Source organism: Hydra viridissima, unplaced genomic scaffold (genome assembly GCF_058129835.1).
Source record: "Hydra viridissima isolate aposymbiotic clone 2 unplaced genomic scaffold, HvirCarnegie_v1 scaffold_12, whole genome shotgun sequence".
Taxonomy (NCBI): domain Eukaryota; kingdom Metazoa; phylum Cnidaria; class Hydrozoa; order Anthoathecata; family Hydridae; genus Hydra; species Hydra viridissima.
Genome location: NW_028324311.1, coordinates 3,278,211 through 3,348,962, shown reverse-complemented (window position 1 = coordinate 3,348,962; position 70,752 = coordinate 3,278,211). Strand labels below are relative to the sequence as shown.

Below are 70,752 nucleotides of genomic sequence, written 5' to 3'. Positions count from 1 at the left end.
TTAAAAACACATTAAATGTAATATACTCATTGTGGAAATGGTATTATGTACGGAGTCAACACAGACAGGCAGCAATAACAATAACGGATAACTTTGATTTAGTGTGATGAAAATTATTTAACATGACATTGTAACTTCACTACTTTAAAATTACTGTTACTAATTGCTGCTGTGTGCATGCCTTCGTTATGCCCCTGAAAAAATTTTTTTTTTTTATTGGAAATTCTAAGATATATAATTATTGCGATTGTAGTATTTCTATAATACAGACATATCACAAAGGCAAATGCAGTTAAAAAATTATGAATGTTTCATGGTTTTAATCGTTCAATAAAACATTCATTAGCTGGCCTTGTAATTTTATAAAAAACCTCTTTAAACTCCTAAAACATATTTATTTGAACGTAAGACTGTACTGGCTGTAGCACAGAAAGATTTATAATTGGAAATAACTATAATGAAAATTTAAGATAAGGATATGGGGCTACTTGCATTTCTTTTTTGAAATTTGTTTTTCTTGTGGGATTTAGTTGAAAGTATGCACAATTGTCCATAATATAAAGAAAACAAAATGTAAAAAAGCAATGGATTAACTGGATAATATCTTTTCGTTTTTCATGAATCTGCTAATATTTTCGTCAGAAAGTATTTACGATTCGAAAGGTTCAGGACCTGTTTGAATTTCTGGTATTTGACTTGGAACAACAACTACGAATTGACACTCAACTACATCAACAACAACTACATCTTGAGCTAGAGTTCATTGATATTGGTTCAAGGGACTCTAGTTCAACAAGAAGGGAATGAAGTGTATCAAAGTGAAGACCAAACTCAAAGTCTCTCTTTATTGATCCCAATGACGCTCCAACAAAGACAAAGTTGTTGTAGTAATTAAGTAACATGATGAAGTCAAAGGGGAAGGAGAAAAAGAAGTAGAGAGCATCTGTTTAAAACTTTATTTGTAAAATTTAGTAATAATCCAAATAACTAATTAAAGAATCCTTGTTTAATGTCTATAATTAACAAGAAAGGCGGTAGTCATATAAGTAGTAAATAATCAAAAAAGCAGTAAACATGCGTACTTACACATTTTTACGCAACTTTACCGCTGTAATTACGCAAACCAACTGTTTCCCAGGGTTGCCAGATTGGCCATTTAGTGGCCAAATCCGTGAATCTGGCCACCGCAAAAAATAATCGGCTTATCGGCAATTTAGCTATGTTTGGTTTTTTTATTCCATTATTTTATTTCTTAAAATGATTATTATAGTAGGCTGATTATGATAACTTAATTATTAAGTGTAAAATAATGTTATTTTTTAAAATTTTAAAATGTTATTTTTATTAATGCAGGTATAAGGTATAAAAATTATAATATAAATAGTTGAATATGTTTAATGTTTTTTTATAACTTCTAAATTAGAAGTTATAACAAAGTAATAACGAAGTAATAGTAAAAGTAAATAAAGAAGTAATAACAATTCTAGTAAAAAAAAAACAAGAACAACAGTTTGATTTTATTTATTTTTAGTATCTAAATTTTAATCAGCTATGTCTTCAGAAAAGTGGAAGACTTCTTATGATGTTAATCGCCGATATAAAAAGATATGGGAGAAAAAGTTTTCATGGGTTCAAATGGTTGAAGATGGTACCCATAGAGCATATTGCAAATGGTGTCACTGCATCATTAAGCCTAAAATGACCAATCTTGTCACACATAACAACTCTTTGAAACACAACCAAAGTACTCCATTAATTGAGAGTGTTACCGATATAAATTTATCAGAAGATATTAAAAAAGCAGAACTTCATTTGGCTTTAACTATGACATGCCACTGTGCTGTGCACACTGTTGACCACTTGAATGAAGTTTTTGTTGTTTATGGACGTGGAAGTTTACTAGAACATGTAAAAATCCATAGAACTAAATGTATGGGATTGATAAAAAATGTTATTTCTCCTTCATTGAAAGATGATGTTGTTAAAGACTTTAAAAACAAAAAATATGCCATAATAATAAATGAATCTACTGACATTTCAGCAAATAAACATTTGTGCATTTTAGTTCGTTTTTTTAGTGTTTTAAAAAATGAAATTGTGACGAAGTTTTTGGGATTAATTCTAGTCCATGAAACTACAGGGGAAAATATATTTCACTTGCTTGATGAAGAAATTAAAAAGTGCGGTCAGAGTCTTTCTAATTGTATAGGATTTGCCACAGATGGTGCATCAAACATGATAGGATGTAATAATTCTGTTTGGACGAGAATTCAAAATGTTTCACCTAACTGTATCCAACTTAAGTGCATATGTCATTCATTAGCATTGTGCATTGAAAATGCAGTGTCTAAATTGCCTTCTAATATTGCTTTTTTATTGTCAGAAATACCCCATTGGTTTCATAATAGTGCATTGAGACGTGAAAATTACATGGACTTATTTAATGTAATGAATGCTGCTACCAAATCTGAGACAGCTCGATATGCCCCTCTTCCATTTGAAAAACCTTCATTTACAAGGTGGCTTGCTCATGGAAAAGTGATGTTTAACATTTTAATGAATTGGGAAGAGCTTAAAGCCTATTTTATTTGTGCTGAACTATCACCTTCAAATTTTAGGTCCAGATTCAAAGCAAGACTTTTGAAAGAATTGATGTCAGACACTGAAAATTTTCTATTTTTTCACTTTATAACACCTGTTGTTCAGGAATTTGAAAGAATGAATAGTTTATTTCAGCAAACAAAAGCTGATCCCTGTGACCTTTACAAACAAATGAATTTGTTTCAAATGAGCCTTAAGCACAGAATTTATGATTTTAGCAGTAACAGAAAGAATATATATAATGTTGACTTTGGTGCTAAATTTATAAAAGAATGTGATTCTTTTTTACAAAAGTCCAATCATAGCATTGACTCTTGTATCAAAATAAAAAATGTAAAAGAAAGATGCCTGTGTGTATTAGATGAAGCTTATAGTCAAGTAACATCTAGACTACCATCATCAATGGAGACATATAAAAATTTATCGAACTTGAATCCAGATATAATTTTAAGTAAAGAATCAAGACCCAACGTTTCTGAACTGCCCTTTTTACATCTAGTAATTGATGACTTGGGTTTAATAGAAGAACAGTATCGAAAAATTCCATTTGTAGATTGGAAAGAAGAAGAACCATTTAAAGTAGGTGGCTTTCCAACTGATACTGAGCAGTTTTGGCTAGGTGTACTCCAGCATAATACTTTTAAAAACCTTGCAAACTATGCCTTAACTTGTTTGATAACACCTGTCAGCAATGCTGTAGTTGAGAGGATATTCTCTCTTGTATCTGCCACTAAAACAAAAGCCAGAAATAGAATTTCACTAAATATGTTAGATGCTGTTATAAGAATAAGATCAGAACTAATTTTTTCAGGAAAGTGCTGCAAAGATTTCACTATCTCAAAAAAAATGCTGACTAATTTTAGTTCAGATGTAGTGTACAAATCTGAAATTGAAGACTCTTCATTTTCAGAAAATGTTGATGACTTTGAAGATGATATATAACAATTGTGTAATGAAAAATTTAAAAAAAAAATTTGCTAATGGTTTTATTTCTCTCAATAAATGTGTTTACCCCAAGTTAATATAAAAAAGAAGCAATATAAAAACTTACATGGCATTATTCCATGAAAAGAAATAATTTTTTATCAACGTTTTATCAATATTTTAACAAAGGAATTATTACGTTAGAAACGACAATAACATTAGAATCAAGTTTAAAATAGTATTTTTTTTTAATTAAATGGATGATTATGTCAGTATTAGTATTTGGCAAAAGCTATATACTGGGGTATGAACAGGAGGGCGAAAGCCCCCCAAGTCGTCAAAATATCATTTTTTTATTCTAATTTTAATTCTGGCTGTTTATGCCCATTTAATTTTTGTTTTAGCCCCCTTAATTTTCTTGACCTTCCTAAGCCACAGTCTCTCTCTCTCTCTCTCTCTCTCTCTTTATATATATATATATATATATATATATATATATATATATATATATAGAGAGAGAGAGAGAGAGAGAGAGAGAGAGAGAGAGAGAGAGAGAGAGAGAGAGAGAGAGAGAGAGGGAGGGAGAGTATAATTTAAATGTTTTAAATGTAAAGCCTTTTTTAATCAAATTAAATAAAAACTATTGTTATAGATTTTAGATAATTTGATAAAAAATATATTATAATAATAATAATTGTTTTCTATTAAAGAGTTTATAATTTAAGAATACATAAAAAAAGTTTTTATTTACTTAGCTAATAAACTTAACTTTTTTATTTATTTTATTTATATAACTACGACAGTTTTTACGGTATGTTGATATGATCTAAAGAATCATTGGACAAATTTTATCCGATTGTCTTATTTTAGCCAGTAAGATTTACTTTTTGAAAATTAAACCAATGCGATCACGGAGAATTTGGCTACTTTTTGGCCACTTTTGGCCATTTCTGGATACCTTATTTTATATTTCTGGCTACCGGGTATCGCAAAATATCTGGCAACCCTGCTGTTTCCAGCATAAACACTATTTTTTTTTTTTACCACTGTTTCCCTTTTTACGCAAATATGCGTAAAGGACATCAGATTAACGCACTTTTACCGCAGTGCGGTAACGCTGGAGCTTGTTTAAATCTTGTGGTCAATCTGAATAATATCGATTTTTAGAGTGATGTTGTTTCTTCTTGTTTATCTTAAGTCAATTTTTTTATATTTGTTTAGTTTTACAAAACGCTATTTTTTCGTAGTAATCTCAAACTTTTGGTTGGGAGAGGTCAAAGATACCGTCAAACTTTTTCGCTACTTAGTGATTTTGTTTTGCTGCAAATTTCCTTGTTCTATTGCAATCAGTAGATCAGAAAAGACTACATAAGTTAATAATTTAATACGAGAACTAAGCCCAATGACAAAAGAAATAATTTACAGAGACAAAATCACAAATAGTGGCCAGTCACCCTAGTTAACGGTATGTAAACAAACTTTTGTTGACAGCGTCCACATGTTCATTTAAAACTCCAACCTCATTTTCATAGAAAACACGTTTTTTTTTAGTTTTTTTTTGATATTCTGTTAAATCATGAATTTTTCTTCCCACGATATAAAAAACTGCAACAATTTTGGGATTCTGTGCCAATTTTTAAACAGTTGTTATTTAACTGAAATTTAGGTAAATGCCGGAACTCTCTCTCTCTCTGACGTAATTAAAATGCGTCAGGAATCCTTCATTTGTTTACACAACCAAATTTCGCTTAAAGTTTGGCAAAACTTTAACCTTTTGTATCACGCTTTCATTTGCTGAACACATAGTTTTAATATCCAGAATACAGCAAATATCAAAGTCAAAAACTCTGGTACAAAATAGGTGTTGATTGAATGTGAATACACATTCAATGAAAATTAGTAAAGGGAAGAATAATAATAATAATAATAAAAAAGAAAAAGTCATTTGTTTCACTTTTATGTGAAACTTGATTTACGTTGAGACAAAAAAAGTTGCAGGATTTTTATGAAAAAATATATTTTATGCTTTTATCACTTTAAAAAAATTTGGTTGATGTCATGATGACTTACAATTTATTTTAACGATATTTGATTGCATTTAGAAGACTTTTCAATTCAAAATTATAACGACACTCTAAGAACACTCGACAATTCCGATTACATTCTTCATGTTTTCACTTTAGTGGTTAAGGCAAGGCATTTCTAAATATACAAGATTATAAAAATAGTAAAATTTCACTTAATTCAAAAGATTATCTAAAACATACTTTTATCATAATTTTTTAAAACAATAAACTTTTGTTATAATTTTAAGAAAAACAATAAACTTTTGTTATAATTTAAAAAAAACTACCTTTTTTAAACCACTCATTTTTAAAGAGTTGAACATGTGCTGTAACAAGTCATCAACTTAACAATCCCCTAAAGCAAGGAAAACATGAATGATTTTTAATCTAAAAACGTTCATTGAACCCCATCAGGTAGTTAAATCACAAACTATAAGCGATCACCTCTAAAGATTCTACTATGACAATAGGGGGAGTGGTACACAGTTAAAACCGCGCAGTTTTTAAGCCCATAATAGGGGGAGTGGTACACAGTTAAACCGTGCAGTTTAAGCCCATAATAGGGGGAGTGGTACACAGTTAAACCGTGCAGTTTTTAAGCCCATAATAATCAAGAAATTTTGAAGCTCCTTTCAACTTTCAGATTTTTACACTAAAACTTTATTTTGTGTTAAATTTTATAAATGCAGTTTTCATCTACTTGTTCGAAATGCTTTATTCAGATTTATTTCTTACACGAGCAACATTCTTAGCAGAAACGTAGTGAAGCACTCAAAAAAAAAAACAACAAAAAAAAAAAAAAGGCGCGCGCTTATTTCCAGAGCGAGATTTATTATGGCAGAATAAACATGTTTTTCAAATTTATCTTAAATACTAACGAATTCAAAACCCGTTTTATGTTAGTTATTTTTGGAGAATTAAGAATAATTTATATATATATATAAATTGTGCATGCGTAAGATACTTGATTAAAGTATATGTCATAGTTGCTTTTTATTTAATTGATAGATAATATTAAGTAGTTAAAAGAAAAAATCTCAAAAGCGAAAAATTGGAGTAACCAGTGATGTGGGATATGTTGACTGCATCAGAAGCTGTAATCAACGAGGAAAAATTGTGTGCATCTACTAGTTTCTATTAGATATCTTAACCAACTTTATCTAGTAATCTAAAAAAGCTAAAGAACACAAGAAAGAAAAATGTTATAAATTTTTGAGCCGAAAATTTATTTAGAAAAGTTTTTATTTATGAAAAGAAGTTGTTGGTCAAATATTTAATTACATCACCCAGATTGCAACATGGTTAAACGATAAAAGTTGCTTGTTCATTAACATTTGAATAGACTCAGGGAAACAATAAAGCTGTTCCTGAAAACTAAACACATGAAAAAACTGCTGGCAAATAATGGCTACCTAGGATTTATGAATTGTTATCATCTCAAGAAAAACTTTTTTCAAGGACCTTTAGATTTAATAAAAAAAAAATAATTAAAATTACTTTTTAACAACTTGACATTTTTAATCAATTAAATACCCAGTGCCTTATCAAATCTACAATGTCTATGAAAAAGGTGCAATAGTTATTTCATTACAATTGTAGATATGATGAGGGTGGGTATTTAACACTCAACCCAGTAAGATGATTGCAAAAAAGGTTGCAAAACATTTTGGCCAATCACGATCAGTTTCTCAAGGACAAATTAATTTGTTGGTCCATATAATATTAGACCTAATATTAGGAGTTAAAAAAAAAAAAAATTGAATAACTAAACTATTGTTGTTATTTATTGGCTTTTTTATCATTTAAGTGTATAAAAGTTTTACAAAATGACTCCCAAAAAGGTAGCTAGATTTAATCTCAAAATGTTATTATCAATTCAAACCAGTCAAGCATAGTACTTTCTGGGTTTTGACTGTAATCTTTATATTGCTGCACACTAAAGCACTGTTCTAATTAGAAAATTATTTAAAAGCTTTAAAGATTTTTGTTCAACTGTGTACCACTACTTTCCCCTATTCTCTCTAAAATCACGCAGTTTTTTTTTAAACAAAATTATTGATCAAAATAACAATTTGTTCATAATATTACTTTATTACATAATATTACATTATGCATAATATCTTTAAATCACACAATTCATACTTAAAATACCAAGAGCGCAAGAAAATTAACAGAAAAAAGAAATTCATCACACCTAATTCTACATTTTTAATTTTAAAAAGAATTTTATGAATGGCTAATAAAAACAAAAAAAAAAACCAACCAAAAAAATACCTACTAAAACCACAACAAATCAATGTCCATATACTCTTCATGAGGCACAAGAAGATTATTTACAAACACACTAAACATAAAACAACTTCTTTAAAAAAAGGTCAACTTGAAATTTTTTTGAAATGTATGTTAAAATATTACAACTGATAATAAAATGATAGTAAAACTAGAAGATAAAAACCTTTATGTAACCTTTATTATAACAAAAATGTGATAATAAATACAAAAATAGGCAAGAGTGAATTCCTTTAAACTGTTTCTGCATGACTTCTGACCACTTAAAACAATAATTCAAGGCTGGATATGCTGCATTTTCAAGATGAGAACTTAGCCATTTTAAACATAGATCACTCAAAAATGACCACTGCTCATGATAGCCAACAAAAAATTTCAATTAAAAACTTACCTCCCACAGTATAAATAATCTTCAAGTTAATTGATGAGTTAGACATTCAATTCTAATAACTTTATTCTCTATAAATAGAATGACCATAGCTTCTTTTTCCATTTATTCTAAAAGGGTTAAAGCCAGATTAAATAATATTTTAATTCATAGGGTGTTATAGCATTTCCCAATCTGAGGAGGAAATAGTTGCAAAACTAAAAGTTGAATGCCAGCTTGATGTAACAAAGATCGTTTTCTTTGTTTAAATATTGCACCCACATGGCATGAGGTCTGCATATTTTCTGTTAAATGTAAAACAAACCATATCTTATTAAGAATCTTCAACAACTTCTCTTTACTTTAACTTTTTTCTATAACAGCCTGAAAAAATTAAGTTGTCTAAGAATCATTAGAGAAAAAAATATCTGAATGAAATGAAAATTTCTCAGTCCCACATGTTATTTGAATCTAAAAACTTCTTTTAAACTCTAGCAATTGCTCTTTTGAATGACAAAATCATGTTCAAGAGATGTTTCAAAATATCTAAACTTATGGTCAAAAGTGCTTAAGAGCAGCCCCCACTATATTTTTGAACAGCATCTTGATGTGAAAAACAACAATGGTCAGTTCTTAATTTGATTCCTGTGAATTTTCTCCTTTAGTTTTCACTCCCTTTTATATGGATGTTATCTTCACCATTAATTGAAGTAAAATTTTGTAGAAAGAAAAACACTTACTTTGCACCATACACATTAACAGGTTACTCAAGGCTTTCAAGCTGCTCCCCAGCCTTTTCTTTTGTTCAATTATGCTCTATGATCTCAAAACATTACCCTGTGACTCCAACTCAGTGACAGTATTGCCTTTAGTTAAATATTGACCTTATAACGCTTATTAGACAATTTATTAAGCAATCTCTATTAACCTACCATGTGCTGGGAGAATGTAACTGATGATCTTGCTCTATAACTCTTACTGAGAAATATTATTTCCTTCTAGTTAAATCTTATGCTTACCGTCTCCAGACTATAACCTCTTCAGAAGTGCTCGGAAACATCTTTGTTTACAAAGCAACTTGCACTATTAAATACACTAATATGATTCAGAGATAATTTAAGTCATTCAGGAAAATATTCTGCCAATTCTAAGGTTCAAACTTTCTAACTTTGTCTTTTAACACATCTATAAACTGTAGAGATTTCAACAGTTATAAATTGAGTTTTACTTCATTTGTAATGCTCTCTAAAACTTTTTATTATTTTAATCTTCTTAAGCATTATTGCCTTACTTAAAAAAATCTACTTAAAACTGATTTAAAAAAAAAAATGCAATCATTATTTTATTCTTTGATGCTTTAAAAAAAAAAAGAAGAAAAAAAAAAGCTAAATAACAACAAGGATATTAAAGGTTACCATTGAAAAAACTTGAGTTATTTAAAATCCAGATTTTCTTAAAATAATTAACAAATTAAAGTAACAATCAGATCTAATATCTTATTTAAATCAGTAGACTAAATGAAAGGGTTTCCTTTTCACAATTTTTTTTAAAGAAAGAACAATTCAACTTTTCTTCTTCCTAGATTTTTCCTGTTTAAAGCTTGAACTGCATCTCTTGCATCTCTGCTCCCTCGAAATGAAATAATAGCATCACCGGAGCATCGTCCATCTTCTAAGTAATGTATTCTAACTGAATCTGCTATTACAGGAAAATTTCGGAAAAACTGCAATATTTCGTCAGGAGTTACTTCATAAGGCAGATTTCGTATACCAACTGCTCTACCCATTTTAATGTCATTTACATCAATGTTAGCACTGCTAGCTACTCGACCAATTACTGGATCACTTCGCCTTCTGCGTCTTTCAGATTGCCCTCCTCGAAAAGATCTTCCCAGATCTGGAGCATCAGGAGGTGGTACCATAGGAAATGCAGATCCTGCAAGACTATTTACAGTTGCAGTTAACAAGGTTAGTAGCGCTTGCACTTGAGGATTTGTGTTTGTAGCACCTAAATTTGAAAGATCAGGAACTAAATTACCTGGTGGCTGTAAAGGTCTATTTAAAGGCATTTGGTTTTGTTCAATAGCAGAAATAATTTCTTCTCTACGTGCTCTTTGAACAACTGCATTTCTTTGACCGAATCTTTTTCCATCACACTTAAGTACTTCTCTGGCATCACCTTCAGAAAAAAACTCAACAACAGCATTGCCATTAGGTTTACCAATATATTTTCCCATTTTATTCCTGATAAAAAATATATCTCTTGTAAGAACTGGTCTGAAAAAATGTTGTATATCAACCTCAGTTGCATTGTAAGGAAGTTCAGCTATGTAAACAAATTTTCTCTCATTAATTTTATCAAAATTGTCATAAGTGTTTTTTCTCCTCTCTGCATTTCGGCTCTCAGATTGTCTACGATCTGCAGGCTGATCTCTGCGAGACTCACTACTATGGCCAAAATTTTTTAAGAATAAATCTCTTGTATTTTGATCTGTTCTTAGGGGCGATCGAGATCTACCTCTCCGTGTACTTTCTCTACTATCTCTTCTGCTTGGGGAAAAACGACCTTCAGTACTTAATTTACCCATACTTTCTCTGCTCCGTTCACGAATTGAACCTTCACCGAAGGGAGCTGTAGAATTAAAACCACTTGGCTCATCTCTTCCTCTAGAAAAACTTCCTTTTCCTCTAGCTGAGCCAACCTTTCTTCTTTCACTGCCTCTTACATAAGAAAACATAGGCACTCCAGGAAAATATTTATTAAATTCAGCAGGATTGCTTTCATTTACAGCCAACCTTTTATCTTTGAGCAAGGAATCATTGGCATTTAAGCCATGTGCAGCATCACTTTGATTAGTAAATGTAAGAAAAGCAGACCCATTGTGCTTACCATCTGATTCAAGAACAAGATGAATATCCTCAGGTCTTGCTCCATGATGTTTGAAGTGTCTTCTAATGTCACCAGGAGTTGCATTTAATGGAAGACGATCAACACGAAGAACTCCTGCATTAGTTCCTGAGGAAAGAAAAAACAAGATATTTGGTTTTTATTCTTAATCTATGAGGTTTGTTCTTTCCGTATGTGATTATTCTTAGTGTATGCTAAGAAAGAAACCAGAAAAAAGTGACAGTAAAGATTATGCCAAATACCAGTTTTATTTCTTTCACCAAAACTTTAAAGATTAATTACATTACGTAAACTATAGCCAATTTCAAACTGAGAAAATTTTTTTATTTTGCAACATCTTTTTTTAAATTTTTTTTAAATTTTAAAATTTATTTTTTAAAATTTATAAAAAATAATCTGTTTTCAAATTTGTTAACATATAGGTATTTGGACTTTAACTGATAAGTTTAAAAAAGTTTATGATACAGATTATTATATTACTTTTTTTTTTTTCATTTTAACAAACCTGAAATTACTTACCTATTATTTAGCTGTATTTTTATTGTGGGCTTAATAATTAGTTATCATGTTCCTTAGAAGTAATAAGAACATTAAAGAAGTAAAAAAAGTAATGTTAATTTTAACTTATTTTTTCAGAAATTAAAAACTAAATTTAACCTCCAATGGCTTGTGCTGACTATGTTAGCTTAGGAAAACTAAAATCTGTTTAATGCATAACATTTTCATCTACAAATTTTTATCAAACTTTCATTCCTTTAAAGGCTTTTTCCTAAAATACTGTTAAATAATAAGTATATACTTTAATGACAAGTTTTTAACATCAAAAACAATTAATAAATATTTAATAATCAATTCAATTATCATATGACTTTCCTAGAACTTTACTATACAAAAATGTTTCTCTTAAATTAACACAAAAACCTTTTAACAATAGTCAGCCAAATGTTGTACTAAAAAAGTCATAACTTTTGATTTTTTTCGTAAATTTTTGGTAATTTAAAAATAAGAGACTGCTAATAATTGCAGTAGGGTGAATGAATTTACTTTTAACAACGATTGCTACCTCCTAAATCTATGTAAGGCAACATTTGCTTTATCATCATTCATTTTTTGTAGCTTTTTAACGCAGCTAAAATAAATTTATTGCTACTTATGCTTCTAGCTGAAATTGATCATTATTATACGTACATGTAGTGTATTAAAACTTCACAAATAGATAAGGTGCTTACTTGGTTTCATTTTGATTATAATTTCTATAGAGAGGGTCCGTTTGGTTGCTGACTTTTTAAAATATTGTTTAAAATGTTCACGTGATAACGGCCCAATATTTATTCGGTGTAATCGTTATTTTTGTTGAACGGCCGTCTCATCTACTTTTCAAACACTGAAACATTTTTTGACTCAAAAAGTTTATTTTCATAACTTTTGAATTTAAAACAATCAATTAAAATCTGCATGCCTTTCAAAAACACTTTAAAGTTGGTTCTTATTCTGTATTTAGGTATGAGGAGAAGTAGAGATAAATCAATGAATAAATTATAAAAAGAAAAACAATTAAAGATATTATTATTTTTACAAAGGAATAAGATAAAAATAGGAAATAGATTGCATAACCCACCAAAATGCTCATATTTGGAGCGTTTTATAAAATCATGGGAATCCCACATTTGGATAAAAGGCGTAATGGTTGCACAAGATTTCTGATATTTTTGACATTAAAAACCCCGAAAGTTGAGGTTAAAATATAAAAGTGAATTCAATCAGTGGTCAGTAAAATATAAAGACATATTCAATTAGTGGTCAGTAAGATATAAAAACATATTCAATAAGTGGCAAGTAAAATATAAAAGCATATTCAATTGGTAGTCAGTAGTGTCTATAAACATTTTTTCCGAGAGTATTTACATAATTTAACATACTAATACACTTAAAGATTTATTTCACTTTCTTTATAACAGGTCGAGACCATAAATCTTCCTAATTAAGTCAAAAACTTCTTTTCTGCAATCGTCAGCAATAATTTGTTTAGATTTGGAGTTACTTGTTTGTTTAACTAAATGAAGCGAGACTTTAACTTTTACAACCGCATTCAAAATCTTCGTTTTGATTGGTACCTCGCATAACGTGGGCATTGATTGATACTTTTTCTTTAAATTTGATAAATTAAAAGTTTCAGCGGGTGGATGATCGAGTTCATCGATAAGTTGATTTTGTGAATGATGGAACTTTTTTTGGTGAGAAGAGTTTATTTTACGCTCGTTTAACTATGAAAGAAACATTTTTTTAACAGAGTTTTAAATTGCATTTATCACCATAAAAAAATAATTACCAAAAATTAAGAATTAAAAATTAAGATTTTTACAGTGTTAAAAAGAGTTATTTTATTTCTAAAAGATGTATCTTTGTGTCAGACAAACGAATTTCCGAAAAATCGGAAAAGCCTGTATAAGTTTTCCGAATTTTTGTAAAAACATTTTGTACGGAAACATTGATACGCTAGTTTATTTCCGAAATATCTTAAAATATTTTCACACTAAGCTTTCGTATAAAAAATTCGCTTAATCTTTCTGTTTTCAAACTTTATTGGTACTTCATAAATTGAAAACCTAGCAAATATGACAAACAAGCCTTCCCCCCCCTCTCCTTTCAATCTGTGAGCCTTCCGTCAGCCCTGTACTATATATATATATATATATATATATATATATATATATATATATATATATATATATATATATATATATATATATATATATATATATATATATATATATATATACATATAAATTGCTTATCATTAATTTAAAAACACAAGAGTAAAACGACGGGTAACGATAGAAACGCGATGCTTCATAGCGTAACAACGGTTTTTGTGTTTTGTTTTTTTTAAATCAATTCAAATTAACAAAAAAAAGGGAAAAATTATTCAAATAGTTTATGATATTTACAGATGCGAATATTCTCGTGTTCGTATCTATAAACACAGGAACTCCAGATTATTAAGTACTTATATAATGGTACAAATAGGTACAGTTACTTATTTTTACATTTCCATAAATTAACATCAATTAATTCTGAAGTAGATGAAATTAACAAACTTTCCGCGTAATTTTGTAAAGATCGTTTAATCTCATACAAAATCCATTTCATTCCGAAGTAATTTTTTTTACCCAAAGTTATCCAAAATCATCCGATACGAAACAGCAGGTTAGGATAAATTTATCCGATACAAAACAGAAGGTAAGGATAAATTTATCCGATACGAAGCAAAAGGTTGGGATAAATTTATCCGACCAGAAGCAGTAGGTTCGGATAAATTTCATTTAATCAAACAAATTTTTTTTTTGATTTTCGGATAAAACGTTAAACTAACCGATTCGGGGTTAAACATGTTATCAAACGCAAGTAAATACTAATTTCAATAATTGAAAACTTTACTTGAATTCAAATTTTATATTAAGATAAAAATCCCATAATGATACTTTACCTCAAAATGATCAATCAATCTTCATCTAATAAGCAGTTTAGAGTGAAACAGAGAAAACTACTATTTTATTATACTTTCGTATTTTAATTTGGCGATGAAATAAAAATTTGTGTAAAAGGACACCAACTTTAAATTTGCGCTGTTAAATATGGACTTATAGCCTTTCGCCGAATTATGGTCAGACTTTCTATAATCGAACTAGTCGACTGAATACAATAACAAACTGAAGTTACCTGCTTCATTTTCTTTCAATTACAATAAGTAACATACAAACTAATTTTGTTTTAGCGAGAAAGTAAAAAAGCTCATAAGTTCTTACGTTTACTATCTTTGAGGCTTCCTTCCTCTTGGATATTTTGATATTATACGTTCTCATAGTTGTTTACGGTGAAAGATATTTTAACAAAAGAAGCCGTCATGTTTTTAAACTTTTTTTAAATAATAATAATGAGGTTCGTTTGGGAGGCATTAGCAATGTTATTTCAACAAGTTTTACTTAAGCACGCTTTAAGGTGCTTAAGCGAAAAATTGTTTAAAACACGTTAAGAAATTCTGAGCAGCGGCAAAGACAGATGAAGTTCTGTTTGTTTGAATTTGATAAAAAAGAGCTTAGTTGCTTCATGAAACGTGTTTATATCTAATATACCATTGATAATGTATTAGCATTCGCGTTTATACGAAGCAATGTACATGCTAATATATCATACATACATATTACATACATACATACATACATACATACATACATACATACATACATACATACATACATACATACATACATACATACATACATACATACATACATACATACATACATACATACATACATACATACATACATACATACATACATACATACATACATACATACATACATACATACATACATACATACATACATACATACATACATACATACATACATACATACATACATACATACATACATACATACATACATACATACATACATACATACATACATACATACATACATACATACATACATACATACATACATACATACATACATACATAATGCTTAATTTAATAGAGGCAATATCTTATAATCACTTCGACCTGGCTTCAATATCGTTGTATTTTTTCAGGTTTCCGGTGTTTATAATAGAAGCAACATAACATAATACGAAAACTATTTTCATTTCAATTACTTCTTTCAAAATTAGTAAGATTTGTTTAAGAATGTATCACCTGGGATTTGATTCAAATCAAAAACTATTTTTCTGTTTGCTTTTATTCAAAGCCAGTTTTTTATAGTTTTTTACAATTAAAAATTTCTTATAAATCGAATAAGTGGCGTGAAAGATCCTGTTGTATGAATATATACAATAAATATATACAATAAATACTTTTTTAAATCTTTATCTTATCTCCTGTTTTTAAGAGTACAGATGTTTAGTCTGCGTTTTAGACGCTCTGGGCAGTCTTTGTGTTTTTTTGAAATGCTTCGTGTTATACAATTAAAATTCATAAATATCAAATTTTAAATGGGGTTTTAAAACTTATAAATCGTCTCCAAAAACAAATAAAAGAACAGTTTAACCTTCGAAGCTAATAAAGATGTATTCATCTTCAGCAAAAATGTTTTTTGGCTTATCGGTGCTTTTCGTGGTTTTACTAACAGTGGACGGTCTGTTTGTTAGTGCTGGAGCGATGGGGTCAGGTAAAAAAAGTGTATCTTCACAAAAGAGAAGTCCGCCATGGAATAAGTTTGGTGCTTTTGTAAAATCAAAGCTGGCCAAAAATAATAAACGCAGCGAGTCGGTAAGTTTACGCAAACCATTGTTGTTTTTGCTATTACAGTCAACTTGAAAGGTGACGAAAATAAAAAAAGTCGTTTGTGATTTATACTCCTTCTGAATGCGTAAATTATCGCTGAAATTTGATACTAGCGAACTAAAACATAGAATCTTCATGAGTTTTTTAGCTCATACAAATTTCACTGGTTGCTTCATCACATGCCTCTTTGCTGAGTAGACAAGTTAAAAGCACAGCAAAGGTTTTATCGTTTTTTAAATCATCAATTCAAACATAATAGTGGTTAAACTACGGCCTAACAAATACGCTAACTAGTAGTTCCAAGGGCGCTTTTTTGCCGAATAATATCTTAACACATGCCAACTATTTTTTCATCAATTGCAACTTTTCAATGCTACTAATCACTCTTCAGTTGCCCTTTGAAACGTTATTCTATAACTTTATATGGTATTAACTTTAAAATCTTAAAATTTTTAGACTGAAGATGACTCTGCGTTAGAAGTTGAAAGTGAAAAACAAACGGAGCGTGAGCTGGATAACTTTATTTTAAATATGTTAAAAGAAAGTGAGAAGTCCGAGTTGCAAGACCAGAAAAAAGAAGAGGAGGTTAGAATGAAAAATGACGGCAAATATTAGTGAAAAAAATAATACATTTTTTCAAACAAACGTCATTGGCTGTTCTTCACCTTACATTAATAATAACGATTTTTCTCTTTCAGATTCCAAGGTTCAATAAGAAAGATGCAAATTTAAACACTTATGCGGAAGTAAGTTTTCTTATGATGGCTTCTTTTTTGCTGTCGTGTACTTGTTGTTCTTTTTAAATATTTATTCATTTTTTTTTTTATTTATTTTAGCTTCCAAGATTTAATAAAAAAGAAACAGATGAAACTAGAAAAGAAGTGGTTTGTGATTAATCTTTGCAAAAATGTTGAAGACCCTTAGTAAACGTTTGTAGTCAATAAACTAATTGAGTTATGCAATAATATTGTTGGCGGATTTGTATTTTTAGGTTAATAAAGATAGCAGCAATTTTCAGAGTGAGAGTGATGAAAAAACATGGCGTGAGCTTGTTGGTTATCTCTTCGACGCCGTAAAAGAGAACGAAATCGCACAAAAAAAAGAGGAAAATGTAAATTTAGTGAAACTAATAAGATAAAACATAACGTTTTTCAAAAATTTTTATAGGATATTTCAAGTCAGTTATAACATTTATATTAAGGGTTTGATTTAAGAGTATAATTATTTACTTATAGATTCCAAGATTTGATAAAAGAGAGAAAATGGAAGAAGTATGTAAAACTTTCGGAAAAATTCTTCCTTTTTAGTTTTAAGTTATTTTTCAAACATTTATATATTCAATAGCTGGTTTATCTTTGATTATTATTTTTGTACTTAAGCTACCAATGAGTTTCATCGGCGGAAGTGGTTTGGCTGGCATAAAGAAGAGCACCAAATAAGGATGTGGTATAATAATCAAGGTGTCAAGTCAAATTTCCTGCCGAAGCAAACAACAACGACAGATAACAATTAAGAAACAAAAATGACGTAGAGATTTGACGTAATTTTATTTGGTTACTGTTTTTTGTAGGATTGCAGAAATTTTTATTTGTAAAGTAGAAGGAAAAATGTAATTTTTCATTTTTACTAAAATTAGTTTACAAACAATAACAAACAAAAGTTCTTTCGTTTCTTGTGTCAAATTGATAAAAAAGGTCATCTTTTAACGAATTTTGTTAATTGCGCGAATAGGGCAACAAGCAACGATATGATGGCGCTTAGTTATTTCTAAGAAACAATAAAATCTTTTGAAATTTCCTATAAAACATGACAATCTATTGTTTTAAACATTTTTAACGTTCTAAACTCTGTCTGGACCGCTATTTTAAATAAATATGAAACAACTTTACAGACAAAAGTTTCGATAAGGCTTTTTTTTCCAGACGTCACTCTTTGCAGGGGCGCCAAACACATATTAAAAGTGGGGGAAGAAGGTGGGTGGCAAATTAGGGATTATTTAGGGAAGAGAACAGTTAAGATTACTCTCATAATCAAAGGAACTGGTGCTAGTTCAAATCACCAACCAATTTTTAAGTATTCCAATTTTTAAGTCTTTCAGCTTGTTGATATGAAAATCAGCCACAACTTATGCCATGAAGCTCAAACTAGCTTGTGCCATCAAGATCAAACTAAATACCACAACTTATCCAATGAAGCTCAAATTAATTTCTTGCTTTGAAAATAAGGACACCACAATTAGGAAAGAGCGTCATACGCAGGCATATCTGTCAGTTAAAGAAAAGATCCACAAATAAAAAAGAAACAAACAATAAATGCCCCCCCCCCCCCCCCCAAAAAAAAAAAAAAAAGAAAAAAAGATAAATAAATAAACTAAAATAAAATAAAATAAAATAAAATCTCGAAAAATGTTAAGAAAGTAACGAAGAAGATAAAATGTTTTAACCATCGCACGTTGAGAAAAACCATTTCGCAAGTATTGTTAAATAATAATACACTTAGGAATCAAAACCCCTTAAAAAAAATCTGCTCTTATTCTAAAAATCATGGGTCAGTATTTTTGCCCGTACCACTTTTCCTTGAAGTAGTTTTTTCATTTTGGAACTTTAAAATTAAAAATTTTAAAATTTTGACCGTTGAGTGAGGAAGTTTTAACTTTTAGCTGAAAGAACGCAACAAATTTCTAAATACTAGTTGATCGTTTTAACCGCGAAAAACGATTAATTCGATTAACATTCGTTTTTTGATAAATTGAGAAAAATTGTTTTAATATTTAAAACGTGAAAGCGGGCATTCCGAGGCATCACCTTTTAATCGTTTTAACTGACAATTAAATTCAGTGTTGCCAACATTTTTTACATGTGAAATGCTAAAAGCGTGAATGTAAAATAATGCTACCTTTCAAATTGTGGCTGTTTCAAACTTGACTCGATCACTTTATTTTCAACAAACTTTATCAAACACTCGACTTGAACTTTTTACTTCTAAAGAAACAATTTAAACGCTACTTATTTTTGCTTTTGTGCTTATTTAAAAATTGGATCAACAAGTCAATCTTTTCTTTGGAAGTGAAAAGGTGTTTTTCATCATCCTTAAAAATCATGAGAAGTAAAAATTATTTTCAACTTTTTTTTTATATAACACGTGCAAACATTTCTAGTTTCTGTCGATATTAGAATGGATTTTAAGGTTATTCTGCGTCTCAGCAGGTGTGGTTCTCTGAGGGTTAAAAAGATTAAAAAGCGTCACTAGAATTGATCTTTTCATTATTGAGCTCACTGCAAAACTCGAGAATCAATTTTCAAGAAGAGGTTGTAACATCATTGTGTCACGGATGAGATCTTTGACAAGTTGAGAACCAGCCATCCAACAACAGCAGAGTAGATGACAAAACAGCAAGGTACAATCAATGTCTCCGATAAGATCACCCATGAGCTTCTTGAAGATGATGGAGAAGGTAGCGGAACAGGTAATAACTATTAAGTATAATATAAAATACCTTAATGCTATTTAACAAACAAAAAACCATACAAATATTTAATTTGAGGATACGAAATCATACTGGGTTGGTCAAAATTATAAGAATTTTTTAAAAATCATTCGAAGTTCCCCAGTTTTAGATTAAAGTAAGCGAAGTTATATAAAGTCTACTATACGTTTAACTTCCTTTCTTTTCAGACTGTGTCCAACCAATTCAGGCAGAAAAATGCTACAGCTGAGGGTCTTCCAATCACCATTGAGTAGGCAAAATTCAGAGAAACAAGTGTGATAGGTTCAAAGGATAATGCCCTTGACTGGTGGAGGACACATTGCAGAAAGATGCCTATCTCTTCAGATTGTTGCCATCCAGCCTCAAGTGCCTCAAATTAACGGGCATTCAGTGAAGCTGGACTAATGATCCACAAAAAGAGATGCATTTGTGTCAAGAATCCACTGAAAAGTCAGTCTTCATCAACGAGAACTTTGACCTGCTAAAATCCAGTTTAGGAGTAATCGTAAATGAAAGTTCGGAAAAAAGTTCCTTGTTTGGCCAGTAATTTATTCAAGCAAATTCTTCGGGTCAGACAACCCAATCAACGGTGATTGGGTTGTCTGACTTGACCAACGGTGATTGAGTTGTCTGACCAAACTAGGAACTTTTTCCGGAGTTTTAAAAAGCGTTTATGCTTGTAGCGACTATCTACACCAAACCAAGACTTTACGACATAAAGTCTTTTACCTGAGAGCTGTTTAAAGTCTGATATGACGTCGTTTTAACACCAAGAATTAAGAAATTTTCAAATTCTTGAGATGTCGTTTGTACAGTAACTTAGTGCACCTCCTGGCTTTTCCAACTTCCGTGTTCAGGCGGTCTGAAACGTTTTGAATCCTGATGGACTTTAAACCTTGTGCATTCTAATATCACCCTACTCTTACAGAGAATAAAACCTTCTAATTGACCAACGTTTATGACTGTACGAACCACCTTGGGAGCTTTTTCTGGAAATCTTGGGCCGGTCTTTTTGCCCGTACCACTTTTCCTTGAAGTAGTTTTTTTCATTTTGGATTTTTAAAATTACTTTCTGACGAAATTTTTTACTTTTTGCAAGGATAAATTTGTGTTTTCTAAATGTTGGTTAACAATAGAATTTCTTGTTGTTACTTGATAGATGATATTTTGCAAATCTTCACTACAACAAAGAAGCATTTTTTCACTCACGTTGTAGATTCATTTCATCGGCTTCTGCGCTTTTCGTCCTTGTTTATCACTCAACATAAAAATCAATAAAGTTCTAAAACCATAAAGTTTTTGTGATTGCAAAAACACAGCAAATGTTTTGCAGCAAAAATAATTTTAAAGCAATTTCAACTGACTTTTCAACAAAATATTTTAAAACTGATTGTTATGAAAACAAACACAATCTCATTAAATATACAGAAAAGAAATTAAACTTAAACTATTTATTTGATAAATGAAGTTTCCAGGATACTAAAGACGTTTTTTTTACGGTGTCACAACTTTAAACAAAAGAAACATATCATCAGTAAAGTTCTTAGAGAGCACAAGCTACAAGAGAGTGTTCTTTATTCTTGCACTTATATAAAATGAGTTTTCACTTCACTTACGCTCTATAGAAGTTTGTTTTTAAATTCGAAAAGAATACTATGAATTTAAGTGCAAAAGTAAGTTTACGCAAAAATGCTAAAGCAAAAGTTGCTTAATTCCAAATATTATTCAAATTCTTTCATGGAGTATAATTTACTGGAATTTTTATCAGCGAGCCCTTCAAAAAAAAATTCTAACTACGTTTTCAATCTTCAAAGCCTCTTAAGCTGCTCTTTGAACTCGGTACAAACAAAAAGAAAACTAGGTTTGAGGTTGGTGCAAACGTTGACGTCAACAGCAAATAGAGGATTTATTAACTAAACACCCTAATAATAAGGTATTTTTAAAATTATCGAGTCCGTAGTATTCGCCAATAAAAACCGTTTGGAAATGAAGCAACACATATAAAACACAGTCTAAACTAATCAAAGGACAGTGAGATTATTCTAAATTTTGGTCGTTAACTTGGGCTTCTCGTTATGAAAAACTTCTATTTTTAAAAACTTTTTTCTCAACAAAATCAAATGAGAACAAAAACCATTCACATGGGTGTTATGGGAACCCTTTATCCAACTTTTACTGCATACTTTTTTTCTGGACTGTATAAAGTACTAAACTCAACAGCAAAGATTAAAAAAATTTGCGAAAGCACAAATCTTCCAGTAATATTTACCCTATTACATTTCTCATGATAAATCTTATTATCAATTTTTTTGCTTGAAGTATATTAAATAGCTTTTTAAGAGAGTGAAAGCTGTTTTTTCCTTTACAAGATGTGCAAACGTTATAACTCCATATGAACAACTTTCTACACGATAGCCTTAACTCACGAAGGATTTTTTACATGGATGAATTTTCAGACGAGTTTCTTAAAAATACAGTCATTGGATTATATGGCGTTTCAGAGCCATATGCTCTCTATGTTTACTCGCGTATGTTTGGTTTTGTTACCTGTTACTATGCACTTTGCAGAAACAGTAAAGCGATTCACAGCAACATGCAACCAAATTAAACTGTTTATCATTTTAAATAATGACATTGACTTCATAATGGTGTTCTTTGAAATACAATAATGAAGTTTTTTGTGAATTAAGTTTATTGCTTTAAATAGGTTTGCAACTTTTTTTATTCATTTACAACTTGGCATAATGAGAAATGGCATGGTGAATGCTGTGTAATCTTTATGCAGAAAAATGAAATTTTGTTTATGAAATTTTTGCAATCTTTATTCGTTGTTTTGTGTGGTCAAACTTTTTTATAAAAAAAAGAAAAGTTTCTTTTTCATTAATTTTAATTTCATTAGGAGGAGAATATTTCAATAGAATCTTTGTATTTAAAGGAGAATCTTTTACATGGATGTTGATGATCATTGCAATCAAGAAGAAGAGTTCGGTATAGGAATTGCAAATATCATTTCTTCGTTATTTGCCTTCTTAGGAAATGGTTTGGTCATTGGTTTGACGTTTCCATGTTGGTGCAGGATTTCAAAATTTCGTCGTTTAATTGGGGCTTTAGCCCTTAATGATTTTTTGTTTGCTTTGGTTCAATTCATCGTAAATATGCCGAAAATATGGACATGCAATTGGCTCTATGGTCATTTCATGTGTAAATTGTTTAACGCTTTTTTGTCGGCCAGTGAATACGTCACTATTGGTTTTATAGTAATTATTGCATTTGATAGATACATCGGTGTTATTCACCCTTTCAAGATCCGTTTTTTAAGCGACAGGACGATAGTAATAGCATCGTTTTTAAATGTATTTGTTGCTGTGCTCTTTACTATTCCGCAGTTTATTTTTCTACAAGTTTGGGATACAAAACAATGTGGCGAAAATTGGAGAAAGGGGCGTGGTAAATTGTACACGTGGTTTTTGCTTTCATTTTATTACATTGCTCCGAATATTTTAATAAGCGCCATGTACATCAAAATGATTATTTGGTTAAGAAGAAAGCTCGAAAATTTGCAAGCGTTAAATAATCAGCAACTTAAACGAAGGACACAAAAAAGGCAAAAAATTACAACAATGTTGATACTAGTTTTGGGTGCGTTTGCTGTTCTTGCACTTCCGAAACGCATCATTTTTATTGTTGGTGATTATTATGATCTTGATGAAATGAAGGAGGCAAGATTAGTCAGTTGTTTGATAATTACGTCTTCTATTTGCTTTGGATTCCACGTTGTTATTAATCCTTTAATTTATTCTTTTGTTGACTCCAAATTCAAAGGACAGCTTAAGAAGCTATACAAAAGATTAAAAAGATCATCAGATCATTCTATTGAGCGTGCTGAAACAAATTCCGTGTGTTTTACTCTCTATGGAAACAGTTAGATTAATTTTATTGTAACTCACGTCAATTACAAGTTTCTTTATGTATATATGTAAAATATATAATAGCATTCTTTAAATTCCAATAGTTTACATATGTATGCATTTGTAATATAACTCTTGATAGGCCATCTTCTCGTCTTCTTCATCGTCTCGTCTACTTCTTACATAGAGTTTTATAAGAAGTAGGCGAGAAACTGTTTTTTGCTTTTTAGAGAAGGTTAAAAAGAGAACGAGGGAAAACGACTTTTTATAAAACTTGACAGAATATGAAAATATCGTGCGAATTTGAGTACCTACTTGATTTGTTTAGTTTTTCTTTTGACTAAGGCCAAATAAAAACTGCTACAGAGTAGAAAAATTGTCACGAGGGGCGACAAAAAAGGGTAGGATGAATATCTAACCTCAATATACAAAATGTTAATGTTTTATTGAATAAAGATTTTTTATGCGATTGGATAAAAAGGATCGATGTAAGTAACTGGTTTTTAGGGCAAAAGTGACAATACGAGCAAATTTATATAGTAGGAAATCCGGAGCCGGAGCAGGAACCAGAGCTGAACCCAAGGCCATTAAAAAACTGCCGGCTGCACGCCTTCGGTTGCGGCTTTTTTTCTTTACCGTAAAACATTTTTACGAGCTACATTCGAATTTTGAGTTTGTTTGAAGAAATTCGTAATCAAAACGTAATAATTAAATCAATTATTTGATTTTCTTGAAAGCGCGATAATAGTATTTGCTTTATATCCCCAAAACAAATATTTGTTTAACAAATAAAATATATAATTGAAATTTTTTATAATAAAAGCCGGAGCCGGAGCAGAAAACTTGGGAGCCGCAGCCATAAGCTTAAAAAGTTTTGGAGCCGGAGCCTTACCTTTTTCTTCTGGCTCATTGACCCTTTTGTAATGTTTAAAGTTAAACAGATTTTATTCCTAAAGTATCAAAGAATTAACAACAAACTATAAATACCCAGAAGCAGTAATCACCACGGTATGAACGATATTATAAAATCCAAACCATGAACTACTTTATACACAGCCAGATATGTTGAACAAATTGGCTGAAAATTTGAAGGCCAGTTTTTAACATTTAGTCCCGTTAAAATGACACCTTTGGAATTCCTACCCACAAAGGCTACTCGGGTGATTTAAGGCATGTCTAGCTCTAATTAGTTTTTGGTTACACCACTAAATATTTCTTTTGGGCATAACTTTTTTGGCAAGTAATTGATTAAAATCAACGGTAGATGCCAAATATTGTTAAAAATTAAGGTATTCCTTTTTAACGACGTAATGGGTTATGACGGATTTTTTCTTATCTGAAAAAGTAGAATTTCTTTAAAACAAACAAAATGATCTCTAAGCAAAACCTTTTCAGTAATGCTCAGTCTAGTAACCTTCGATAATTGTTATTATCCAATAGTACAACTAGTGATTTGTGGTACGATTAGAAAATCCGACGTTTTTGTAAATTTCCGGCGTCGCCCCTAACATGACTAAAAGAAGCGAACATTGTTAACGACACTTTGACATACATACATACATACATACATACATACATACATACATACATACATACATACATACATACATACATACATACATACATACATACATACATACATACATACATACATACATACATACATACATACATACATACATACATACATACATACATACATACATACATACATACATACATACATACATACATACATACATACATACATACATACATACATACATACATACATACATACATACATACATACATACATACATACATACATACATACATACATACATACATACATACATACATACATACATACATACATACATACATACATACATACATACATACATACATACATACATACATACATACATACATCTTTGTTTAATGCGAATATATATGACATGGCATTAAACATTGCATCAATATGCTTACTAAAGAAAAATTATTAATTTACTACTTGAGTAATTAACATTTTCTAATATTAGTTATAAAGTAAATTTTCTTCAAGAAATTTTAAAACAAAATTAAGTCCTTTAGACAATATGTGCAACGATGTTACAACGTGCACTAAACTTAAAGTTTAACTTAATTTAAACAAATGTACGAAAGTGTTGAACTTATATTAACTCATCTCCTATATATATATATATATATATATATATATATATATATATATATATATATATATATATATATATATATATATATATATATATATATATATATATATCGCAGAATCAAGTTATTGCTGTTGGACTTATTATCTGCTTTACAGTACCTTGTTTTGTTTGTATAAGTTTGTTTTCATTTGAATCCAGAAGTTATAATAGGCGAACAAAATTATTTTTCAAACCCATTCAAAAGTAAAACGTGCTTCCAGAATTTTTCACACAGCAGAAGCAAAATGGAAAAAAGAAAAATTGTCAAAACCATTTCGCTTGCTATTTTAGACTTTCAAACAAATATGTAAAGGTTCATGCAATTTACATTGAATTCACTTCGCTTTAGAGCTTGAGTGAGGATCATTTGAGTCAAAAACTGTCCAAATAAATTAGTATTTTATCTTTGGTAAATGAACGTTTAAAAAACTGAGGGACAGGGGGGGGGAGTAGAATGTTTCATCGTCACTTGAAGTAATAAAAACGTTCTCTTTTATATTATTTCACGTGACGATCGATTTTAATTATTTCACATAACAATTAAAATTTCACTGCCTTAATGTTAAATGTCACTGCAGACAAAAAAAAAATAATTTAACTATTTTAAACTATTTTAAACTAATTTAGCTATTGCATTTTCTGTTAAAAAATCATCATCATTCTTATGTTGGTTGCTGCAGTTTCACTTCTTTCTGTTGCTTTGCTTTAATCAAATTTTTATTTGTCGGTGCGACCGTGAGCCCATCTTTGCATTTTCCTTGAGTGATCGACAAGACCGATGTCGAGAGACTGTAGATTTTAATTTTTAATATAAATAGACTCGATCCAGCCCATCTTGACTATGCGAGCCCTACGATGTTGTGAGAAACCTATTTGTTTTACTTGTACAACGTGGCTTTCCAGTTCTTAGGAAAGAAAAAGAGCAAAGTTGAACAACGTCAACGTTTTCGACTTTTTTTGTTTTGTGGTTCAGGTAATTTTTTTTTAGTTTTAACTAATTAAAATAATTGAAGTAACTCTTTTGCTTTTTATTATATAGTTAGAAATTATGCTAAAAGCATAATTTCTAACTATACAATAGCCAAATGTTATTGACAACCATCTTGGCTTTGCAAATTTGTTTATATGGAAAGTTTAGTGTGCTTCTGTTTATTTTCAAAATATCTTGTGTTTATATCTTATTTATTATAACTATTAATCAATTTATTTAGATAAACATATCAGTGAATTCCTTCACTTTTTATCTCTGATAAAAAAAACCAAATAAAGGATATTTCATTTAAGTTTACAGTTGTAAAAACGCACATACAATTAAGAAAACTAAAAATCTTCACAAATACTCTATATATTTACAGTAAATCTAAAGAAAAAAACACCAGTAAAAAAAGAACATTCTAGAGGTAGATTAAAATATGTCTTCTGAAATTTCATCCACACTTTCGTTAATCGGCTCATCGTGGGAATTCATCTCATCAAAATATCCATAGAATATTGGTGCTTTTCTCAACTTATTTTCATTCATTTCTATCATTTTGTTAAAAGCTTTGGTGAAATCTTTTACCCATAAAGCATTGTTTTTTGCGTAAATTTTTGCGAAGGTATGAGCATTTGAATGACGGCAAGGCGTTTTCAGGGACGTTGGCCTGCAAGATACTGTTCCGAGAGCATCTGAGGGTTTAATAATCCAAGAAATAGCCATATCAGAATTTAAAAGTAATGGACTGCGTTTTGATTCAGGTAACTTATCATTTGGTATAGAATTACTTGGTTCTTGCCATTGGATTCTTGTTCCGTTGATATTTACTTGAGTCCACGGAACTATGTCTATGATCATTCTGTAGTAGGCGTTATCAAGTATACTCGTTGGGGATAAATTTCCTTCACCTGGTGGAGCAGTAGAGAATCGTTGATCAACCCAGGATCCAACAAATCCTGAATTTTGCAAAGAGCATCTACCTAGAGTGTGTGCACCTAAAAGAGCAACAGCCTCTTGAGTTTTCATTCCAAACTCCCTTTTAAAGAATTGCAAGGTTTTAGAAGTGCCATCAGATCCTCTTGGTATATCAGAACTATCAATTGATTCAACAGGTGATGTACTGCAATCTTTTCTTCCCACTTTAAATTTTCTTAGCCCATTATACTTGTCTGAAAGGTTGGCAGTAGACCTAGTGAGAGCAATAACTGATGCTAAAGCATAAAAATCCGCTCTTGATATTTTACCTTTGTAAGAAGCATCATATAACGCATCGAGTCTGTCAGTCACTCTTTTTAAGCCAGCATTGCCTGGTTTTGAATGATCTATACACCCATCGCATTTTCCTTTTCCTATGCAATCGTGAAATGCTAATCGAACTGTACCAGCAATCATGGGCAACTCATCTCCCCTTTTAACTGATTCAATTAAACCAAGAAGATCAGTTTTTGCTCTTTGAAAATCATGAAATGTCGGAATAATCTGCAGCGAATCAACCAATGCAATTAGGACAGTCAACCAAATTACTGGTACCATTGTACAAAAAAAATTATTTTAATATCTAAAAATTTAAAGATTTGAAAATAAAAAAAAAAGCAAATAAAAAAACACATAATATTTTAAAAAACTAGATGTTATAAATTTAAATTGAAATTTTTACAAAAAAAGTTCATTAGTTTTAAGGCTCAACAAATTTTGCCAAAACTATTTTCTATTTCCCTTTCATTTGTTTTTTTGTTGTTTGTCACCATTCAAAAACATTAGAAATCATTTTATACCAACCAAAATAGCATCCTTTCGTCCAGAGAATTGGGACCAATTAATTTTAACATTTATTTCAACTATCAATTACAATTGGGAATAATTAAGGAAAGTTGTTAATGAAATAATGTTACAACATTATATTACTTATTTAGTTATGAAGCAATTTTGCCAGCCAACAGGAACGCTTAAGTTACGGACTTAACAGCTGGAAAACACAAGAAAGCACAGGAAAAGGAAAACACAAAGCGTTATAAACTTCAATTAAGCTTTATTACTAAGTATCTCCAAAAAGCAGTTTCAAAATTAACCAAATGATTTACAGTTACTCTTTATAAATATTTCTTATAAACTTTTAAAGTTTATTTCTATAAAATAACATCTTGTCTTTCTGTTATTTAAAACATAATTAAAAGTTATTGGATGCTACTTTTAGAAACTTTATAAAAAGAAAAAATATATACTTTTTTGTTACTTTAAACAGCTTTCTTAATAATTGTTTATATCCAATTTATATATAAATTTAATCTAATTTATATATAAATATATCAAAGTTATATGTATATAAATATATCAATATTTAAGTTACATATATATATATATACATATATATACATATATATATATATATATATATATATATATATATATATATATATATATATATATATATATATTTATATATGTTTTAGAAATCTAATTTATTTGTGAATATATAGTAATTATTAATGTAATTTATATATGAATTATTATATTATGATATAAACTATATGTACTATTAAAATTTGTTATGTTAGTTTCCTTGTGCAAATTTGTCTTGGGCGAGACAAAATTTGCAGAAATTTGACCCAAAAAATAATCTTCATGTTCTAGCGATATCAAAGAAGAAAATTAATTCATCCCTAGATGGCTATTTGCTGGATGTTGTAATTAAGAACCTGTATAGACAAAAAATAATTAATATTAATATGTATGCTTTGCCAATTGATTACATAACACAACTAAAAATAAACGTATAAAAAAGAATTTAATTGCTGAAACAATATCAAGTTCATAAAACAACAGCGAGTTAACAAATTGGAAAACCATTGTTTATCATTGATTATCGTTAAGAGATGTATGGAGTATCAAACTCTTTGAAGTCTCAAGAGTATCAGAGTTTTAAATATCTATTAAATCTGCTTTTCTCAAAGTTTCTCTTCCATTTCTGTATTGCTATTACAAAAGTTCTTCAAAACACATATACTTTCTACAAAATATTAGTTTGAGATTATCTGAGATCATTTGAGATAATCTGAGTTTTTAATATCTATCAATGAGGTTTCCATTAGAAAACAGGTCATTGAATAATATTTGAAAGGGACAATGAACGGAGATAATGATATAATACTTTTATTGCTGAGCAAGTGAAATTGCATTATAATGCAAGTGAAACTGCATTATAATGCAACTTTACTTGCATCATCATCAATCAATCAATCATCACCATCATCATCATCATCATCATCATCATCATCATCATCATCATCATCATCATCATCATCATCATCATCATCATCATCATCATCATAATCGTCGTTGTCATCGTCGTCATCATGATTTTGTTTTTAAAAAGTGTATTATTGATAACATTTTCATCATAGATTTGTATTTTATAGAATGTTTGAAAGGATTAAGGAAAAAGAAACATTTGGAATATGTATTATGTATAGAAAAATAGATTTTTCATTTTAACAACTTCGTTCTAAACTTTCTAACTTATTTATAGATTAAATTTTATAAATTTATTTTAGAATTGCAAGTTGCTTTTAAAAGGGTGCCTAGAAAAATATATTCCACAATAATTACAGACAATAATTCCACATCATTACAGACAAAAAAAAAAAACTAAAAAGTTACCATGTATTTCCAAATAGCTTAAATTTTAGAATCCCGAGATTTTACAAGAAAATGAATTTAAAAACTGGAGTATCAAATTAAATGAAATGTGTCAACTTTTTAAAAAACGCTTGATTAGTTGGATTTCCGTGACATATTTCTAAAGCTTCTGGAACCACATCTAATATCTGTCACATACTTCTGCTTCTGGATGATCACCAATACCTTCTTACAGGTGATTTTCTTACTGGTTTTTTGTTCGTACAACTTTTTCTGCTTTATTTGGTTTTCTGTTTAATGACATAGTTGCAGGGCGGAGGGGGAATGTATAAAATAATTTTAGTAAAAGTAGAAAGTGAAAATATCCGTAAATGGGTTTTACTATTAGTTGGGATATTTTGTAATATCCTGTTTGCTATCAGAAAATTATAATACAAAGAACAAGATCCCATTTGTGCTTTGATTTAAGTTCCGGTAAAATGGCGAGGTTGGAATTATTTTGTTCCATTTCCAATTTTAAACGTTGAAAGAAAGTTTTTGATTTTTTCCTAAAAGCAAAAATTAAAATTTTAGCTTTGATTTTTAAAGAAGTAAGAACTCATGCTTTGAATAATTTAAGTTTAAAAAAATTATTTAGCAAAAATTTTTAAAAAATAAAGCGTACTTTAAAAGTAATCATTACCGTAGATTTCCCTAATTCCGAACAGCTTTATTGTTACACCTTTTACTTTTGTGGGATTTTTTTAAAAAAAACTGATTAGTAAATTAGAAGACTAGGGTAATGAGAATATGAAAAAATATTTTCAAAATATATATTAATATAATTAAATTTTTTAATTGCAAGCAAAACACTTTTTAAAACCCTGAAAAACCAACAATATAAAACCGACTTAAAAAAAAAATAGACAATTTAAATTGCGTACTGTTCGATGTAGAATTTGATGGTGGATTATTTATCTAAAAAAAAAAAGTCAAAAATTAGCAATACTTCGTAAGATATCTTAAAAACAGTACTTTTCTGCATAATTAAAACGTTTCCCAAATTCCGAACAGATTTCGGAATGCACTTTTTTTTGCAAAAGTTAGCGTTTTTGCGCGCAAGTAATTAACAACAATATTTAACAATAGTATTTTAACGACGTTAACTTAGAAACTAATAAACGCCTTTAACCTTTTTATTGAATTTCTAAACGTCTTGTTTATCTTAACGTTTGTTAATAAAAAAAAGCTTCCTATTTGATTAATGGGGAAGCATTCGCTAAGGCTGCAACCAACCTGATACTAATAACTGAGATTTCTTCTGGTTAACTGACAGAAACAGGCAGTGACTGTGAAGGTTTTTTTTTAAACTGATTACAAAAAAAAAAATGAAAGACAGGATCTAATAAATAGATAATGCACACTTTGCACCAACACAATTTTATACCCTTACATTAAAATAAAAGTAATTTTAAATTTTAAAAATCTTTTTTACCTTTTTTAATCTTTTAACTCTAAGCTAGAGGTCTACGTTAGTATAAATTATTTACTTTTTTAAATTGAATGCCATTTTTTGGGACTTGATATGTATGTTCGGAATTAGGAACACGTGTTCCTAATTCCGAACGAAAACTTTACTTTTTAAATTTAAAAATTAACAATATTTTTATAATAAATATATTTGTTGCTTTAATATGGCTCGATTCAGTTTAGGTTCCAGTTTATTTATTTAAAAAAAACTAATATGAAGTTCAAAAAGCAGGCAGAGTTAATCAAATTTAAGTATGATTTTGTTCGGAATTAGGGAAATCTACGGTACTTACTAAAATTAATAACTCATTTTCTCCCCACTTTTAAAATGGGAGATAGAACAAAATAGTTCTAACCTTTCGAAACGCCACAGTTTTCAACGATGAAACTTTTCCTAAGGATTTTTATCATTTTACATAAGATAAAGAGAAACAAACGAATCGCTTCCAGACAAAATAAATTATATTTGACGTTTTTGTGTTCATATTAATTTAACTTTCGGCTTACATAAACTCAAAGCTCTTAAACTATACACTCTTTAAAGTATTTATAAATGATATTTGTAATAAATACTACAATAAAAAAAGTATTTTCTAAAATATTGAATTTATAAAAAAAAAAAATTTACTGCATAAATATATTTACACTGAAGAAAATTATAGATTTTAATAGAGAACCAATTTTTTTTGGAACACTAACAATTTGTGTGTAGTAACAATTCATTATTCAAGAAAAACAATTTTTTCCGCTCATTTTCTTCACCTTGGGATATCTTAAAATTTCGTTGTTAAATTTTTAGCCTTAAGTTAAAAAGAATTTGAAAACTGCAAAATAGATGACTTCGTAGCACAGGTAGAACATGAACTCTCAATATAGCACCATCCCGATCACTCATCACAGAAAGCGTAACCGAAAACAAGGTGTATTTCCTACAGAACATTTGGTTACGTTTGCACTTTATCTGATGAAATGTTTTTATCCCACGATCAATATTTTCTTTTTAGGTTTTTCTACGCTCAACAATTTTTTCTAAAAGTTTTTATCTTCGCTCTCATCTTTTGAATCTTCTAAGACTGAATCTAATGAAGAGTTTGTCAACGATAAATCAATTTTTAGAGAATGCTGATAAACTGGCGGCTGTATTGCGTATCGTCGTTCGCGACTGGGAGTCGGTAAAAAAAGCATTTTAGATAATAGAGAATCTTCTAATGAAAGAAAAATAAGTTTCAGTTATAAATTTAAAGGTAACCATGTAAGAATAAACAAGATTGAATTTGTTCAAAATATATTTCAAAAATATATATATTTACCTTGATAATCAGCAATAAGGCTTTTATCCACAGTTAAAAGGTCTCTCCTTTGTGGTAGCTTCATTCTAGCTTGGGCGTATGAGTAAAACAAAGTGAAGTTACTTCCAATTACAGAAACTGGCAACGCCACTATTAAAAGACCTGAGCATGCACACATTGCTCCAACAATTTTTGCATAAACCGAATGAGGTACCTAAAAATAGGATTTTATGCTTGACGTACAAATGTTTTTAGTCGAATAAAAAAAAATCGGAAAAAATTGCACAATAATACATACCACGTCACCGTAACCAACCGTTGTCATAGTAACAATAGCCCACCAGAAGTATTCTGGAATACTGGCAGAAGACAATGTGTTTGCACTCTAAATAAAAACTTTAATATAATTAATAATTCAATATAACTACTAACTTAAACAAAATTTACATTGTGTGCGTTCATATGCGTGTGTGTGTGCGTGCGTGCGTGCGTGCGTGAGTGCGTGTGTGTATGTTTAAGAAATAGTATGAAATAATCTACCTTCTCAGCATAATAGATGAGCGTGGAAAATATTACCATGGGGATCATCACTAACAAGGACAATAACATCAACTCATTCATACTTGCTTTTAACGTTTGAGCAATAATTTGCATACCACTGAGCTGTTTAAAAAACCGAAACAATCGAAATATTCGGATTAGACGAGACACGAACAAAAAGTCTAAAGTACTGGTTTGCATAATGAAAGCAATGTAAAATTGAACAGTAGAGACAAAGTCAACATAGGTCAAAATTGAGCGAAAAAAAGATTTGTACGATGGACAGCATGCAAATCTCGTCAGAAACTCCAGGGTAAATACACCACAGTAAATATATTCGAGTAACTCAAATACGGGCCGATACTTAAAGAACCTGGGTACAGTTTGCATGCAAAAAGTCGTTATTGAAGTAATGATCACCATCATTGAAAACAAGGCTACAAACTAAACAAAAAGATTTAACAACTTTAGTCTATACTCAAAAATTTTTGCCTTAAATTTTTAAACCAGAATTCTAACCAAAAAAAAACTTAATAACTTTTCAGTTTTTGTTTTTCAAATTCTATGAAATAAACAAACAAATATTGTTTTTACAAGAAAATATTGAAATTAGTGGGTAATATTTTTATCAACAACGCAAATTTTTCCCCAGAATATCTTTTTTGAAATTTGCGTTATAATTATTAAATTAGTTTAACCGTAAACTGTGTAGATCTACCTGCGCATATTTTGACGAAAATGGTTTTTCTAATAGTGCCCAAATTTTCGGTCGATAAATTTGAATTGTTGTTTTCCAGCCGCTTGCTGTATAACTATATTTTTTTGGATTAAAGTCTTCGTAAACGCCATTCTCATTTTTGACCATTTCGTCGAACATTTTTAAGTTTTTGTGAGCGTCGCGGTGCTGTGTGTAATTTCCCCAGCAGCATGGCTCCATCATTAGTTCATCCACTCCCCAAAACTCAAGCTCCTAAGGTTTAGGAAACAAATTTTGTTAGTTATAATGATTATAATATGATTATATATTCTTATTTACAGAAAATGCAAATAATTGCAGGTTCTCATATATCTTGTTTGTTTAAAACCATTGTAGAGTTTTATTTTTCAAATATATATTAGAGGAAAAAATAAAACTATAAAAAACTATTAACTTTAAAATTCTTCGGTTATCATTGTTTATTCCCCATTTTATTTACCTTATTATTTTATTATAGGACAAAAGATTTGACTTCAGAAGACTCCATCTCCACTTTAACTATTCACAGATTAATTGATATTAACATTGGATGCATAAGAAGTTGGTGATTTTAAGTTGATAATTATTAAATATAAAGTTTTAGACTGGTGATTATGATAAACTCAAATGATTATTTTTAATCAGCTGTTCACGAAGAAAGATTTTTCCTTTTTTCTTTTTTCTAAAAGCAGAATTTTCTTCCTCGTGAAATAAGCTTACCTGTTAGTTCAGTATGATTTTCCCACCCTATAGGAGGGATTATGTGAATATTTAATGGGAGAGCAGAAGTTTCGATGTTTCGAATTTTAAGGCCATTGTTTGTAAAAATAGTTTTATGACGTCACGCTTTTAAGCTATAATTGTTCAAATATTTGTTCGTGTTTCGTTTTAAAATTAGAGATTTTTAACTATGTATTCTGACTATATCCTAATTTTAGTAGGTATGCCAACGTAATAGAACATCTTTTTTTAATGGGTAAACCAACCAGAGAATATATTTGATTATTCTTTTGTTGTCGATGCCAACAAAAGGAGTGTTAAAATTAAAAATGGGAGGCGTACGTAAAAGAAGCGCAAGATTAACTCGGGAAGTAAAGTTTTATACGTAAAACGACAACATCTGTTACTCAGGTTACATGCCGGTCTCGGATGCCGTTTCTACAAAAAACCTTTAAGTAAAATGTCCTGAAAGGTTGTTGAATTAATCCAAAAAAATCCAAAAGTATGTTCGGATCTCTAATAATCTTAACATCGAATACATCCTTTTATGAGGCTTGTTATTACTTTTTTAATTATGTTACCTGTTAAATCGTAAACATTGCAAAATAGTAATAATAATCAGCAACAGCAACAGCAACAGCAACAACAATACCAACAACAACAACAACAACAGAAACAGCAACAGAAAAAACCATAAAAAAAAAAAAAAATGATGAGTGAAAGTATTTCCAATTAATTTGAAAGGTAGTATCAACCTGCTCCATCTACCTGCCCCATCTACCTGCCCCATCTACCTATTTTGAAGGAGCAATTTACCTGTTGAAAAAGTGGCCCGCAAACATCATTGGGACAGTGTAACTTTCCAGTTCGATAATAGTTTAATATGTTTTGAAAGCATCCTGCGTGGCGATCGAAAAAAAATTCATTTGATGCGGGATCAAAATCGTTAATTTTTAGCGCTGTTTCAGCAATCCAATACAAGCGGGTGTCTGGAAAAGTTTTTATCGTGTTTATGTAGCATTCGTGCTTAATTCCCCCAACATTTATAACGACTCTATCAGTATTTTTCGCACTTCGATGATCTCTATCTTCGTGGTCATGAAAATCGTTTTCTTTTTTTGTCATTTTAATTTCTAGTCCTTATTTGAATTTCTAAAAACAAAAAGATATTTAAAAAAAGTTACTCCCACCTACCATCACCACCATCAACAACAAGATGATATCAAAAACCTAAGGAATAGCTGCATCAATGTAGCATCAACAAGAATTAAAAAAATAGTTAAGTTAACGTTTTTCAGCATGCTTAAAAATACTCTAATTTTCGAGAGGTCAGTACTCGCGTCTATAAAGTCATCGTATTTCTTATTTTAATTGATCTCATTTAGATAAATAATTAATAAAAGGAAAACGATTTTAAATAAAATCTGTCATTTCGCATCACAAGAGCATCTGCTGCTTCTAAAATACTAATAAACGGATATAGGTCAATTGAGCAAGGTTGGCTTTTAAACAAGCAAGTCTTTGCTGATGGCATCTTTTGCTTAAAAGCAACTGCGTTTAGTAAACAACAGCGTTAAAATTTTAAATTGTAAATTTAAAAGGAGTGAATATTAAAACCATAATTAATGAGTTCTTTTGTTACAAATTTCTACTTTTCAAACGCTAATGTGTCGTCCGTAATCATTTATAAACCGTACTCGTTCACTTACCTTAATTCTATTTAATGTATGCGTAATGAACAGTTTCTCTTCGTTTTTCAAAATAAAGAAAAAAACAAATCATAAAGTTTTTTCCCAACAAATATTTAAATGTATTAGAAAGAGTGGACCGGATAAAAAATTTATTCATATTCTTGGTCTAAAACTAAATAAAAAATCAAACCTATTGGCAGAAAAAAAAACCTTTGTTATTTTCGTTTGATATGTTGCAATAAATTTATATTTACCAAAATTCATTTCCCCTCCTTTCAAAGCCAAAAACGTTATTATAGGTTAACGATGTTACCTGGAATTTGACTTATAAGCAGTCTTAACTTTCGAAACTAGCATGATACTTAAATAAATGTAATAAAAACCTTGAGCTGTCTATAACTGTTTTAAACTTTTAAACGAAAAGGGGAATTTGTTATGCAGCCAGCTGCAATAAAATTAGTTTTTGGCTTTTCTGTGACTTTTATTTTCGACTTGTCACACTATGGCATCTTAAATTCTTAAGCGAAAAAAAGAAAAAACAAAACAAAAGAACGAGGACTCTTCTTTTATTTACGGGGTTCACGATCTTAAAATAGATTTTCGTCATGAAAAATGTTCATTGAAAAAGCCCGTCGGAATTTTTTTAAAAATCGACTTGTTTATTACTTTTTGTAAATAAAAACTCTTTTTGCGAACAGCCAGAGAAAAAGATTTTTCACAAATAAATGTAATAAACATTTCATTTAAGAGAAATAAAAGTATCATTGATTTTGATAAAAATCAACTGCATTTGAAATTTTATGCTTCTCTAATGCATCCGTTACAACAAAAACCCATGCAAAATTTGGTTAATCAATTACAAAACTCGCTTAATCAGGTCATTGAATATCAAGACAAAACAGCATTGACCAAATGGAAAAAATCATAGCAAGAAGTCCCCTATATAGCTTGAATGTAAAAGATTATTGATCAAAATATTACGGAGGATTTAAAACGGATACTTTGAGACGATTTGATGTAAAATAAGCATCATGTTCGCTTTCAGCGCAGTGTTTGACATTCTGTTAGTTTTATTATTTTTTGTTCATGCCAAAAAAAAAAAAAAAAAAGAAGAAAGGAGGTTATACCCACATGATTTTATGCATTATACCCACATGATTTTATGCATTATACCCACATGATTTTATGCATTATGAAACGTGCGACCAGCTACAATCACTGCTTTGCAATGTAAATTGATTTTGGTCTCTCTCCTTTCCATTCGAAACTAAGTTTATGAAAAATTAATTGAGCAAGTTTAAATATCCATTTCAAGTTAATTTACATGAAATAAATATGAATGGGTACCATGAAGCCAAGTAAATGGTGTAAAATTTGAAATAAATTCTTGTGTAAAACTTCGGAGCGTCCATAAAAGAAATCCATAAACGAACGCATATCTTTTATTAGATCAAATTCTCAAGCTGAGATTTTAAAAAAATTTTTCGGGTAAGCTTTTTTATGCAAATTCATATTTGTAAAAGTTAACCATCACTTCAATAAGGTTATGATAATTTAGCCTCATATTGTTAATGAAATACCACAAAATTTCTATTTGATAACAATTACCTATGGTGTTCATTTTTCTTTCTGGAGGGCTGTTTGTGTGAATCGGGCTGGCCCGGTTAGCCGAGTTGATTTATTTAAATCTCGCTAGTTTTAACATTTACCTACAAAAATTTTTTTATATATGACATGCCCGGATAACTTTGAGATATTACTTGTTTTCACCGGATTCTCATCAAGAACACTCACATAAAATCGTTTTACTGAAACAGGCCCGGTTATCTGAGACAGTTTTTATCGATATTTTATCGATTATTATCTTTTTTATAACATCATTTGTAAAGATGACGAAGGTTAAATGCAAAAACTTAATTCTCAAGAAAATATAGAAACGAATAAAGCTTCTAGAAATCAAAGAAAACATTTAAAAATGGAGTGCTAAAAAGGTAGAAGATTTATTAGAGCCAAAATAGTCATAAATCCTCTATGATGTTCAAAAAACTGGACTTTAACGCTGCCTAATTAGCACAGTATTATGTCAGAAAAGCTATGAGTATAAAATGTCGATGGAAACTTGTTTAGTTTAAAAGAAGACATTCCCAATTTACCATTAAGTTTCAAAGAACTATTTAGTTGAGGCCAAGTGCTCCTACAGACAAACATTTTCTAAAGCTGTAGTATCTGTGTCAAAAATAGGCAGTGGGAAAATTGTTTTTGAACACTATGAAAACCTTATGTCAATATGGGGAGGTTCAGCAAATAGTGAACCATTACCATTTGGTAATTTCAAGTGAAGAAAAATTAAGAATGAGAAATGTAGTCAGTGGTTAAGAGGAAACTTTGGACTATAGCAATAATGAAAAGGAATGAAAAATCTAAAACTAAAAGAAATGAAAAGCATTTGTCATTTCAAAACTTACTGGTGATTAAAAAAAAAAAACAGCTTGAAAAAAATCTTTCAGCAGCAAAGAGAAAAAAACTTTTTTAAAATGAAATGAAAAGTGATGGAGAGATTTGAACATATCTAGCTAGAGCTATAAAGGAATCCAGTAATTTTTTTTTGGATTGTGTAAAAGACAGTAACTCAATTGATGACCTATGTTAGGGTTTTTGTTCCTATAATTACTTTCCCAAACACTGCTTTCTCAACAGCAGACATCTGCTATTCAATTTATTATGCCTCAGGAATTTTTTACTGAAGCAATAGTGGTCTTTAGCCTATCAGGCATTAAAAAAACAATAACCATGAAAAGTCAAATGAGGATGGATGTAAACAGATTGTTTTACTAATTTTGAATTATTTATTAACTTTATTGGGTATGTAAACTTTTATCTTATCAGAATGTCTTAATTCATGGGTGCATCTTTTAGCGACATAAAATCTTTAAGAAATCCTTTTTTATTTGTAAAATAAAGATGTGAAAAGCCATTTTAAAATTAAAATTCAATGTTTTCTGTTATTAATTTTTATTCTTTTAAACTTTTTTTTTTTAGAATATTAAAACTTTAGTATTGATTTTGGCAAACAAAAGTTCACAATAAATCTGGAATAGAATATACAAAGTTCTTTATTTGATTAAAGAGTAAATAAAGTTTTTTTTACATTTCATTTAATTCTGCGTCAACAGCTTGCTTTTGAGTATAATTTTCATGAATGTACTCTCTTGATACTTTGCTAATAACTTCATCTTCACCATCAATGCAAGAAAAAATTGGGTCTGGTAAATTTCTAAAGTTTCTTTCATTTTCATTTATTGTATCAACTTGTATTTTAACTAATTCTTCATCACTGTAGATATTGTGTCATTCACTAAAGTTATGCAAAATAAAACATGCATAAATTATTGCTGGTTTTTTTTTTCAAGTTTTAAATTTTCTTATTACTTTCCATCATGCTTTAAGATGGCCAAAAACACATTCTATAAGGTTGCATGCAGTTCTCAACATTCTATAAGGTTGCATGCAGTTCTCAACATGGTATTAAAAAGAGACTTCTTTGTTTATCTTGTATGTACAATATTTCTTTGTACAATGTGGAACTAGTGGATATGCAAGATCTCCAATTTGTTAATAAGGATTTTTTAGCTTGTTTTGGTAACAATTTGAAAATCTCCTGGAAGATTTAAACATCTCAAATTAATATTAGTTAAAAGTTTAAAAAAGAGTTTAGTGTCATACACAGTTCTAGGCCACAATATTCTCAACATCTAAAAAACTGTCTTTATAATCACAAACTGCTTGAACCTGTAATGATCTTGATTAGTTGGACAAATAATAGAAATGTGAGTTCCATCAATACAACCAAGGCCATGTATTATCCCAAACTTTCATTCAAACTCATGTTACTTCCATCATCTGCTGTTTGTTTTTTGGTTAATAAACAAACTTTGGTCCTAAATCTTTAACTGTACAAGTTGCAATGCCAAAAGTATTTTCTTTCTTGTTTGATGTACCACTGTCTTTCAAATAATATAACGTTATAGCTACTTTTTAAAATATGTAGTTTTTGCTCTTACATTTTCTCAATAAGAATCTGGATTATCGAGTTCAAGAAGTGAGATAAGTTCAAAAAAAAAAAAAGGGGAAGTTTTATCTAAACGGATAATCTCTTTCCAAGAGTTTTACCACCACAAATCTACGTGTCAAAAATAAAACCAGCAACTTCTTTTTTTTTGGTATTCTTAGTTTCAGCCAATCTCCATCTTCTTAACATTCTACTCTTGGAACTCAATAAATCAAAACTTTTTAACTGGATTAACTCCCTTTATTTGATAGCTAATGTAAAATCTAAAAAATGAATTTGAATATTAAAAACTAGTAAATTGATCATTTTTTATAAAGTTATAAAAGTAAAAATTTGTTTATGTAATAGCAAGCAAACCCATTTTACTGCTTTTAATATTAACTGATCACGTGATGTAAACAAATATTCATTCCGGGTTAAGCGTGCTAAAAATCTATATAGACAAATTTCAATTCAATGCATTTATTTTGTGTTAATAAGAATGCTACAAAAAACACAGGTCATTGCAAGTTGTAATTCGCTAATAAAACCCAATGTAAAAAAAAAAAAAAAGATACAAGAAAAACATTAGAAATAAATTAATTCTTATGATAAAAGTAGAACTTTACAAAAGTTTATTAGTAACACCCATAAAATAGACTTTTATAAGAGATAAAATATAGGTCAAATAATTAATATAATGTATTGATACATGCATACACTTATATACATATAAACAAATAAAAAAATATAAGATGTACATATAAACAAAGAAAAAAGTTAAAGAGGTAAAAAATGAAGTTAAGCGTAAATTTTTAGATAGAAATGATGGAGTGACTTTAAGAACAGATTTTAAGACCTAGGGATCAAATCTGTTTTTAAAGTGTACGGAATGGTGTTCCAAGAAAGGATACTCTGATATACAACGGAATTTATTCCATGTTTAGTTGTCTGTTTTAGTGGGATAGTTAAGTTGTTATAAGTGGCTTATCTTTTGCCCTCTCGTTGTCCTTGTATTAAAGTAGTTATGAAATATGGTAGGAAAGAGACGATGTTGTTCTCAACCAAATGAACAATTTAGGAACTGGATTAAGTCATAGAAGCGAAGAACTTTGGATGTAAGAAACACCAAAATAAGTTATGGTAATAGACAAAGACAGTTTTTGGTCACTTATTCTAAAGTTCAAGTATTTTGGAACATTCTTGTAAGTTTTTTTTAGTAAAGTTGTTATATTGCGCCTTAAATACTACTATTTGTGTTTTTTTTTTAGTATTCAATGAGATTTTATTTCCTTGAAGCCATTGAACAAGACTGGCCGTATCCTATTAATTATTTTGAGAGAGCTTGTTATTAATTGAAGATTTGTATCATCATTAAAATGATACGTATTTGAATGTTTGATAAAAAGATTAAGATCATTAATATAGATAACAAAAAGAAGAAGACCTATTACGGATCACTGAGGAATTCCAATTCAAATGCTTTTAATGTCTGAGAAGGTGCCATTTAAAGTAACAAACTGTTGACGATTGGAAAGGTATGATTTAAACCATTGCAAAGGTCGCAGTTGCCGCGTACACCATAGTAGTTATGCTTTGATAGGAGAATATCATGGTCAACGGTGTCAAAAGCTTTTTACAAGTTAATGAAAACCCCATAAGCGAAGTTTCCATTATCAAGAGCATTTCTTTAATTTTCTATAACTTCGATAAGAGCGTGAGCTGTAGAATGCTTTTTATAAAAACCAAACTGCTGCTTGTGTAAGTATTGATTTTGGTTTAGGAAGTCATATAATTTATCATGCAAAACTTTTTCATAGATTTTACTTTTACTTAACTAGAAAGAAGAAAAATCGAAGGTAGTTGGTTCAGTCAAAGATAGATTCTTTTTTGTGGAATAGAATAACTTGGGCTGGTTTGAAGACATCAGGAAATATTCCTTTGCAAAATCAATTATTTAAAATGATAAATATAGTTTATGTCATCAGTTTAAGAAGCTTAATTGGAAAGCTGTTCGGTCCAACACTCTTACCTTCTATAATTATAGAAATTACATAAGCGAGGGTTTTCCTCTTTTGTTTTTGGTTGCATATAAAAAGAGTTGTTATAAGAATTGGACATTCTTTCGAAAGTTGAATCTAGAATTTGGAATTCCGTTAGATAATTTTGGAACAATCGTAATGAAGAAATTATTAAAATAATTGGAGATAGCTTTTGGATTGATTTCGCATTTTTTGTTGATGGAGAGTGAAAGTTGTTGGGGAGTGAAAGTCACTCCCCAACAAGCTGACTCATAAGAACACAACAAGTAAGAGAGTTTTATTTGTATTTTACAAATAATGTAAAAATAATACAAAGCATAATGAATAAATAATCAAGAAATAAATTTATTGAGATATGTTGCATAATAGAATATACTGAGGACAGTAAACACAACCTTAATCCTTTAACGATTAAACCTTGCCCTTTCTTAACCAAGTAATCCCCAGACCATCAATCTCAATCCCAACCTTCACATTACTCATTCAACAGAACTCAAACTTCCTATGAACCTCTCGTAACCTAGCATCAGCATCATACAACAAATTAATAGAATGTTAATATAATTTAAAAAATCCGCCCTGACAACATTTATCAACTCTTCTATACCTTTCCAAGTGTTTTTTATATAATTGATACTGTGGCTAAAAAAATTGATGTAATATTTCTTTTTACTAAACTTCAGATGATGCTTATACTATCATGATAATATTTTATTCAACAGTTTTTTTTTAAATATTTTTTATGAAGTTTATATTTAATTGCTACTGACATGAGAATGCCTTTCGCTAACCAAGGTTTATTATGACTAGTTATTTGATTTTTTGTTAATTTTTTATAAGGGGCATGTTTGTTCAAAATAAAATAAAAAACTTCGAGAAATTTTCATAATGGAATGATTGACGTCATTTTCGACTTTTACATTGTCACCGCATTTAACATTTGAAATATCTTATAAATAAAAATATATATATAATTATAAATATCTTGGATAAATTTAGCTTTTTTAAAATTTTTAAAGCCCCTCCTAACAATAGGCTAAGGTGAAGTTTGCTTTTTAAAATGCGGCATTATTATAAACTGAGAAAGATGATCAGATATTGAAGCGGTAAGGTTGTCTGAGATTATATCAGAAGAATGAAAACTTAAAAAATTATTATCAATTACTGTCTCAGAATGAGTGTTTATACGTGTAGGGTGTAAAATAAAAAAAAAAGAAAAATTTTTCTTTCATATAAAAATGTGAAACCTCAATTGGTGTATTGCATTTGAGCAAGTCAAAGTTGAATTTTCCCATCAACATGAACCGTTTTTTGTTATGTGATCAAAATTATGTTTATATGGAGATAATTTACAGAACAAGTCATTGGAGATATTTTACAGAACTAGTCATTGTACCTAGGAATATTTACATACTTGCAGTTGATTGAAGTGTTTTAATTGAGGTCACCAAAGAGGTTTTTCAAGTTTTCATTATCAGATATTTTTTACCAGGTTAAATTTCAGTGAATTTCCTGCAAGTGTGGTAGATAATTCAAGATCAGAAACATTAAAGAAAGGAAGAAATGTTTTTGTACAGATTATGCAGTACCAAGAATTTAAAGTTTTGCATTTTTTTATAAGTCAGTTTGTCAACTCAATTACATTTTATGTGTATCCATTTGTCATATAGATCACATTGGGTTGCTAAGAGATTTTTAGCTAACTCTTTAAGGCGCATGTCGCAAGGTTGTTTCACAACCATCATTAAAAAATTACAGAAAAAGAATTTTAAGATGAAAAATATAAAAAAAATTGAGATACAGAAGAAAAAAAAAAGAAAATCAAGAAGAAAGTATATGCACAAAAAATAAAAGGATATTATCTAAGAATGAAAATAGTATATTAACTTAATTGGATAATATAGTCCATTAACTAATTATTGGTATTTTATTTTCTAAACTTATATAACAAAAAATATAGTTTTAACAAATGTTAAATCTTTTCATACTTCGACTTTCTTTTTCATTGACAGCAGTTGAATTTTTTCTTCACTTCTCACAATTTTTTGTGTTTTCTTATTTTGGTCTGTTTAATTTTTAACTTGAAAATGGTTGATTTTTAATTTTTCTTCCTATACTTTCTTAAATCTGTAAATGTTTCTCCTGCAGCCAGCACAAACAATAAAAAGTGTTAGTTGTTTATCAAATATCCAGGAAAGATAAACAGTTGAGTTTCCTCTTTTAGGTTTTCATTCATAATATGAAAATATTTGGGCCGAGTTCCAATTTGCTCCCAACAGCAACAACATATAGAACTCATACTAAGTTGGTAAAATTCACTTTATCACAAGAAATCTGTTAGCAATTTTGATATTTTGAAACTACGGTAAATATCAAAATTAATGTTAAATGATTTATAACTGTTTCAGATGCGAAATTTAATTTTTCCGAAGTTCGAGAAGCAATAGAGATTTATAAATTTGTATTCAAGATTTTCAGAGATTTTTGTCTAAAAATATATAATGGCATTTTATTCTGTAACTACATGAATGATACTCTTACAAAAAAATGTTTCGTTAAAGTAGCACAGCTTTGAACTGGTCGGTTGCTTTGTCCCAGGGACTTACTTTGTTCTCCTTTTTTTAAAGAACTTTTATTCAATATAAACTTTTGACTAAAATCCATTTTTTACACTGCTAAGGTTTCCTATTTCTAAGCTCTATTTTTCAAATTTCTAACGGAAAGTTAAAATATATTGATAGAAAAGTCTCGTAGGGTAAGTGATTTATTATTTAAGAATTCAGACCTCAGTCCTTTATTTAACAAGTTTCTTATTTTGTATAATAAAATGACCGAATATTAATAGAGCACAAATGTCTATTACAATGTTCTTTTTAGAATCATTTAAAATTGATAAAATTCATAGATATATAAAATAGTTTTTTTATATATCTATGATAAAATCGCATCATTCATAGTTTTGGCATGCTGTCTTCACAATATTTTTATAACTATACTTTTATAACAGTAATTAAAAATTTCTGGGAACAAAATATTTTAGTTATTCTTGTATTTAAATTCAAAGAAACAAAAAAAAAAACTTTCATTAAAGTAGTTTTGCACATTCCTTGTTCTCCAGCATTTTTTTAATGTCTAACCTATTTACATTTTGATCATTAGAAACAAAAGTTGGCCTAAAAGATGAGAAAATTTCTTTTCCCAAAAATAAGTGAAGAACAGCTGAAACAATTGGAGATTTTTTTTCTTCAGAATCAATATCCAGACCATGCTGAAAGGTGCAATATTGCAAACGCACTTTCAATTCACCCAAAAAAGGTAAACATAACTTTTAATGTCTTATAATAAATGTTAATAATAATGGGCCGTATAATACTTTATTTGGTATAAGTCAATGATTGCTACTTAGTTAAATGGTATTAAGTACCCAGCAAGCACACAACGTTGAATCAACGTTGAAATAACGTTGATCAACGTTGATCAACGTTATTTCAACGTTGTTTCAACGTTGTGTGCTTGCTGGGTAGTTATAAACAGCTACACTTAATTCATGATACTTTTTTCTTGTCTTATTAATATTTAACAGTATTGTGTTATGTGAAACCAGAGTTTAAGCTAAATAACTAGGTCCATATATGGTTTGGAAATAAAAGATCTCGCTGGCATTCAACTGAAGCAGAAAATAGTATGTTCTATAGCCTCAACAAAAGATTTGAAAAAAAACGCAAGCTCTGTCAAACTGAAAATTTTGCCAAAGGTTGCTTATTGCCTCAACTTGATTCAAATTTGCTTTCAAACACCAACGCATCTCCATTATTTTCAAAGAAGGTACTGGAAGATGAATTCGGAAATCCGTCTCAAGCATTAAACTCGGTCATTTTGGATACTTCAAGGATAGAAACTCAATGTCATTTGAAAAAGAAAGATAAGAATCACAAAATGTGGGAAAAATTTAAAAGAAAAAAAAAGTCAAATTGTGAAAATGATAAAACTGTTGAGATACTTAAAAAAAAAACAAATAAAGAAAAGTTAGCCGACATTTTGAGCGAATCTACACGTTGCATCAAAGGTATGTCTTGCTTTTACATGCATTTGAGTTGATATTCGTTTTTATAAACTTCTCTACTCCTTACATTCTATAAATGCACCAGCGACCAAAATTTTATGAGCATTGGAGAGGTACTTGTATATATATATAATTATTGCTACCATTTCTTTTGTTTCTGAACAAAAAACGAATAAAATACGCAATAATAATTTATTTGGTATAAGTCAGTGATTGGTAGTTAGTTAATTGGTATTAAGAATTTAGTCCTATTTTACTAATTTGTTAAAAAAAGTAAAAAAAAAACTTATTTGTATCAATTCATAAACAGCTGCATTTTTAAGATGATTCACAATATTTTTTTCCAAAATTCTTTTAATTCATTAAAAGAACTACTGCGTGTTTTCTCCTCTTTTTTGTTGTTTTATCGACAATTTTGCTAACTTTAGTGGTGAGTTTAAATTCTTGTTATTTGCTTCAAGCAAAAAATACCACGTCTTTGTTTAATTATCAACTATTCAGTTTTGAATAAAATTTTGTCTGATTTTTCAAACACATTACCAAGTTAATTTATTATTAACTTTCTTTTTTATAATAATGGTCTAAAGGGTTTTTTCGGTTGTGTTGATTAGTAATGTATTGTGATACTTTATGATGAAATCAAAATATACCAAAGCATGATATATCTATGACGTAATTTTTACGTATCATATGACGTAATTTTTACTATTTCAGCTTTACAATGAGGAAATGTTTATTGCACTCCTACAACTTTCTTCTCAGGTTTTGATGAAAGATCTTTTAAAAAAACTATAATACTTTTCGTTAATGGCTTGATTATAGAATTTACGGTAAAGCTTACTTACATCAAAAATTAAAAAATTCTTGAAAATCTGAGGGGGTTACGAGAGGTGTGTTAAGTTTTTGTTCATTTTACTAAAAATATATGATGCTTGTTTGTGTTCCATACGAGTTTCATTTTTTTAGAATACACGTCATCTGTTGCTATGCCAGATGAAATATTTAACTTAAGTTATCTCGATAACCCAGTGACTTACGAGGAAATGATTTTACGCCAAGTGAAACATTACATGGAGCCTTTGTAATTTTAAATTTCAGCTTTTAAAGAAACAAGTTTAAAAAACATCGATCTTGATAATACAACTTTGTGTTCTGTTCTTATTTTTTATTTTTTTAAAGAAAATTTTTTTAGTTCAGCTTTTATCTTGCATTTACATATTTACTAGTGTTTTTCAGCTCATTCTTTTTCCAGATCTCCAAATCACTTTAGAAATGATTCAACGAAATGAAAATATGCTTGTAAGATGACACTGGCTGCGTCGATAAAGCCAAGACACTAAAAATGATGATTATTAACTGAAAAATCACAATCAACACCGAAACAAAAATTACAAAAATTATATGTTAAGTAAAATTTGTAAAAGAAATGATGTAAAATTTACCGCACAAGCAATAATATGCATTCGATTTCTAGCTTTCCATTCAGTTGTGTTAGAAATTTGTTTGCAAAGAAAGGAAGAGGTAATAATCAAAGCTAAAGCCAACGTTAAACACAGCCCCAACATCTAAAGTCATAAATAGACAAAAAAAAGAAAAAAAAACGATATAGAATGCCCTTAGAGAAATCCTTTATTTTTTTCTCAGTAAAAACAAGTTTAAATGAATTGAATTTCAATAAAATCATAAAGATCTACATCACCACATTACCACATATGTCATGAGCTTTTGGTGAACTTCATAACGGCAGACTTTTACCAGACAAACGATTACGAATAATATCAACGGCAGAAGCATAGCTGCCAGTAGTAAGTTTGTCTTTGCTGAGATATTTTCCCAAAGAATAACATTGTCTTTCCAAGAAAGTAACAAACCTGCTGACATTATTAAAAGTATCTGAAATAAAAAAAAAAAAAAAAAAAAGGAAGAATTAAAAAATGTCAATACAAACAAATTTAAATTTTCCCTAACTTTGATCATAATAAACAAAATGGTTGCCTTCCTTTTATTTTCTCGACTAAACGTTTCCGATTAAAAAGACCATGTAACAAACTGAACTTTAAAAAAGTTCTAAACTTTTGCGCCTAAGTTCACAATTTAATCTTATTTTGAACCAAAATTTATTCAATGAGAATCATGAAAATTTCCAAAATCTACATTCAACCTTTTAAAACATTTTGCAATTTAAACAAAATAACTTTAAATCAATAAAAAACCTCATTATTTTGACTATTTTTTGCTGATTTAAACGTTTAATTTTGGCGAAAATTCTACTAACAGTTTAAAATATAACTCTTTACAGTTTTTGTGACAGAGAATACTGACGGGGAAGCAGACCTAACAAACAAGCGGCTGGTCCGACTCTTCTCTACCGGTGTTTCCTGGATTAAGTTGGCATTTGAAAACAATATAGCATTATGGTGACAACAATTAAATAAATTTTTACAACAATTAAATTTTTTTACATTAATACTGTTGCTTTTCCCTATTTTATATTTGTGAGCTAATTAAACTAAAATTAAGTTCCTAGCTGTTTATACCAATATTAACATAAAATTAACGTTTCTTGGGAGGCACGCTTTCATTTAATGACTGTTGCTATGGTGACATTTGTATATTGAGAATGTTAGTATATTCAAATAGCAAGCACTTACCCCAAGAAAACGCATGCTTTGTTGAAAACTCTGCTGATCAATTCGGAATAACATATAAAAGCGCTTCTAATAAAATTTTAAATGTTTGTATTTTTAATATATGTATGAAATCTTTCTCTGTGATAGCTGGGCCATAGGTACACTTGATAGTATAGCTTTAATTCATGTAACTAGAACAGTTTTGATTAAATTTTAAAGAAAAGTAAGTATATGCAGGTGGGGAGAAATGGTCATAGTGGAGGTAGGAGGGGGGGGGGGGGAGTGGACACCCGTTTTGGGAGAAATGGTCGGCTTGTTCAAAACACATTTTATGAGCTTTTTCAAAATTATAATTTTTACCTTTTTTTTTTTTTTTTACTGTTTGTGCATGCTAAATATATCATTTGTGAAGCAACATGTAGATACATACACACAAAATTAACAAAGGAACTGGGGTCTAACATTTTTTAAGTTAGAAATAAAGTCATCTAAATTAATATGGTTGTTCATGGCAAAGTCTTGGTCACAGTCACTACTATCACTTTAAGATGAAATAAACATTTGCCATAAAGTTATAGTAGTTGCTTGAGGTGAACATCTGTCTGAGGATGAAGATGCTTTAGGTATGTCGGTGATTGTAGGTGCTTGAGGTGTAGGTCTGTTTGAGGAAGTAGGTATGTCAGAGGATGTAGGTCCTTGAGGTCTTGTAGAACTATCTGAAAATGCAGATCTAGATATTTTAAAAGGTCAGCCTGCTATACTATAAAGAAAATGTTAAATTTGGTAAAAACATCTGTATTGAAAGGCCAAATTTCATTGGCAATATATTTGATAGGAAGCTGCTCACATACACCATCAAGCTGATCAATCTGATAAATCGATATTGGCCAACATTTCTCTGCTTCCCCAAATCCACAGCAGCATTGAATGTTGTCTTCAGCGGTCCGAAAATAGACCTGTCTAGTGGCTGTGTCTTATTAGAAGTAAGTGGAGGCAATATGACTATGTGAATAAAATGTTCTTTAGCAAATACCAAAGTCTCATACAAAAGAGAACTTTGAGTCTTAGTGTTCTCTCTGGTGCCTCTGAAATTCTTTCTTGGAAAGACAAAAACAGGTAGTAAAAAATGGCCTGATGCAGATACTATGGCACACAATTTCATAAGCTCAATTCTCTTTTGAGATGCCACTTATCTAACCTGTTTCAAACTCTTAGGGTCAAAATCTGTTGGGGCTCTCTGGACTGTTATTAAGTCTGTCTCGTCCAAATTGTAAATTTATCTACCAGAAATGTTCAACAATGATATGATTGTTTCAAGGTTGTCAAAGAATATATTTACTAGATTCTTTCTAAGGTCGTAGACACTCTCTGACGAAGAGACAATTGCGGATGGCGGATTCAAAAGCCTAAAAGCCATTCTTTTCCAGCAGATTAATTATGATGCGATGCCTGTAGTATTTTTATTTTTTATCACGATGTTCAGTTCGTTTGCCAACGATCTCACATAAGCTAATATTTATACGTGAAACGTTTTGGAGCAGTTCTTAAAATATTCTGCATATAAATTCTGTTGCTCTAACGAAAACATCATTTAGTGCTTTTAATTTGGCGCCAAATTGTCAGTCAATAGATACTTTTTAATATTGTTGTCTGAAGTTCTCTGTAGAATGCCAATACGAATCGCAGCACTACGGACGATCATTCTAGCCTTTACGGCTGCAACTGGATTGTTCATTACCTCAAAAGGTATAAGACCCTTTCTGATTTCCTTGAATATATCCTGGGGATTACAATTTTTTGAAAACAAAGCATAAGCTTTAATTGATACTCATCAAGGGAGAGGAAGTGGGTATGTGAAAAAAAAAATCGAATTAAAAAATTTACTTTAAATTTAACATGAAAAAAATATCTTTTCCATTTCCCAAAATAATTAGTTTCAGCATCAGTTCGAAAATTATCCTCATCCATTTCACCCCTATGGTTGATGCAGAAATTTTTCCTAATGCTTCACGATGCAAATGTGTAATTGCAACATGAATTATTATAAACTTCATTTGACACATAAGTGATTTACCTAATCTCTTGGGTAATTAGTTGAATTTGTTAAAAAGTCGAAATTTGAAACTTGCGAAGCATTGTAATAAATGAGAATCTCGACCCGAAACTCATAGAAAAAACATAAAAAGAAATTGAAATACACATTCCATTTGCTACAAAAAATTTTAGACCAATATTTTAGTTTTTCGTTAGGGTGGACCATTTCCCTACATGTGACCTAGATTTATTTTGCCTACCGACAAATTTTCATAAGAAAATTAATCGTTTATCTTTAAATCGATCATCAACAGTTAGTCGTTTTTTTTAGCTGAAACAACGACCAAAAGAGATTAATTTCTAAAAATAAAAAAAACAAAACAGCTATTACCATATTTAAGAGCATCATCAGAGTGGATGCTTTAACTTGCTGGTTCTTAGATGAATTGCCATTCTAAAAATCAAAATAAATTTATCAATTAGCAAATATACGCACATGTGGTCAACTGGCAGCAGAGGTTGGAACTTTATGCGTTTATACACTCAAAAACAACATAGGCGTTTGTGACCGATTAACTGCACCAGTGGGAACAATATGTGATGTATTAAGACGGAGTCATGTTATAAGATTGTCAGTATGTTCCTACGAAATATTCCAATAAAGTGAAAGTTTGGAAGTGAAATTATTATCTTGATAAGCCCATTAATTACAAAGATGTTAAACAACACAAAATTTTTATAATAAATGCATTTTCTGATAGTGCTCATCATCTTCTGAACACCATCTGGAGTCACTTCTCCGGCATTAAGATCCCACTTTCGATAAATGGAAGTGGAAATGCTGGGGATGTTTCTACATCCCCAGCATTTCCACCGTTCTTGAGCAGTTTTTATTTAACATTGACTTAATATTTCACAATGTAACGCAATGTTAAGCAGTTAGGCGGATTCATACGCTTCATTCCCACAGCGACTGGGTTTGCTTCTTACCATATAATTGCTAATTTTGCATCATGTTAGCTTTACAAATCTGAATAGAATGTAACACAACTATTAAGCTTTTGAACGATAAAAATAAGCGATTTCTAGAGCCACGATATAAAACAGAGTTCAAAGTCATAAGTAGCCGACTCTTCATACCGCAAGTGCAAAAGGACACATGATGCCTATGAACTTAAGAACCGGTTCCCTCTGAAATGGCACGTAATTGTCTCTGGTCCCAGGTTTCGACACTTGAAAACTGCTTATATCGTTTTAAGATTTAATTTACTTTACTTTGGTTCAATTTCAATCTTTTCGCGATTTTCTGTAAACTTGCATTTGTCCAAAAAACGTTTTCTAATCTTAATTTTATTCACGGCACATTTCAAAAACGGTTTTATCAACCTTATTATAACTTTTCATCAGGGTTGCCAGGCAACCTTGTTTGTAACATTTAATCCTAGGAATGTTTACTTAATTGTTAAAAAGTGTTCAAAAATAAATTATGTTTTATTCACACGAACGCGAACAAAGTTCCAAATTTTACTAGCCTTTTTTTCGCAAAGTGATAACTGCAAATTAAGTATATTAGCTTTATATGCTGCGTAACATTTGTTAAAAGATATTACATAATGTATAAAGATAGTGTAAACATTAACGATATTTTACCCTTATTCGTGTCTATAAATTGCTTTTTAAAAAAACAGTTATTTTCTATGCAAACGCTTTGAAACCCAATAAACATTTTTACCTCTTTGTTGACCGTCATTTCGTTGTTTAAGCCAACCGTCTTTAAAATGTAATTTTATTCATGCTGCGTTTAGCGGTTTTCCGTTGTTTGGAGTAAAAAGCGAGTGTTTAATAAGTTAAATGCGATACACTTGACTAATCAAAAACATCACAATATAATCAATAGGGCGGGGGGGGGGTCTTATAGGTGCGGGGGGTTAAAGATCCTCCCCCAGCTTTAGATCACAGGCTCTTCTCTAAAAAAAAAATATTGGTTACTTAAAAAAAATGTTGTGAAAGCAAAAAAATAAGATCGATACAGCAGTCGAGGTAGTTATAACTTGCGAACCTACGAACCATGATCGTATTAATTATGTGAACGAATTTCTGTCATGTAATTACCCCTTATACTATTATGTTGAGAGACTAAAAGCGAAGACTACAATGCGGGAAGTTTTGAGATCAATATAAAATTGAATTACCATTTATGTGGGTCTTGTGTTTAGCTACTAAGATCCTTCTCAAAATAATTATTCTAATGATTCCTAAACAATACTCAGTTATCCATCGTTTTTTGATCGGCAATATCTAGTGCTCTGTTTGAACCATTTTGTGGCATGCAAACCTTTAAATGGACAAGTATAAATACTAAAGAAACATTTTCTCCTGCTGATCCGTTCTGCAGTTCGTTGTATCATTTCTCCAGATCGTGTTTGGCGAAAAGTTATACTTTAGGTAGCTAGTTTCAAAGTTGTTTTAAAATTTCGTGGCGTCAATTTTGTTAAATTCTGCTGTCCTTTCTAAGGATGTTCTTTCAGAATTTCTAGCATTAAGTAAGTAAGAAGCCACTTTCATACCTCCGATGCACCAACTACTCCTATTTTGTTTTTGATTGTTGTTCCCCCCTTTCAGATAGTGAGCACGTCACTCCCTCTTTTTGCTGCTGCAACAATCAAAAGGTCTATCAGTTGGGTTGTTAGCCCAACTGCGCCTTAAGATAGATTTTGGGTAAGATATTTATACTCCTAACCCCTGGAGACCCACTTTACATTAGTCTTAGTTGCCTAAGTTACTAGTTGCGCCACGGAGAGGCTGTATAATATGGATTTATTAGATAGTAGATACGAGAGACGAACACTTTCCTCTCACAGAACCGTAGCTACCAAAGCTGGTGTCACTGACCCAATGATATATAAAGAATAACTAGATGTCTAACTGCCGTAAATCGGCATAAGAAAAAGTGAAGCAAAAATCGGCCATTATGGGGGGCAAAATCTTCACGCTATTTATCAAAACAAAACAAATACGAAGCTTTTGATTTGTTAAATTTGCCCCCCATAATGGCCGATTTTTGCTTAAAAAAATACGCGGAAGTTAGACATCTAGTTATTTTTAATATATTATCGCACTGACCCCAGAATTGATGAAATGTTGCCCTTCCGTCAATCCCCCCTAGTTTCAGCTTTGCAACCAAAATACTTCTTTTCCGTTAATTAACTTTGTTAGAAAAGAATTTGTCAGATGTGGGATTTGAACCCACGCCCACATTCGTGGACCAGATTGCTCCTCGTGTAAGGAAGATTTTAAATCTTGAGTCTGGCGCCTTAGACCGCTCGGCCAACCTGACATTGAAAATGCCAACTTTTTTAGCAACGTAATGTGGTGATGAAAACATTTAGTCTGAATTTAAGCACAAAAAGTTTACCGGGTGAAAAGAGTACTCATAAATATTACTGATAAAGAAAGATTCAGAACAATTTGGAAAGGAAATTTTTCTCCCTGTAGTCTGTGGCGACACAGATAAGTGGACATTTCACTGATTTTCATAATTTTTACCAGCAGTTTGCCAAATGAACGTGTCTACCATGTTGTCTATTTAGCTCTGTCTACTTCAATAATACTATAACCCAACTTAGTTATATGAAATTTTAAAAAAATCTTTCATTTCCGAATTTATTTTACTATTTCATTTTTTCACACTTAAGATGAATTCATTTACCTATATTATTACTTTCAACAACTTTTTCGACTTATGCAGAAAAATTCTTCCGTAGTTCATCTAAGGCAGCTTAAATTAAATTTCAAGCGTCAAAAAATGAAAATCCTATTATAGTATAAGTATTACAATAAAAACTAATGTTTCATACTTTAAACGAATCTTTGAAGTGTAATCAAACAAAAATTTAAACGTCATTGATTCGTTCCCGGTGTAGCGTTTTTAATTTACTGCCATTAAAATTTTACTGCGCAGTAAAATTCCAACGTAAAAATTTTACTGCGCAGTAAAATTTCAACGTTGGAATTTTACTGCTATCGTTATTTTTTTACTGACTTTTTTAATATACAGTTTCTGGCGTTTATTTTTTTGGCGTTTTCAAGATGTACAAAAATATTAACTTTCATGATATCAGGAAATACTTGAATGACAAAAAGTTTCCTGAAGGTGTAAATGAGAGAGGAAAAAAGGCAAACTTTAAAAGGCAATTTAAAAACTTTGCAATTATAGACAACAAATTGATGTATTGCAAAAAAAAAAAAGGGAAAATGCATAGCTTTACATAAAAAAGTGAATCAAAATCTGGCCTGGAAAGTAAACTATCATTTAATGTATGCATTAAATTATAAAAGTTTCATTAAAAGAAAAATTGAAGTAACCTTAGTTTTATAAAACATGTATATTTTTACCCGCCCCTCCCAAAAACTTTAACATCTCTTCTTTTCTTGATGACAGTAAAAAAATAACGAGCGCAGTAAATTTTTCACGCTATAATTTTACTGCGCAGTAAATTTTTAACGTTAAAATTTTACTGCGCAGTAAAATTATAGCGTTACAAAATTACTGCGCAGTAAAATTTCAACGGAGTAAAATATTAACATGACACCGGGTTATCCTTGAACAAATTCACAATACGATACAGAAAAATACGAGTGAATCCGAGCGATTGCGTGATCCGAAAAGTATTGATTATATCCTCTTTCTATCCTGAATTTTTTTTATTACCAACAAAAACACAATTTTTGGTGCGAGTCCTGTATTTGATTGTCAATAATCGACGCCAAAAAATTTTTACTTGGAAAATAGCATAAATATCACAAGTCAAAAAGTTGCCTAGATGAAATGATTGCGTTCAATTACTCGTGTACCAAAACGTTTTAGACTACAATGTATAAAAATTTGGTCGCTTAAGCACTCAATTAAAATAAAAAAATAAAAAAAAACTCCAACGAATATTGATGATAAATTATATTTCCAAACTTACTTAAAACAAAATTTTTGTATTATATTTTTGAATTATTATAACTCTATATTAAAATGCTTACTAAAACTGCTAACTAAAACTGTCTATCTCAACGTTAATTTGATATGTGTGAGCATTAATATGACACATTCTAGTAAATTTGATTCATGTTAGCTTTAATTTAAAATTATTTTATTATAAGTTTAAACACATTATGGACGTAACTCCTAACCATCAAATGAAGCAGTTGCCATGTTCTGATCTTTAAATACTGTGTGTAGCAAAATGAAGCGAAATAAAAATTTCTTGATGTTTTAAAGTACAGGATAAAACATTATCTTGAATACAGGATAAAATGTCAAAAACTTTTTTTGGTTATGTTTAAAAATAAAATAAATATTGATTATTTAAATATTATATATTTTTTGTTTATTCAAAGAAATTTCGAAATGAACGACGACAAATTTAAAAATGCCGTCGGAAGAGTTAAAATAAACGTCGGAGGATTCAGACGCGAATGCTACATTAGCACAATCCAATCTTATCCTGAAACCCGATTGAATCGGATTGTAGAAGCTGCATCAAAGATTCCCAATTTTGATCCAGATTTGCATGAATTTTTTTTCGATCGACATTCCGGATGTTTTGAAAGCATTTTAAACTATTATCGAACTGGCATACTACACTGCCCACGCAACGTTTGCGGACCTCTTTTTGAGCAGGTATTTTAGTAGTTATATTTGAAAAAGTAAACTTTGAAATCAAATAAAAAAAAAAAAAATAGATAATCTTTCTCGAAACAATTTACTGAAAATATCGGTTCCGGTGATTTTCGACGGTCAGTGTTTTACAATTAAAGAATTGAAAGGTGAAATTATTCTAAATAAATTAAGCAAATATATGTTTAGGAGCTTGTATTCTGGGGAATAAACGAATTAATGATGGAACCGTGTTGCTGGAGCAGCTACACTCAATACCGAGATGCAGGGGAGAATTTCAAATTATTTCACGACGACGCAAATAAAATAAAAATTAATTTGATGCAAAAGAATTTTAAACAACCCTGTGCAAGATTAAAACATGCACTCTCATATGCTTTATCAGTGTTTGAAAAGCCTTTCACTTTTTTTCCTGTTCAAGTAAAAAAAAAAATTTATTGTTATTAACTTTAGACAAATTTTTCATTTAAATTTTCTATCGTTATTTGTTCACATAAAATATCTTGTTATAAACTCGCTTCAAGTGACAGTAAAATGACGTAAAAGTAAATGACGCCTTTATTTTACGCTGCAGATACAATTTTTATATGCAACTTATTTACATACTAAGGTTGGCGCAGTGGCATTCATGGTTGCTGCTTTGTCACTTATCACATTTTGTATGTAGACGATGCCCAACTTCAATAAATACCGAAAAAGTTTTGAGTGTTATGACTTATTTTATTGCGCAGTATTTACACTGGAACTTCTGATCCGAATCTCATGCTGCCCATCGTTTAAAATCTTATTTACCGACCCCTTGGCTTACGTAGACGTTATTTTCACGCTGCAGTTTTATATCGGATTTTTATCGTGGTCGAAATCGTTGGATAACGATAAACAATATTTTGTCAATCACCCGTTTAATTCGAATATTTTGTTTATTTCGTTGCTATTACAACAGGAATGCAGCTAATCGCGCAAACGTTGAAAGCAAATATAAAAGAGCTAATGCTGATGCCGATGTTAATGCCGGTGTACATAATTATTTCGTTTTTGTCCATTTGTGTGTTGGTGTGTGTGTGTGTGTGTGTGTGTGTGTGTGTGTGTGTGTGTGTGTGTGTGTGTGTGTATGTGTGTGTGTGTGTGTGTGTGTTGGTGTAGACTTGATTAACTTTGACGGACAGTAGGAACAAGTGAAGTTCGAAAATTAACACTATATGTTTTTGTAATTTTTAGAATATTAGAAGTATAGTTTTACTTTTTCTGCTTAAATAAACCTAATTTTGATTAATTCAGCACCTTTAATTAGGTTGCGGCTAATGCGTCATGCCACATAGTGAACTTTTCGCTCAACGGGTTAACATGTTTTCGCGTGTTGTAGATTTCTACCAATTTCAGAAGCAATCGCAGTATATCTGAACATGGACCTATAAGAGATCGACGTGCAATCTATTGTTTATTTTTGCGAACCATCCTCGTTGCGCATTGTTACAAATCTTTTGTTTTAAACAATAGAAATTAAATTATATTAAAGTCTGTTGGATTCGTCGAAAGTTTTTGGTCTCGTCTAACCAGTCACATCAACTTCCTTTTAGTTATTCAAGATAACAGCGATAGAATCATGTTTCATGCTTAATTTTACATAGCTAGATATTCTTAATACTTTAAGAAATAACGCTGATGATGATATAGAAATTGACATTTACCTAACTACTTTAGTACATGTATAACTAGAGATACAGTAAATAATACAAAATATCAACTAGTTTTGTAGCTACCTAGAGTACAATGGATTCATGTCCAGGGAACTACTCTATCTACTATATTGCTGTAGACTTCCAGTTTATGAATATTATAGAATTTTCTATTTTTATGTTTAACAACAGAAATATATACAATTAAGGATAAATAACTCATACATAAAATGAATGTAAATACAATTAAGAAAAAAATAGTTTGTCAAAGTTTTGAAAGAATTTAGCAAAGCCATTTTATGGTAAACCGCAAGAATAACTAAGTATTTAATTTTAACATAACATGATTTATCAGCTATATTTAAACTAATTTTTATTTGACAAAAACAAATGGATTATTATGTGCCTTTTATGACAAATGAAATAATATATGAAATATGAAAAACGAAAACAAGAAATTTCTGGCCGCATTTTGCAAAATAATTATAAATTTGAATAGCTTTTTAAAAGGTTTTGCTTTATCAAATGAATTATAAAAAAGCCCATTAAAAAATACACCAACTAAAGAATAATGCATAGTGGAATATATATTATGGAGCTTATAGAGTAGTCGAGGCAAAAAATAGCGACATATCGGAAAATATACTCAAAAAATACACAAAATTAAGCCTGGTGAATGAAGGACCAAGAAATTGAATGAAACCAGATCTTGACAAAAAAAGTTATTTAAGCTTTTTTATATTTCGCTATACTTTTTTTAGTCATTTTAAAATTAACCTTACAGGTCTATTTTATTATTGACGGAACTTTGTTTACACGAAAAAAGTTCACAAATTTACAAATGTTTATCTTGGAAAAGAGTGAAAATCTGTTCGTACCGACAACAAATTTCCTTTACCTTGGTGTAATTTGTTTAGTAATTTGTCAACGCGTGAAGTAGTTATTTTATCCTGAACAATTGTTAAATTTGTTAAACAAATGCTATTATAAAAATTTGTTAAACAAATGCTATAAAAGTTTAAACTAATACCACGTGATCAGAGTTTCTGTTTTAAAACTTTGGGCAGCCATTTTGATAGATTTTTTTGTTGACGGGTGAAAATTTAGAGTTTGTCGAAAACTCGTATGGCTCGCTGATTTCTGCGGCCTCTTTGATGTAAAACAATAGGTTGCACGTCCATCTCTTATAGGTCCATGATCTGAATAATTTTGGTGAGCTATTATTACCATAGCAACTATTGGCTATGACGAAATTGTTAACTAATTTTAGTTAGTATTTTTTACTTTTATATATATGTAGCGTTAATTATTTGTTTATTATTATCATACACAATATATTATCATTATATATTACAAGAGTGGAATCCCCTCCTTAAAAAAGTTTTACAAAATATTCGTCTTAAGATCAAGGATTATTTTAAAAATCTTGTAAAAGGAAATTTAAAGAAGTACAAAAGAAAAACAAAAGAATTCTTTAGAAAAGTTCATTTAGAGAAAACTTTAATGTTTTCTTTAATTTTCATGTTTTAGTTTATAAATATAAAACCAAATAGTAAATTATTATTATTATAATTATTATTATTATTATTATTTTTATTATTATTATTTTTATTATTATTATTATTATTATTATCATTATTATTATTATTATTATTATTATTATTATTATTATTATTATTATTATTATTGTTATTATTATTATTATTGTTATTATTATTATTATTGTTATTATTATTATTATTATTATTATTATTATTATTATTATTATTATTATTATTATTATTATTATTATTATTATTATTATTATTATTATTATTATTATTATTATTGTTACTATTATATAATGTTCACATTGAGGTAGAAAGTCGATAATTTTTCCGTAAGCTGTTTCTGGGTGCAAAAAAATGAAGCGAAAAAATAGTTTTTTTTAAAAAAAAACCCTTTTTGCCTGAATCGAAAATCTTAGAAGATGAGACTGTATGATAGAAAAGTTACTTAGCTACAATGTGACAATCACCGTACAAACAACTTGCTATAATGTGCTGTTAAGTTGCTTGTTACTTTATGTTCGCAGTTAAGTTAACAATTGTCTATTGTGTGGGGCTGTCAAACTACTTATTGTCTTTTTCAAAATACAGAAACTTAAAAAGTTCTTGCTGACGTTAACAATATATATATATATATATATATATATATATATATATATATATATATATATATATATATATATATATATATATATATATATAAACACACACACACACTTAACCTCAAAATTAACACTCCACATACATTTAGATTTACTTTAATTGTCGTCAATATTATCATATATTTTGACAAACATGTTAAGAATAGAGCAATCAACACAATTATTTCAATAATAATAAAATTGACTTTGAGGATGGTGAAAAAAAAAAATCCAAAACCAAAAAAAAGGTTCGTTTAACAAAATAAAGTAAAAAGATTATTATTCTTATGCACACTAATACAGCTTAAATTGATATACTTTTGACTTGTCAATAACTAGTGTTACCACTTCTTGATGTTATTACAGCCTGAAAGCGCCGTGGTATTCTTTCATTTAGAGATCTAATCGTTTCTTGAGGGATATCTTCCTACACTCGGATAAGACTTTGTCGCATCTTGTCTAAGATGTTAGGTGTTGGATGTTGGGTTCTAACACGGCGTCCCATTATGTCCCAAAGGTGTTCTATTGTGTTCATATCTGGGCTGCAAGCTGGCCATTCCAAACTTTAATATCAACCTTATTTAAATATTCAGTAACAATATGTGCCGTATGTGGTCTGGTATTATCTTGCATAAAAAAGAAGAATACATCTCCAATGTACGCTGCAAAAGGTACCATAAAAGGTTCTAAAATGTCTGCTATCTATCTTTGAGAAGTTAGAAGCCCACCATCAACAATAAAAAGCACTGTGCGAGCTGTTAAAGATATTCCGCCTCACACCATTAATGAGCCGCATCCATGTAAAGTGGCTTCTTGAATGTTACATTTTTTGTCTTCTGTACACTCTTGGGCGACGATCAGAACTTACAAGACAAGACCTTGACTCATCTGTAAAAAAGACCTGTCCCCAATCATTATTTCCCAATTCATACATCTCCTTTTAAAAGCCAGTCTGTGTCTTTGGTGGTCTACAGACAATCTGCGACCAGTAGCTGTTGCCCGAGGTCGTAAGTTTAAAGCATGAAATCTTCTTCTTATGGTATCTTGACTAACAGCAGTTCCATGAACCTCAGCATGTTGTATTTAGAGACTTCGTGCTGTAGTGAATCGTTCTCTCAGTGTTCGAAGCATTAAAAATTGGTCCTTCCCGGCATTGGTAGCTCGTAGTCTGCCTTGACCAAGTTGCCTAGCGTGATCATTGGTCTCAAAAAACCTTTGTAGAACCCTACCGACTGTTGTATGAGACACTCCAAATCTTCAAACAAGTTTGCGATTTGTTAATCCTTCATTGAACAAAATAATAATTGCAACACATTGATCATGACTTAAATTTTGTCTAGAACGCTTCATTGCGAAGAGACGTGTTGCTCAAATAACAGTTATCTTTTCTACTGTTAAAACCAATACACACTTTTCTTTAAGTTTAAATTACAGCAAAACAAGCTACTTATGAAAAGCTGCTATAATTTCGAAATTAAATAAAGGAAACGGAATTAAACCTAAAAAAGATTTATCAATTACAAAAATAAAGATTATTATTTTTGTAATTGATAAATCTGGGAAAAACATCATCTTTGTAATTGATAAATCCGGGAAATACATAATATTTTTCAAAATAAGTTGGAATTTATAAGTAGTGCGTTAATTTTGCGGTTAAGTGTAGTTTCACTTTTGGAAATTACTTCAGTTTACTCATGATTTTTTAAACGACATATATGAGAACTAGTCTTGAAGTCAAATTTGCTGACCAACGATAGCGAACAGCTAGAAATTGCTTTTCTTTCAAGCTTTGGTTGTCACACTAGAACATTAAACTTTAAATTTAAAATAAAAAATTCTGGTGACAATTAAAAAAACAACCTCCTCACCAGTTTTCATCGTATTTACATCTATTTTTTTTTTTTTGTGGTTAAAACTTTATTAAATTATAAAATTTAGATGAATTAGCAGCAATCGTAGAGGAGACATCTGAAAAAAACAAAAGACAATATTGTGTAGTTCTTTCTTCAATTAACATTTTAAAGATTTCATCAAAAGTAAATAGATGTCCAAAATAATAACGCATTTGTAGATAAAATATTACAGGGGAGTAGAGAAAAAAAGCAGGAAAAATATCGAATTAATAGGGAAGGTAAATTTATCGAATTGAATGAAAGAGATGCTGATTCAATTTAATTGAAAATCAAGCTAAAAAAACTTTTCCGTTCAACCAACTTCCATTCGACATTTTTCTTCGATGATTTGTCAGTGGAAGGAGGTTGAGATGAATTTAGAACCTGATGACGTAAGTGCTAATAATTACAGTGTAGTGTCAATACGATCCAATCCAAAGAAAGTATTGAAATGTATGATTCATTTTGGAAAAATTAAAAATCGTTGCAAGAATTGGCAGCGAAGCAAAGGTTTTGAATCGAAGGAAGTTTATCTCTAATGAAGCGCTGCACAGTGGGCCAGATATATAGGATATGGTGGACAAAACCTAATTATTATCCAATTGCTCCCCAAATCCATTTAGATATATAAATAATCATTATACATGAAATAATATTTATTTTTATCAAGAATATTTTAAATTTTAATAACAAAATTACAATTAATAGGCTTAGTAAAAATTTTTTTTTAAAATGAAACTTCTTTTCAAAAATCAATTAAAAAATTGTGTTTAGCTACAAAGAATAAGAAGGTGGAGAGCAAAGCCAGAACTTCACTGGGGATTTTTTTAAAACTCTTACTATTTTTGTTATGACCTTTTCTTAATGATGTTATGACAGGATCACTAGATACAAGTAGTCTGTTAACCAGGTCGCGATTTGTGTCTATTCTAGAAGTCTTTCTACTGAAATCTTCCCTAAACTTTTTAAAATCCTTGTTGCGGGCCTTTTGTGCTAATGAACTAAAATTTTGTGTACTGATTGTGACATGTAATACCAGGAATACTTAGATATGTAAAGTTTAAGAGCAGTAATACAAAACTCTTTAAACTTGACAGTATCAATTTCAAATCCAGATGATAAAGTGACTAGAATGATGTAAAAATAAAATAAAAGAGTTTCATCTACTTTCAAAATTTTGGCAGTTAATTGATAGTCTGCAAAGGCTCGTCGGGCGGTGTTTCCATCATTACTGGTACCTACAAATTGCATATATGTGATAGTTAACCTAATGATTCATATACAAGTATTTATGTAATTTCACTTACCAGATCCTCCACTTTTTGGGAAATCCACAACCAGTCCGATTTGGTTCATTTATTCTGTCTGGATACGTTTCTTCACTTGCTTAATATTTTCCTTATCTTCTATAGCTCTAGACTGCCACTTTTGAGTTTCCAGCTTGTATCCAATATGTAATACCATTTCAAAAAACCTAATCCAGGAATGCAGGCTAGAAAGACCATATTTCAGTTCTAAGTTACTAGCATAGTCCAATTTCAGCACCATTTCTAAGTTATTCATGTTTTTTGGAGACACACCACACACAAAGCAACATTGAGTTGAATTAGTCACATCAGACAGAATAGTTTGAATTTTGCCATCAATCATGGTCAGTTCAATAACACTTTTGACAACCAGTTCTTTTCCACTAAAAGTAACATTTAAAATACCATATTTTTCTATTTCAGGTTCTAAATATTTTGCTTCTTCTAGGACAAGAGCTTTGCTTTCTTTTTGAAAAGAAAATCTTATTGGACGACAATAAGCAGTAGATGATGGCTTGTCATTACGCCATAATAGTACTTCTTTGTTATTGCAGAACCCACTGAGTTCTAGTGGTGTTAAGCAGGTAATGAACAGAGATTCTTCTTTTTTTAAGTTACGATCTCCAACTTCCTCACTACTCACTTGCTTGTACACGTTTGTAAGTTGATTTTGACATGCCACCATCTATAATTAATGCCAGACCTTCATTAGGTGTATACTTTTTAAATTGACTAGAAGGTTCTGATATTTCAGCAACTTGCTTGGCAGCCTCATAATTAAACTCTTTTCTTAATTTAAGCCTTGCTGAGTGGAGCAACTCATCAGTAGTAAAATTATTTATAACATCATTGAGTCTTCTTCTTTTGGTTTTGTCAGATGCATCTTCAAAGGAGCAACTTGGTCTTCCACCAATATTATGTGATTGACTAGAATTATCAGACTCAGATATATTATTACTGTATGTAGATTTAAAGTCCTGAGTCAACCAATTTTTATTTTTACTCTCAAACTTTACATTTCCCCGGTTTGCATCCTTCCATTTCTTTTGATATACTTTTAAAAACGCAGCACATCCAGCAGAACCCAAATTCATAGAGACTAGAATAGCTTCTACAGACAAAGAAAATAATTTATCACTAGGCTTTAGTTGGTCATGCCGCATACGTTTATGGACATCACTTATCTTCATATCAACTACAAAAAAATGATTTTAACATTATTAGTGCAACCACTATAAACTAATATAACATGAATATGGCCATTATTTTCATTTCAGCTACATTTAATTAGGCCAGTATAATAAGCACAGCACCTTAGGCCAGTATAATAAGCACACCATCATTCTTATTGAAACTCAAATTTAATTTGGTTGAAATGGATATTCAATTAATTCAAGAAATGTAATTACAAAATCAACATTGGAGAACAGCTCAGCGAATTGTCCTTAATAATTTTTCAGATGTTGAATGTTGTCATAAATTTCGATTACCACGGCATAAAATCTTAGAAATTATTAACACTCTAAATGATGATTTATCTCCAATAACAGATAAAAACAATTCTATTTCACCAGAAACAAAAGTTCTTGTTGCTCTAAGATTTCTAGCTACAGGAAGCTTTCAAAATACTATTGGTAAGAACTTTTAATATGTATAAGTTTGTCTTTGATATGTAAAACTGCAGTAACAATGCTAAAAAAAAACTAAATAAGCTAATGCTTCACTTTATTCATATCGACTTTTGCAAATTAATCCAAAAGGAAGTGTATATGTGTCATTGTGGATTTTTTAAGTCTCAAAAAACCAAACATGATCTTTAAAATTAACCTAGCAGTTTTATTTCAACTAAATTTTATCACTAAGTGAGGTTGTATGTTTTGCATATAACCATAAATGTATAAAAATATTTTAGTAAATATAAAAAAGAGGTTTCTAAATCTGAATTGAAAAAAACTATATTTCTAAAAATTTATTATTATTTAAATTTAGGAGACACTTCTGGGATAAGCCAAACAAGCACCAGTAGAACAATTCATCAATTTTGTAAATTTTTTATTCAACACTATAGCTACCTTGTAAAATGGTACAGTAGCCAAGAGGAAATGGCTCAGGTAAAAAGAAGATACTTTAATGCTTGTGGAGTTAAAGGTCTTTTGGGCCTAATTGATGGTACAATGGTACCCATCAAAGGAGACACTGGGCCTGATGAGCCAGCTTTCATTTGCAGGTAAAAAAAGTTTGTAAATATTAACTACTGAAATCTATATGTAAGAATGATACAAATAGATTGAATAATAGATAAATAATGATTGATGATCTCCATGCAGTTATGGGTCTATAGCTATTGCTTAGCTGCCGCAAGCAAGAGGCTCTTTTTTTTTTAGCTAGAGACTTTTTTCTTAAAGAAAATACGCTTTGATGTTTTTTTTTGAAATAGGCCCTTTCAAATATCATAAAGGAGGTGTTAAATTTGAAGTTATGCTACCAGATGCAAACATTTATTTTATTAATTTAGATTTATTTTCTATAAGATTTTAAAAAGTTTAGTTTTAGTTCTGTACTCATAAAAAACTTTTGTTGTTGACCCGGATGGACAGTTCAGAGATTCAACTTTGAAACAGAAATTGGAGGTTGATCCAGCTTCAGGGTTTCTTTTTGGTGATTCAGGCTATGGGTTATCACCTGTCATGATTACTCCATTTAGTCCTGCATTAGACCCTAAAGAAATATTGTTCAACAAAACCCACTCAAGTGTTCGAAGTGAAATAGAACGTTGTTTTGGACGTCTTAAAAACCGATGGAGGTGTCTACATAAAAGTGGTGGAACACTTCAATATACCCCATCCAAGTGCTGCTCAATAATATTTACTTGTGTAATACTCGAAAACATGTGTAATTCACTAGGTTTAAAAGATCCAGATACCATAGAAGTTGTTGAGGATACAAATGGTGGTAACACTGAAGATAATGGCAACTGTTCTAGTGTTGGTCGAAGACAAACCAACCAAACTCGACTTGGTATAGTTAGAAGAAATAATTTAAAAAGCTATTTGTTTTCCAATAGACATCACTGTGTCTCATGACGTATTTAAAAAAATAATCTTGTTTTATGTAAAAACTATGTTGATATGATCAATAATAAGAAATAAAGTCAATAAAAATCATCTATCAGTCGACAATAATAAGTTTACATTTAATAATAAATTTACATTAAGAAATGTAATTACATTTATTGATTATTTGAGATAGCTGAAGCAATCTCTTTTATGGGACTCACAATCTTTTCAAATGAGTTCGCAAGATTTTCTGTTGATTCAGCAATGCGTCCTAAGGTTACAGCAATACTTTCCAAAAGAGGTTGATCAGTTTGCCTTGTTGGATTAAAAGCAGACGCTATTTGCTGTCCGGTTGCAACAATTTGTTCACCAAGCTTAGACATGTTGCTCATGTAATTATCCACATTTGATGGCGATAGTTTCCGTTTTTTAGATGTCTTTATTGACTTCGATTCAACATCCTAAAATTATTTTTAAACTTAATCTTAATCCACGTTTATAACACATTTTTAAACTCAATATTATTAATAAAGAAAAAATATTTAAAATTTTCATTATTTATATACATTTTTTATTTATTTTTGAATTCAGTTTTTATAGTTGTTTAATTTTGTGTAAGGAAGAAGAATTTTGGATTGCCAAAGAAAAAATACCTTAGATTTTAAATAACTACTATTACTATTATTACATTATAGTAATGATGATAATAATAATAATGATTAAAAATAGTGTATAAAAGATAATAAACAAAATAGTATTTTTCACATTAAAAATGTTTTGTTTTTATGTTTATGGACAAAATCATTTGTAATGTACCGCTTTTGTTAAAATTGTCTCAATAGATATTTTATCTTCCTTTGTCGTAGATGGAGAAGAACTAGTTAAAGTGTCAGAAATTAGTAGTTCTTCTGTAGTTTTAGTTGCAGTCAGTGAATCGTATGATGTTGTAGAACATTGAAGAGTGTCAACACCACCGGATATTCCCTACATTAGAAAATTATTATTTTAATGTGCAAAGCAAAACTTTGAAGGGCTGCTGGGTAAAATAAACGACTAAAGTATTACCATGTATGAAACCTTTGGCATTTTAGACACCATTTGCTGATCGATAAAGTTGAGCTCTTCCGAGCATTTCTCACCTCCACCAGTTTTATTCATACTAAATATGATACGAGCTGCTTTGCCTTTGCTCTCTGATTTCTGATCAGACAACTTCTTTTTACATTGGAGAACCGTGCGATCTGAACCAATCAGGGAAACTTGGTCTGCAATTTTGCTCCAAACATCATCTTTTGTAAATTTTGAGATAGCTGGAAATAATGTTTATGTAATTTTAAAATTATAGGCGTTAAAAGTCTTATTATTAATATTACATACTAAATCTTAATAAATAAATATCTTTATTACAAGGAGAAAATTTTCCATCAAGCAATTGCTTTTTTTCGTTGTACAGCTTAATCAAAAGAGTCAACTGTTCATTCGTCCACTTTTCAGCTCTTTTTTTGCAATCTTTATTGCTTTCTGACACTAGAATAATAAGTTTTGTCAAAATATAAGCAGCAACATATTTACCATATCGTTATACTAAAATAACATAATAGAACTCAATACATAAATATATAATATATATATAGTTATATTACATATATTTTATATACATAAAATCAAAAAAAACCTACTTCTAAATAGTGAAAAGTTATTTGTGTTACTTTAATGAACTTGATTGTGTCAGCTATTTTGTGATAACTTCATCAGATATTATATATTGATCCTGATCCGTCTAGACATTGGGTAATGTGTACATTTATGTCTTTAAAATTATTTCCTTATTAGTTCATTTCTTGAGTAATTAGTAGATTAAACTAATTACTCTTGAGTAATTAGTAGATAATACTAACTACTCAAGAAATTCTTGAGAAATAATGTTTAAAAAAATAATAATAAAGTAAAATTAATATAATAAAAATGATAATATAAAAATAAATAGCAGTAGAACTACTTTCTTTATATCAAATTATGTTAAACATTAGCGTAAGTTTTGTCTTAAGTTTTTGCGTAAGTTTTGCGTAAGCATGGGAATTTCGGCCTTCGAAATCGACGAAATTAAACGAAATTCGTGTTTCAATTTCGGATCGAAATTGAGAACGAAATTTCGATTTTTTGGATTGTTTAATTTCGCGAAAAAATTTCGTATAATTTCGGGTCATTGAAAGTAACGAAATTGACACGAAATTAAACATAAGTTTTAATTTCGAAATTCGTGAATTTGTAATGTTTAAAAATTTCGTCTTTCGAAATTCAATATAAATTTCGATACGAAATTGAAACACGAATTTCGTTTAATTTCGTCGATTTCGAAGGCCGAAATTCCCATGCTTAGTTTTGCGTAACTCAATCGCAACCTTAACTTTACGCAAATGCTGCGAGAAAGTTGTGAATACCAAATAGTTACGCAAAAAATATTTTGCGTAAGTTTTTCGTAACTTTAGCTCAGCTACGCAAGAGTTACGCAAAAGTTGTGAATCCGCACCCAGAACCTTAAAACGCACTTAATATCTTCACTTTTGAACTCCAGAATAATTTTCGTTATTATCATACTTTCATAATTATCATAATAGGTCATTAGAGTCGAAACTAATAGATCCATATACATCATACCTGTAAATAAGAATTATCCTAATGTAAGTTTACAAAACGATCAGAGATTCCAGTACATAGTATATTAATCTAAAACTAAATAAAGATGAAAAAAAATTTCAAGTGCACTTAAACATTACTTCGAAAAGGGCTCAACAGCGCACTTCAACAGCACAACGCTTTTTTTGATATGTAAAAAAAAAAAAAACTCAAATTAGACCGCAAAATCGCCACCATTTCACTAATCGTGAGGTGAGAATTATTTTGTTTATCTCCAAGTTTAAACGTTGGGAAAAAGTTTTTGATTTTTTCTAAAAGTAAAAATCGTTTAAAGTTTTAGCTTTAATTTTTAAAGAAATAATAACTTATGCTTTAAA

General features: G+C 29.9%; 9 protein-coding genes and 1 non-coding gene across 20 annotated transcripts in view; 5 read left to right on the top strand and 5 right to left on the bottom strand.

Annotated features, from left to right (window-relative positions):
- The first annotated feature begins 1,551 nt into the window (after positions 1-1,551).
- LOC149880790 (uncharacterized) lies at positions 1,552-3,543 on the top strand. The gene has a single exon (XM_090067882.1). It carries the CDS (start codon positions 1,552-1,554, stop codon positions 3,541-3,543), a length of 1,992 nt encoding a protein of 663 aa, XP_089924008.1.
- A 1,982-nt stretch (positions 3,544-5,525) lies between these two features.
- On the bottom strand, positions 5,526-15,092 carry LOC145193689 (uncharacterized). 5 transcript variants are annotated; one of them, XM_090068665.1, is made up of 6 exons: positions 14,961-15,092; positions 12,384-13,418; positions 8,272-11,262; positions 7,870-7,935; positions 5,879-5,946; positions 5,526-5,727 (listed from the first exon to the last, which is right to left on the bottom strand). In XM_090068665.1, the coding sequence occupies exons 2-3, from the start codon at positions 12,391-12,393 to the stop codon at positions 9,794-9,796; spliced, it is 1,479 nt and encodes a 492-aa protein (XP_089924791.1). In that variant the 5' UTR covers positions 12,394-13,418; positions 14,961-15,092; the 3' UTR covers positions 5,526-5,727; positions 5,879-5,946; positions 7,870-7,935; positions 8,272-9,793. The 5 variants fall into 5 exon arrangements, with proteins under 5 accessions (XP_089924791.1, XP_089924793.1, XP_089924790.1 ...); XM_090068667.1 differs by having other exon boundaries at positions 5,879-5,978; positions 7,866-7,935; positions 14,875-14,966; XM_090068664.1 differs by having other exon boundaries at positions 7,866-7,935; positions 14,875-14,966.
- Positions 15,093-16,127: 1,035 nt separating this feature from the next.
- Positions 16,128-18,103, top strand: LOC145194479 (uncharacterized). Its single transcript, XM_080072136.2, has 7 exons — positions 16,128-16,429; positions 16,901-17,029; positions 17,143-17,190; positions 17,281-17,328; positions 17,436-17,555; positions 17,680-17,715; positions 17,824-18,103. Exons 1-7 carry the CDS (start codon positions 16,226-16,228, stop codon positions 17,881-17,883), a joined length of 645 nt encoding a protein of 214 aa, XP_079928262.2. The 5' UTR covers positions 16,128-16,225; the 3' UTR covers positions 17,884-18,103.
- A 4,579-nt stretch (positions 18,104-22,682) lies between these two features.
- On the top strand, positions 22,683-24,441 carry LOC145194365 (pyroglutamylated RF-amide peptide receptor-like). The gene is made up of 2 exons (XM_090069291.1): positions 22,683-24,240; positions 24,347-24,441. The coding sequence occupies exon 1, from the start codon at positions 22,880-22,882 to the stop codon at positions 23,855-23,857; it is 978 nt and encodes a 325-aa protein (XP_089925417.1). The 5' UTR covers positions 22,683-22,879; the 3' UTR covers positions 23,858-24,240; positions 24,347-24,441.
- A 2,860-nt stretch (positions 24,442-27,301) lies between these two features.
- Positions 27,302-28,595, bottom strand: LOC145194315 (putative ascorbate peroxidase). Its single transcript, XM_080071943.2, has one exon. It carries the CDS (start codon positions 28,544-28,546, stop codon positions 27,443-27,445), a length of 1,104 nt encoding a protein of 367 aa, XP_079928069.2. The 5' UTR covers positions 28,547-28,595; the 3' UTR covers positions 27,302-27,442.
- A 4,048-nt stretch (positions 28,596-32,643) lies between these two features.
- On the bottom strand, positions 32,644-38,416 carry LOC145194316 (voltage-gated potassium channel KCNC1-like). Of its 5 annotated transcripts, none has more exons than XM_090068787.1 (7): positions 38,312-38,416; positions 36,260-36,595; positions 34,706-34,957; positions 33,988-34,431; positions 33,746-33,832; positions 33,469-33,661; positions 32,644-33,363 (listed from the first exon to the last, which is right to left on the bottom strand). In XM_090068787.1, the coding sequence occupies exons 2-7, from the start codon at positions 36,566-36,568 to the stop codon at positions 33,188-33,190; spliced, it is 1,461 nt and encodes a 486-aa protein (XP_089924913.1). In that variant the 5' UTR covers positions 36,569-36,595; positions 38,312-38,416; the 3' UTR covers positions 32,644-33,187. The 5 variants fall into 5 exon arrangements, with proteins under 5 accessions (XP_089924913.1, XP_089924914.1, XP_089924915.1 ...); XM_090068788.1 differs by lacking the exon at positions 38,312-38,416 and adding an exon at positions 37,389-37,459; XM_090068789.1 differs by lacking the exon at positions 38,312-38,416 and adding an exon at positions 37,153-37,252.
- A 231-nt stretch (positions 38,417-38,647) lies between these two features.
- Positions 38,648-48,768, top strand: LOC149880789 (uncharacterized). Of its 3 annotated transcripts, XM_090068793.1 has the most exons (6): positions 38,648-40,400; positions 42,454-42,943; positions 43,024-43,490; positions 46,384-46,539; positions 46,849-47,290; positions 48,254-48,768. In XM_090068793.1, the coding sequence occupies exons 4-6, from the start codon at positions 46,405-46,407 to the stop codon at positions 48,370-48,372; spliced, it is 696 nt and encodes a 231-aa protein (XP_089924919.1). In that variant the 5' UTR covers positions 38,648-40,400; positions 42,454-42,943; positions 43,024-43,490; positions 46,384-46,404; the 3' UTR covers positions 48,373-48,768. The 3 variants fall into 3 exon arrangements, with proteins under 3 accessions (XP_089924919.1, XP_089924917.1, XP_089924918.1); XM_090068791.1 differs by lacking the exons at positions 42,454-42,943; positions 43,024-43,490 and having other exon boundaries at positions 38,655-40,400; XM_090068792.1 differs by lacking the exons at positions 38,648-40,400; positions 42,454-42,943; positions 43,024-43,490 and adding an exon at positions 45,896-45,979.
- Positions 48,441-53,816, bottom strand: LOC149880788 (uncharacterized). Its single transcript, XM_090068794.1, has 5 exons — positions 53,684-53,816; positions 52,343-52,405; positions 48,995-49,180; positions 48,730-48,852; positions 48,441-48,623 (listed from the first exon to the last, which is right to left on the bottom strand). The coding sequence occupies exons 1-5, from the start codon at positions 53,699-53,701 to the stop codon at positions 48,549-48,551; spliced, it is 465 nt and encodes a 154-aa protein (XP_089924920.1). The 5' UTR covers positions 53,702-53,816; the 3' UTR covers positions 48,441-48,548.
- A 1,360-nt stretch (positions 53,817-55,176) lies between these two features.
- Positions 55,177-55,288, bottom strand: Trnal-caa (transfer RNA leucine (anticodon CAA)). The gene is made up of 2 exons: positions 55,251-55,288; positions 55,177-55,222 (listed from the first exon to the last, which is right to left on the bottom strand). It is a non-coding gene; the product is annotated as a tRNA-Leu (tRNA).
- A 2,015-nt stretch (positions 55,289-57,303) lies between these two features.
- Positions 57,304-70,752, top strand: part of LOC149880785 (potassium voltage-gated channel protein Shaw-like) — a 42,731-nt gene continuing 29,282 nt past the window's right edge. The window contains exons 1-2 of the mRNA XM_090067881.1: positions 57,304-57,622; positions 57,809-58,039. Coding sequence (XP_089924007.1) covers positions 57,350-57,622; positions 57,809-58,039 — 504 coding nt within the window. The 5' untranslated portion in view covers positions 57,304-57,349. The remainder of the gene's footprint in view (positions 57,623-57,808; positions 58,040-70,752) is intronic.

What these genes read in the sequence shown, in the direction of transcription:
- LOC149880790 (XM_090067882.1), top strand. Translation starts at nt 1,552, where the DNA reads ATGTCTTCAGAAAAGTGGAAGACTTCTTATGATGTTAATCGCCGATAT.
- LOC145194479 (XM_080072136.2), top strand. Translation starts at nt 16,226, where the DNA reads ATGTATTCATCTTCAGCAAAAATGTTTTTTGGCTTATCGGTGCTTTTC. An exon ending in ATAATAAACGCAGCGAGTCG is followed by an intron (nt 16,430 to 16,900) that starts GTAAGTTTACGC and finishes TAAAATTTTTAG; the next exon opens with ACTGAAGATGACTCTGCGTT. An exon ending in ATTTAAACACTTATGCGGAA is followed by an intron (nt 17,191 to 17,280) that starts GTAAGTTTTCTT and finishes TATTTATTTTAG; the next exon opens with CTTCCAAGATTTAATAAAAA.
- LOC145194365 (XM_090069291.1), top strand. Translation starts at nt 22,880, where the DNA reads ATGGATGTTGATGATCATTGCAATCAAGAAGAAGAGTTCGGTATAGGA.
- LOC145194315 (XM_080071943.2), bottom strand. Translation starts at nt 28,546, where the DNA reads ATGGTACCAGTAATTTGGTTGACTGTCCTAATTGCATTGGTTGATTCG.
- LOC145194316 (XM_090068787.1), bottom strand. Translation starts at nt 36,568, where the DNA reads ATGACAAAAAAAGAAAACGATTTTCATGACCACGAAGATAGAGATCAT. An exon ending in GCGGGCCACTTTTTCAACAG is followed by an intron (nt 34,958 to 36,259) that starts GTAAATTGCTCC and finishes CCTAAACCTTAG; the next exon opens with GAGCTTGAGTTTTGGGGAGT. An exon ending in TCATCTATTATGCTGAGAAG is followed by an intron (nt 33,833 to 33,987) that starts GTAGATTATTTC and finishes GTTTTTATTTAG; the next exon opens with AGTGCAAACACATTGTCTTC.
- LOC149880789 (XM_090068793.1), top strand. Translation starts at nt 46,405, where the DNA reads ATGAGAAAATTTCTTTTCCCAAAAATAAGTGAAGAACAGCTGAAACAA. An exon ending in TTTCAATTCACCCAAAAAAG is followed by an intron (nt 46,540 to 46,848) that starts GTAAACATAACT and finishes CTAAATAACTAG; the next exon opens with GTCCATATATGGTTTGGAAA. An exon ending in ATCTACACGTTGCATCAAAG is followed by an intron (nt 47,291 to 48,253) that starts GTATGTCTTGCT and finishes TCATTTTTTTAG; the next exon opens with AATACACGTCATCTGTTGCT.
- LOC149880788 (XM_090068794.1), bottom strand. An exon ending in TGATGATGCTCTTAAATATG is followed by an intron (nt 49,181 to 52,342) that starts GTAATAGCTGTT and finishes TTTTTATTTCAG; the next exon opens with ATACTTTTAATAATGTCAGC. An exon ending in AAAAGCTCATGACATATGTG is followed by an intron (nt 48,853 to 48,994) that starts GTAATGTGGTGA and finishes TTATGACTTTAG; the next exon opens with ATGTTGGGGCTGTGTTTAAC.